Source organism: Ochotona curzoniae, unplaced genomic scaffold (genome assembly GCF_017591425.1).
Source record: "Ochotona curzoniae isolate NIBS_2020 unplaced genomic scaffold, NIBS_Ocur_1.0 contig_4148, whole genome shotgun sequence".
Lineage (NCBI taxonomy): Eukaryota > Metazoa > Chordata > Mammalia > Lagomorpha > Ochotonidae > Ochotona > Ochotona curzoniae.
In genome coordinates, this window is record NW_024466146.1 from 5,983,340 (window position 1) to 6,053,365 (window position 70,026).

At 44.6% G+C, this 70,026-nt stretch overlaps 6 protein-coding genes across 9 annotated transcripts in view; all 6 read right to left on the bottom strand.

The window, feature by feature from the left end:
* Positions 1 to 10,939: 10,939 nt before the first annotated feature.
* LOC121159391 (gamma-crystallin D-like) lies at positions 10,940 to 13,175 on the bottom strand. Its single transcript, XM_040984412.1, has 3 exons — positions 13,167 to 13,175; positions 12,799 to 13,041; positions 10,940 to 11,218 (listed from the first exon to the last, which is right to left on the bottom strand). The coding sequence occupies exons 1-3, from the start codon at positions 13,173 to 13,175 to the stop codon at positions 10,940 to 10,942; spliced, it is 531 nt and encodes a 176-aa protein (XP_040840346.1).
* Positions 13,176 to 18,700: 5,525 nt separating this feature from the next.
* LOC121159392 (gamma-crystallin D) lies at positions 18,701 to 28,703 on the bottom strand. 3 transcript variants are annotated; one of them, XM_040984413.1, is made up of 4 exons: positions 20,373 to 20,381; positions 20,005 to 20,247; positions 19,216 to 19,218; positions 18,701 to 19,041 (listed from the first exon to the last, which is right to left on the bottom strand). In XM_040984413.1, the coding sequence occupies exons 1-4, from the start codon at positions 20,379 to 20,381 to the stop codon at positions 18,769 to 18,771; spliced, it is 528 nt and encodes a 175-aa protein (XP_040840347.1). In that variant the 3' UTR covers positions 18,701 to 18,768. The 3 variants fall into 3 exon arrangements, with proteins under 3 accessions (XP_040840347.1, XP_040840349.1, XP_040840348.1); XM_040984415.1 differs by lacking the exons at positions 19,216 to 19,218; positions 20,373 to 20,381 and adding an exon at positions 28,686 to 28,703; XM_040984414.1 differs by lacking the exon at positions 19,216 to 19,218 and having other exon boundaries at positions 20,373 to 20,382.
* On the bottom strand, positions 27,121 to 28,704 carry LOC121159393 (gamma-crystallin C). Its single transcript, XM_040984416.1, has 3 exons — positions 28,686 to 28,704; positions 28,346 to 28,588; positions 27,121 to 27,460 (listed from the first exon to the last, which is right to left on the bottom strand). Exons 1-3 carry the CDS (start codon positions 28,692 to 28,694, stop codon positions 27,188 to 27,190), a joined length of 525 nt encoding a protein of 174 aa, XP_040840350.1. The 5' UTR covers positions 28,695 to 28,704; the 3' UTR covers positions 27,121 to 27,187.
* A 7,126-nt stretch (positions 28,705 to 35,830) lies between these two features.
* Positions 35,831 to 37,731, bottom strand: CRYGB (crystallin gamma B). Its single transcript, XM_040984393.1, has 3 exons — positions 37,723 to 37,731; positions 37,388 to 37,630; positions 35,831 to 36,114 (listed from the first exon to the last, which is right to left on the bottom strand). Exons 1-3 carry the CDS (start codon positions 37,729 to 37,731, stop codon positions 35,839 to 35,841), a joined length of 528 nt encoding a protein of 175 aa, XP_040840327.1. The 3' UTR covers positions 35,831 to 35,838.
* A 17,627-nt stretch (positions 37,732 to 55,358) lies between these two features.
* Positions 55,359 to 56,684, bottom strand: LOC121159394 (gamma-crystallin A). Of its 2 annotated transcripts, none has more exons than XM_040984418.1 (3): positions 56,676 to 56,684; positions 56,337 to 56,579; positions 55,359 to 55,691 (listed from the first exon to the last, which is right to left on the bottom strand). In XM_040984418.1, exons 1-3 carry the CDS (start codon positions 56,682 to 56,684, stop codon positions 55,419 to 55,421), a joined length of 525 nt encoding a protein of 174 aa, XP_040840352.1. In that variant the 3' UTR covers positions 55,359 to 55,418. The 2 variants fall into 2 exon arrangements, with proteins under 2 accessions (XP_040840352.1, XP_040840351.1); XM_040984417.1 differs by having other exon boundaries at positions 56,328 to 56,579.
* Positions 56,685 to 58,262: 1,578 nt separating this feature from the next.
* Positions 58,263 to 70,026, bottom strand: part of CUNH2orf80 (chromosome unknown C2orf80 homolog) — a 17,546-nt gene continuing 5,782 nt past the window's right edge. Inside the window, exons 6-8 of the mRNA XM_040984420.1 lie at positions 61,515 to 61,602; positions 60,560 to 60,678; positions 58,263 to 58,713 (exon numbers count right to left, since the gene is read on the bottom strand). Coding sequence (XP_040840354.1) covers positions 58,705 to 58,713; positions 60,560 to 60,678; positions 61,515 to 61,602 — 216 coding nt within the window. The 3' untranslated portion in view covers positions 58,263 to 58,704. The remainder of the gene's footprint in view (positions 58,714 to 60,559; positions 60,679 to 61,514; positions 61,603 to 70,026) is intronic.

Here is a 70,026-nt window from a genome sequence, read left to right on the forward strand (position 1 = left end):
CAGAAGCGGCTTCCCCATTCAGCCAGAGGAGGAGCAGTGGCTGTCATCTTTCTCCAACTCAGCATCTGCCCTGGACTTGCTCCCTTTACTTGTTGTATCTGATGCTTTATTTACAAGTTGTTTGGGCACAGCATTTTGTTATAGCAAGCCGAAGTAGCACACCTGTTGAAAATGTTTCAAATATTTCCATCACTGCAGCGTCACCACCCGTTGTGGATATGGGTAGAATTCCAAACCAGTAACAGCCCGTGACCATTGTTAAGCTGTTTTGTTTGTTTTGTTTTCCTGAGGAAGAATTATTATATTTCTTCCCGGATTTCTTACTTCCTTTGGATGGGGTGGGGTGTTCGGGGGAGAGGGCTAGTGAGTCAGAAAAAAGAATCAACTGAGAAGCTTCTGGAAGACATTCCCACTTGGAAATGCCTGTCCTGTAGAAGGTGCTGTGAACAAGACAAAGCAAGTCCCTGCTCTCCTAAACAAACACAAACACACAACTGATGCAGTCATTTCAGGGACCAGGATGCCACTGAAGGATCTGAGAATGGTTGTGCGGTTGTGGTGTGTTTATTTAGCATTGAGACTCTGATGTCACGTGACAGGAAAGCTACAAAAACCAGAGTGGCCTAAGTAAGTTTATTTCCTTCTTAGTAGAGGCTGCCTTTGCCTACGCAGCCTCAGCCTGAAGATCCCTGGCTTTCCAAGCTCCTGTCTGTCCCTGTCCCCATTCCTACTGCCTTCTCAGGAGGGAAGGAACCAGGAAGAACGGAGAAGGGCTGCTTTTTGTTGTTGATGTTGTTGAAGAATTATTTACTTTCATTTGAAAGTCAGATTTACGGAGAGAAGGAGAGCGGCACAGAGATCTCCCATCCCCTGGTTTACTCTTAGATGGCCGCAACATCTGGAACTGACTCAGTGTGAAGCCAGAACCCAGGAGCTTCTTTTAGGTCTCCCGTGTGGGCGCAGGGTCCCAGGTCATAAGCAGCAGGGAACTGGATCAGAAGTGGAGCAGCTGGACTTGAACCAGAGCAGGAGGAGGCTTGGTTTGTTGGGCCACAGTGCTGGCCATTGATTCCCCAGCCCCCCTCCCATTAAGAATTTTTTTAAAAAGTAACTTTGAGCCACAAAACTCTCTGAAACACACATGCAAGTGATTGAGAGAATTTTAAAGACCTTTGATGTGATAAAAATTAGTTTATGGCTGCTGAATCTAGAATACTTATGCAAAGAACATTATGAAATTGTGAGATGCTAAAAGTTGATTGGCACATGAAGCAATAAGTAATCATGATGCAAATATTCCTTTCTTTAAAAAAAGATTTATTTATCTTTATTGGAAAGATCTATCCCTCATCAAATGCTTCGTACAAGGGAAAGCGAGTGGGAGATTTCACGATTTCTGGAAAACAAAACTGAAATACAGTGAGGAAGGGAGGACTAAGAGGAGAAGGGCCCAGGAGATGGGCAATGGCAGGTCCATCCAAGCAGTGGACGTTAAAGGAGGTGTGTGGCACGTTCTCAGTGCTTATGAGTGTGCTTGGCATGCAGGGATGGCAGAGAAATGAACTCTTGGACATCCTGGAACTGTCTTGGCTTCTCCCCTGAGCATTTACTGGCATGCGGTAAATTATTGATGGTTCAACCTTTTGCTATGAATGTATAGAGTTTCATTTGTTCATTAGCTGCTCCTGCCATCCACCAACTCCCCAGTGCAATGCTCTCTGTAAGCTGTGGTGCAGCAGAGAGCGGGGATTCGAGTGTGCGGGTTACTAACAAGCGAGAAAAGTCAGAGAGCAGCTGTGCCGGCAGTCAGCTCTTGGACAATATGCAAAAGTCAAGAAACAGGGAGGTTATTTGATTCTTTTCCTCATGCCTTATCATCTTTTTTTCTTACTAAGATCACTAGGTATTTGGTAGGAATCCGCACGATATGGTCGGGCGAGACTATACAGCACCGTTTCTGTTTGCATACTTATGCTTAAAAATCTGTTTTCTGTTGAACAATTTGTCCTCCGCTAACACCTCCAAAGGAAGATGAAGCTGCAAGCTGCCAGCCTCTGGTTCGACTGATGGCGGAATTGTCAGGAATGTTTGTCCGCGATCGCCCTCTGCCGGACCAGCGAAGCCAGTGTTGAAGAGCCACGGGACAGCCCTTCCTGCTGCCCAGAGGCTGCCTGCCTTTCGGGTCTCCCTCAGGCTTCTGCGCATGCCCCAGCACTCCTTACTTCCTCTTCCTCATTGACTCGTGGCTGCTTGGCTGACAGCAGGCCCTGCTTCCTCTCCAGATGAGGCTGTCTGCTGTGTTAGGGTTGACCCTCCCTTGCCTCCTACTGCCTGGCACTACTGTTCAATAACGATGTGTGAAATGAACAATTCAGTGGAACCAAGAGCTCATGTCAGCAGCTTTTCATATTCTTCTCCCCAGATTACTGCAATAAAGAGAACAAAATGCAAATACAAATTCACTTGAACTTAGAGCAACTCATGCAACGTTCAAACAGCCTTTTCTATAAAAGTGGAACACACGTTTACAGCAAAGTACACAACCCATCACACCCATGCAGCCAGTAATGCAAACTTGCAGGAAACACACTCGTGCCCTGTCCAATCACGATCCTGCCCCAAGAATGGCCACAGTCATCAACGTAGCAGCCTAGGTTCCCTTTGTCCACTTTCACACTGCGTAAAATCAACTATGCCGGAAGTGCCCTTTTGAAGTTGCGCTCACTCACTCAAGAGTGCATTTTTAGTTTCAGCCATTGTCTTTTGTACATTACTTCTTCAAGACCGATTTCAAAGGTTCAAATGTACATTTCCGTGAAAAATGCAAATGGTTGCTAAAGCTGTTCTAACTAGTAACACAAGTCAAGTCGCTTAAGCCAAGCATGACCTTTCTCCCACTTGGCAAGTCAAAGAAACGGGCTGAGTACTAAGTTATAACTAGATGGCAGTAAAAGTTCAGGGATATTATTACACGGTAGGGTGGTGCTAGACAATGCTTTTTATATATGCATTTGCAATATAGACTTTTCTGGAAGGGAGAACTTGGGATCTTCTCACCATCACGGCATGTCAAATGCCTGAGGAAATATATGTATACGTACACATCTGTATGCATATTTTATCCTATTGGACATTATAAAAGGTATATACATATTGAAACATCACATACTACACTATAAATATGTCCAACTTTTACGCATATGTTAATATTTTCTCTTTACATAAAATTATTCAGAAACAGCTTATTTTATATTTATTTAAAAGGCAGAGGAGAGAGACCAAACTATTGGACTAAGTTGGGTCCAGTCCCAAGCTGTGCCAGGCTGAAGCCGGGAGCCAGGAACTCCATCCAGGTCCCCCATGTGGGTGGCAGAGGCCTAAGCACTGGAGCAATCAGGATTCGAACCAGTGATCACACGAAATGCTAGTGTTGCAGGCAGGAGCTTAACCGACTGTGCCACAACGCTTGACCCTCTCCCAAAATTTTAAAAAGAAGCCAGCTGGGTTGGGTCTTTTACCTAGCAGTTGGGGCATGGGCTGGGATGTCCCTACATCACAGTGATTGAGTGCTAGCTCCTGACTCCAGGTTTCTGCAAATACATACCCTGGGGGTCGACAGGCGATGGCTGTCGACAGGCGATGGTGGTTGGATCCCTGTGAGGTGGGGGACGTGGGGTGAGTTTCTAGCTGCCGGCCTAGAAGCTGTCTTTGCAGGTACTTGGGGAGCAGATCAGGGAATAGGAGCACTTCTTATATGCCAGTCTCTCTCCCTTTCTCTCTCTGTCTCTCTCCCCTGAAAATAAAAGTAAGCGAAGTCTAAAGCTAAGCTCTCTCTTTTATGGACCCAGAACTCTAGTGTTCTCGGTTCGGTTCATTTTCTTCCAGCCTGCTTGGCAATGTCTCTTCTTGCTCAAACACCCGCCATTCTTGTCTGACATCCACGTCTCTGCGCGGGAACCCTGACGGCTGACTTCTGTCGTCGTCTTCTTTTCTCTCTTTCTCTCTGTTTTTGCACATACGTGTGCATGCATGTGCATATGCGTGTAAGTGTGTGTGTGTTCCGTTTCCTGCTTTGAGGTAGAGCACGGGGGGAATGAAAAGTGGAACGTCCTGTGGTACAAGGGAAGGAAGTGGAAAGTGCAAAGAGTGAAAGGACCTGAAACTGGGAAGAAGCCTGGACTTTTTTTTTCTTTTTTAATTTAAAGAATTACTTATTTTTACTGGAAAGTCAGATTTACAGAAAGAAAGATTTTCCATTTGCTGGTTCATTCCCCTAGTGGTCACAATGACCAGAGCTGAGCTAATCCAAAGCCAGGAGCTTCTTCTGGGTCTCCCACGCGGGTGCAGGGTCCCAAGGCTTTGGGCCGTCCTAGACTGCTTTCCCAGGCCACAGGCAGGGAGCTGGGTGGGAAGCGGGGCCACCAGGACACGAAACAGTGCTCATATGGGATCCTGGCTCATGCGAGGTGAGGACTTTAGCCACTAGGCTACTGCACCAGGCGCTGGGAAATTCTTTTTTTAATGTGTTTTCCACTGCAGTTTCTTCCCAGTTTCTTTTCCTTCACACCTTGCGGATTCTCTTTGTGTCATCTCTTCTACTATCATGGCTCCAGCTGCTGTTGGCACAAAAATGAAAGAAAAGGCAAATAAGTTTGAAGAATTGCACAAGTCTAGAAGCAGTTGAAGCAAACCACCCATGCTCATTCTGATTCGTTGTTAGGGAGGGTGCTGGTGAGGCTGGCCAGCCCGTTAGAAGACGACTGGCATCAGATTGCCCACGGCGCTCACCCGACAGCGCGGGGGAAAGGTGCAGTTAGAGTGTAGCACTGTGTCAGGATTCTTGAGGGGCAAACGGAAGCAGCCATTGGCTTGAGTGGCCAGTGTGGCTGGAAACAGGAGGCCACCTGGAAGGGCCATCGCTGCCTAACTGGCGTGCCTGTCTTCTTTCCTTCCTCACCCAACCCGGCTTCCGGGAGCTCGCTCTGTGATGACGTCACTCCTTCTCTTAACTCCTGTGCTGCAGTTATGCATTGTCTTCAGGATGGATGCTGTCGTGCAGCAGCTGAGGCTCCTTGTGAGCTGGCTCTGCCTGTTTCTCCGGCTCTCCACTCAGATCCGAGGCCCCACTCATCCTGTGTTTCTTGCTGATCCTTGAGCAAATTCATCCCTCATTGGTTTATCAAAACATTATATCGGGGCCCGGTGCGGTAGCCTAGTGGCTAAAGCCTTCACTTTGCATGTGCTGGGATTCGTGTCCCAGCTGTTCCACTTCCCATTCAGCTCCCTGATGGTGGCCTGGGAAGAAAGTAGAGAATGGCCCCAAAAGTCTTGGGACCCTGCACCCATGGGAGACCTAGCAGAAACTCCTGGCTTCAGATTGGATCAGCTCAGCTCTGGCTGTTGTGGTCACTTACAGAGTGAACCAGTGGATGGAAGATCTTTCTCTCTTTAAGTTTGATTTTCCAATAAAAGTAAATAAATATAAAAACCCATTGCCATTGAGTACCTGCTGTGGGCCCAGCTCTGTGCTCAGTGCAAGGTTATGCCATCAGCTAGAGCCATACACAATCCCTGCTCAACTGGAGCCAAGCATCCAGTGATGGCAACAGATGGTAACCAAGGAATTCTGGGGAAAGATGTCAAGTTTAACTGGCTTTAAGTTCTAGGAAGACAAAGTGTACAGTGCTAAAACAGAGTGCAATTGGGATAAGGGTCTAATCTGACTGAGTGACGAGCCAAAAAAAAATAGGGGCTAACCAAGGATCGACCGAGCATGTGTAACGGCTCTGGGCAGAAGGGGGCTGGCAAGGCAGCGGAGAAAGGTGAAGAGGCTGTGACCAAGCAGGGATGCGAGGACGCAGGCAGGAGCTTTTAGGGCAGGAAGATTGGCTGCTTATGCGAGCCGTGAGTGAGCGTAGGCAAGGACTGGGGTGAAGCCTACACAATCCAGTTTGCTTTTAACAGGTTAATCTGGTTGCCCTGTGGAAGATAGATTTGAGTTGAGAAGATTGGAGGTAGGAAAACCAAGTAGGAGCTGTGGCAGTAATTCCTGGGTAAGGCTGGGCCCTGAATCCTGTCTCAATATTGCCATGTCCTGTGCATCGCATTTGTAATAGCTTCCTAATCTCTATTGCTCCTTCTCCTCGCTCCGTGGTTTATACCGTCCAATGAGTCAAAGGAAGAGGAATGCACTGGGAAAGCTCTTCTGGACGTTGTACAGCAGAACGCAGCCATGAATTCATAACAACCCTGAAATTAACACTTAACACCGTTACAGGTTCTAATATTTTTAAAGAATGGGTAAGTTCAGACATTTTAGAAACACAATGTATTAACAAACAACTCAGCGTCACTGATTCACTTTATATGTTGTATATTTATGTTTTTATATATTATGTTAATAACCACTTTATGAAGTTATTCACAAACAATAACTCGGCATTGCTCATCAACTTCATTGTAGCTCTAAGGGAATATTGGTCTTTTTCATGCTAATATTTTCATTGGCTTTGAGAACACAAAAGTGTTACAAGCAAAATAGACTGGTCAAACCACAGAAAGGAAAACAAAATGTAAATAGAACCAGCAAAGAATAATTTGCCTTATTTCCAATGGTGGCAGCTGTTCACAAACTTTGAAGCAAAACCTCCAGTAGTTTGCAGTGCGGACTGTCCAGTGTAGTCAACTGAGGGGAGAGATACTTGAAGAAGCCGTTTCCGAGGCTGACATCTGCACCAGACACCTGCCCCGAGCTCCTGCCTCCGGGTTCCTGCTAGTTCAGGCCCTGGAAGGCAGTGGTGAAGGCTCAGGTGGCTGCGTTTATTGCTGCCCACGTGGTGTTCTCTCACGCATCCCAGCTTTAGCCCTGGCCCAGCGCTTGCTCTTATCCGCAACTAGAGAGCAAAATCAGCAGGTGAGAAGAAGGCATTTCCTTTCTCTGCCAGTCCAAGAAATACACATGGATTGAAAAGATGCAGGGCCCGGCACTTGGCTCCTTTGGCTAATCCTCTTGCAAACGCACCAGAATCCTATATAGAAGCCAGTGCGTGTCCTAGCTGCTCCACTTCCCTGCTAATGGTCGAGGAAAGCAACAGAGGATGGCCTGGGGACCCTGAACCTGCGCGGGGAAACCCTGGTTCCTTGCTTCCGATTGGCTCAGCTCGGGCCGTTGTGGAGGACCAGTGGATGGAAGATCTTTCTCTTTTTCTCTCCTTCTCTCTGTAAATCTGCCTTTCAGATAGAAATAAATAAAATCTTTAAAAAAAGAAAGCAAGCAAGAATGAAAAGGCGCAAGAGGGGCCCTTAATCTTTTGCGCCTCCGGAGAAAGCTTCGCACTGCACTTGCCTTCCTGCTGGCGGTCACTGGGTGGCGCTCTCGTCCAGATGAAGTAAAAACAGCGGTCGGGTCGAGGCAAAGGAGGCTCTTTCAGAAAGCTGCAGCTTAGACACCTTTAGTCTCCATGTGTGGTACAAGTCTTCCAACATTACGCTGCAAGAAAAAAAAAAAAAAGAATTTAGAGGAACCGCAAATCAATGCTAAAGCAAGGAGTAAGAGGAAACCGGCTTCGTGGAATGTGGATGCAAAACTGGCTTGTTCATGCATCCCTTGTTAATGGCTTGTTGATGATAGCGAATTTAAGACTTGCTGGGTTCTCCAGACTTCTCTGCCGTTCCTAAATCGTGCTCCTACGCCAAGGAAGCATCCTCGAGTGGCTCACCAGCTTGTCCGGGTCTTTCTCCATGGCCCTTCTGCTGGACTATCAGCATAGTTCTATCCCCTGTGCTGTGTGGCCCTCAGCCTGCAGGGCCATCCTTTGCACTTGGGGAGGGTGCCTACCCGCCGATGGTTGCTCTGCCTCTGTTGAAGCATTCTTGCAAAAAGGCAGGAGTCCCGTTTTAGCCCTGGGTTCATGCCTTGATTTCCAAGATATGAGGCTTATCATTGTTGAATAGCAGGCATACTTGGAAAATGAAGACAAATAGGTTAAAATATATAAATCAATCGTGTTTAAACCGGAGGAGAGGAATCAATGGAAATTGTGAAATTAAATCAGAATGAGTGCCTGCGTAGTAGTATTTTAAGAGGTCCTGTTGGGGCCCATCGCAATGGCCTAGTGGCCAAATTCCCACCTTGTACTCGCCAGAATCCCATATGAGCATCGGTTGGTGTCCCAGCTGCCCAGCTTCCCATCCAGCTCCCTGCTTGTGGCCTGGGAAAGCAGTGGAGGACGGCCCAAAGCCTTGGGACCCTGCATCTGTGTTGGAGACCAGGAAGGAGCACCTGACTTCAGATCAGCTCAGCTCTGGCCATTGTGGCCACTTGGGGAGTGAACCAGAAGATTGAAGATATGAAGATATTTCTTTCTGTCTCGCCTCTCTGTGTATCTGCCTTTCCAATTAAAAAATAATAATGAAAATAAAATAAATCTTTACAAAGAAGAAGAAGCCGTTCCTGGTTGAGTTTGTGCTGTGGCTTAGTAAGTAAAGCTACCGTGTACGGTGCCAGCATTCGATGTGGGCACCCGTTCATGTCCAGCTGTTCCAGTTTGATCTAGCTTTCCACCAATGCATCTGGGAAAGTAGTGAGAGATGCCCAAGCACTTGGGCCCCTGCGCCCATGTGGACTTTGAGCTGGCCCAGCTGCAGCCAGGGTGGCCATCTGGGGACTGTCCTCTCTCCTCCTCTCTCTGTAAGTCTGCCTTGCAAATATCTCTTTTTTAAAAATTTTTTTCCTTCCTTCCTTCCTTTTTTTTTTTCCTTAAGAAGGCTCCTCAGTGAATGATATTGAAAGTTAGAGTTGAGAGCCAGCTCGACTCTGCTGGGTTTGGGGGGCGGGGTACCAGCCGTTAACAGTCAAGAGCATCTCACACTTGGAATCACCTGGGCATCTTTAGGGTTCTAATCATGTTGTGGTTTGTCTTGTCAGTGTGATAATTCTGCTTCAGTTTCTTCCTAGAACACATTAGCAACTTTACCAAAATAGGGTTTGCAGTGGTGAGTGTATTTACCATGCTCAGCACGGTGCTAGCAGTATTCCCACCCTTTCTAGTGGTCCCGAGTGAGGCTGCATCTGAAACCATCTCAGAATACCTGGGCAGGTGTCTCAAACCTCCTCCGTGACGTTCTCATAGCCCTGCGGACGAAAAGAGCACTAATATGGTACTGGAATCATTTATTGAAATTGAATGTCTTCATTATAACATTAGAATTCAGTTGGATCTTCTGCTCTCAGTAGACTCTGACTCTTAAAGGCCAGGGCCCTGTTCTAATCTGGTGCAGAGCAGAGTCTAAAATGGACGCATTCATCTTTCTGCAATAATTTTCTATTATTTAAAAATGTAGACCTGGAATGGTGCCTCTCAAGTTTCCTTTACATAAGAGTTACGTTGGTTGGGGGACGGTGCTGTGGATGTCAGCTTAACTCTCTGCCTGCTGTGCTGGCATCCCACATGGGTGCTGGTTCATGTCCCAGGTGCTCTACTTACAATCCAGCTCTCTGCATATAGCCTGGAAAATCAAAACAAGGTGGTCCAAAGCCTTGGGCTCCTGCTCACATGTGAGAGACCCAGAAGAAGCCCTTGTCTCCTGGCCTGAGACCGGCTCAGCTCCAGTTCCAGTAGCCACTGGGGATCGAGCCAGCAGATGGAAGAACTTTTTCTATCTCTCCTTCTCTCTATAACTCTGCCTTCCAAATAAAAATAAAATAAATTCTTCTTTAAAAAAAGAATTACCTAGGCAATGGATCTACAAGTCTTCTTTATAGCTAGTATCCCCAGTGATACAGATACTGGGGATTTTCAATTCATTATTGATGTTTTGAAAAACTAACTTATAATATCCAAATACTCATTATTAGCCAAGGCACTTGTATTAATCCATGGTTCATCACTGTAGTGAAATACCCGAGGCAGGCTAATGTTACAAAGAGCATTATTTTTTAGCTCATCGTTTTGGAAGCTAGAAGTTCCAGCTCAGGCAGCTCCATTGTTGAGCCTCTGGTGAGAGGTCATGGCAGATGGCACCCCAGAGGCAATGCACATGGAAGCAAACGATAGTGACACAAAATCAGACGCCAGAGAGCAAGATTAGGGTTCCATAACCCCCTCTAAGGGCACACTCCCACCTAAGCCAAGGACTTCCAGCTGGAGGGCTCTCCCCACCTCCCACAATCCAAAGCTCCCAGCACTCCAATCCTTGGGTGGCCAACTGAGACAAACCGAAAGCAACCACAGCAGCACCTACCTTCCGGATACTTACTCTGTGGTAGTGTGCGTGGTGCCTGGCTCCACTGTAAAACTGCAAAATCAAATAACGTAATCTGCATTTAGTCCCTATGAGGGGAAAAGTGTCACCTTTCATTTTTTACAAATTAGAAAACGAAGGTCCAGAATGGCAGGTAACTTGTCCTTCTACCTGAAGCCAATAAGTGGATTCGGACCCAGGTATTGGGGTTTCAGAGACTGTGTTCTTTTCTTTTTAAGGGAGGTAGTTTCAAAATTTTTGAACATGTGTTTGTTTGAAGAGAGAGAGAGAGCGAGCCTCCATATCTTTACTCTCGGAATGCCATGGTAGCCAGGACTGGGGTCCTTTCTAGTCTCCATGTGACTGGCAGCTTACTCCAGTGTTTCAGCCATCACCTGTTGCCTCTCAGGGTGTGCGTTAGCAAGAAGCTGGACTGCAAGTGCACCAGGACTCTACCCTTGGATCCCAGTATGGGTTGCAATGATTTAAGATCCCTTGTTGTGTCTGTGCTCTTACCTGCTACCTACATCACCTTTTCCACTGATGCATGTTAGCAAATGCACAACACTCCCTAGCTATATCTCTGCTGAGACCCTCCAGAGAGACGGAAAGGAATACAGGACCACATTGCTGCATGAAACACACAGGAAATATTTTATTAGCTTCCAGACAGAGAAAAGAATACAGTAAAAACATTTTAATAGAAATCCACAGCTCTCCTCAAAGAGCCCACCCTGGCGTTCAGGGACCCCCAGTCGTGGTAGCGCCTGTAGCCCCCCGGCCGCAGCAGGTACTGCCGCCCTCGGTAGTTGGGCAGCTCGTAGAGGATCCAGGAGCCCTCGAGCACGTTGAAGGAGTGGATCTCGGTGAAGTGGAAGCGGTCCTGAAGAGCCGAGCAGTCCTCGGTGAGCTCCAGCATCTGGCCTCTGAAGTCCTCACCCTCACGCTCATAGATCCTGATCCTGTGGGAGCTGGCCTGCGGAGGCAGCCGACAGCACGGGGCACGAGTCAGAAAGCTCACTCACCTTGCTTGATCCTCTTTTGGCAACTAATCATACCCATCTCTGCGGAAACAGGCATTTCTTTTCCCTTTTTAATGTCAAACGTGACCAAATTGAACAGCAGCAATAAAGACCTAACAAATTCCATTAAAAAAGCAAAAGAAAGAATAAAAGGGAGAAAAGAAAGATGGGGAAGATGGGAAGGAAGGAGGAAAGGCAGGGACTGCCACGCTAACCCTGCCATGTGAGGTCTGTAGAAGTAAAACAAATGGAACATATTGACTATTGAGATGAAAAAGACAAGGTGTTCCTGGCAAAGTACTGGTTGGTTTGAATTTCAGCGGCAGCGGGGAGAAGAAGTCAAATTGCTTTTCCTACAGTGAGGCACGTCTTGGTGGCAATCCGGGAAGACAGTTCAGCCAGGCAATCCCCTGAGCCCTTCTTTTCTGTATTAAGCCCTGCCACTCTAAAATGCTGAAGAGCAAGAGCTGCCATCAAGACTCGGTCTCAGTTCTCAACTCCAACTTCTGCTTCTACAAGTTGTAGGCAATTAACAGAAACTGGAATTTCAAGGTTATGCAGGAGGCCTTCACAAATCAAGCAAATATAGAACAAGTATAGAAACAGAGAAAGTTGGGCCATGTGCAAATCTGGTTCTTCCTTGGTCTGCTTTCCTTCCCATTGTCGGCATGGTTTTTCTTCCTACCATTAAAATTCACCCTAAGAGGGATTCCAACGGGCGGTCCTGAGTCATAAAGGACAGTTACTAAGGTATCTTCCCATTGGTCAGAGGATGTCCGTGCAATTGTTTAATCTGGTCTTCATGTCAGCCTGGCACAGAAGAACAATGATTCTAAGCATTTCCTTCTATGAGGAAGAAACGAAAGAAATGCCAACTTTGCAAGTTTTTGTTGCCAGCCTGGCTCCTGCCCGGCAACGAAATGCTGTGAGAAGGTTTCATTCTCACAAAAGTGGTTTATTTCTCCTGGTAGCAAATCCGAACTGTGGAATTCCAGACTGTTGGGGCTTCATTTGGCTAAGAGAGGGCTCCGCAAGAGCTATTGGAATCTCACTGGGGTTGCTTGTTTTACCTAATCAAAAGGCAGGGTTAGAGACACATTAGATGTTCATAATTACAGCTAAAACTTTAGGTGGGGGTGTGCTTAGCAAGCCACAGGTTAATTTGTCATCCTCACCCATAAACTACTCTTGTTAGTCCCATTTACAAGTGAAAAAGGTGGAAACAGTGCGTGGATCGATCCTGAGGCATCGATAACAAGTTCATTTGTTACTTTGATGTAGACACCCTAAACTAAACTGGGCTCTACTTATTTTCTGGGGAGGCGAATTGATTTTAACAAAATAGAATCAAAGGTCCATTTAAGAGCATTGCATCACACGGAATGGCAGGAAACCTTAAGGAGGCCAGCGGAGGAAGGGGAGTGGAGAGCCAGAACACAGCAGGCTGCCCTCCATCCCTGATCCAGAGTGTGAGTGACACCTGCAGGGACCCGATGTGACTGCGGGGCGCAGGAGGCAGCAGCGAAGGACTCACGTGTGGGATGAGGCGGCAGGAGCGGACCGAGTCGCTGAGGCCCATCCACTGCTGGTAGTCGGGGTACTCGCCCCGCCGCAGGAAGTACTGGTAGCCCTGGTAGTTGGGCTGCTCATAGAGCATCCAGCAGCCGCTGTCCACGCGCACCGAGTTGCAGCGGCTGAAGTAGGGCTGCAGGTTGGAGTGGTCGCTGCTGCACTCGTAGTGGCGGCCCTGGAAGCCGCGGTCCTCGTAGAAGGTGATCTGCAAGGCAGGGCAAGGCGAGGCCAGATGAGGCGCGGGGAGGCGCGGGCTCAAGGGCCTGCGGCGGGCCCCGACCCCCGTGTGCCGGGCCGCGTGCCGGGGCCCTGGGCGGGCGCTGGGCTCACCTTCCCCATGGCTGGTCGACCCGGAGGATGCGAGTTGAGTGCGTGCGGCGGGCGGCGCAGCGGGTCTATATAGCGGGAGCGCTGCTGCGTTGGCAGGAAACACACAAAAGGGGCCCGCGCGGAGCCTCTTTTTCTCCCCTCTCTGTTTCTATATAATGACCTCGGGGGTGGCACTTTATTGTATGTTTTCTCTGAGACTTTCCAGAGCTTTCGAACTGATGACCTGGATCAAACTGTCACCTGATGCCACTCGGGCCTTTCTATGAAACCATTTGGGGAATTGGAACTAAGCAAAGAAACAACATTTTGTTTGCCCTTTCAAAGTTTGGCATGGTTTCTTTCCAAGTAGTAATGTAAAGACAGGACCAAGTCTGAGATCACAGTGGGCTGGTGTTTAGATCAGATGCTGATGGGTAACTGGAAACGTGGGGGTTTGAACCAGGCTTCTCCACGGGTGGTGAGTTCAGGGGGATTCCCCCTTTGCCTGGTGCAGGCTGCTGCAGAGCAGGGCGGGTAGGCGGCGAGTTAACACTCCTAGACCGGGCAGAATGATGGAGGTTGGATTCAAAGAAGCACTGGTCAGGCACCTGGTCTCAGCTTTGCTTTCTGAGGACTGGGTGGATCAAGGACCTCTGCCCCACCCACAAGACAGGAATTGGTACCCTTAGATTAGGGATGCCGGGAGTGGCTCACGGGCCATTGCTGCTGGCTGGCTGTCTGGCTAAGGCTGCGCTCAGGTGATTTCAGTTGCAGACACATGCAAGGCGATTCACAGACCAACTGCTTTCAAATCCCACAGTTGCATCCTTTTACCCTTCTGGTTAAGGTCTGACTCCAGGAGCTGGAGTCTTACCTCTTTCCTCCACATCTTCTCGGAGCTCCTGATGATCCAGTCCCCTTTAAGCAGGATTTGTTACCATCAACACCATTCTGGACATTTTGGGCCCCAAATTCCTCTGATGGGGCGGGCGTAGGGTTGGCTTCTGCATGACAGGTTGCAGGCAAGGTCTGCCACCTAGGTGCAGCTGGCCAGTTAGACACCCAAATGCCCTGTGGGAGGCAAATTCTCCTTTTCTCTTGACCTTGAGAAGAGTAATTTCAGGAGAAGCTAATCCTTCTCTTGTGCACATTGTCTCCTCCCTGACTTTGGGTTCTTGCTACCTAAATCCAAAAGCAGCAAAAAGTACTTTTTGCTAAAAGTAGTTTTCCTTGAACAAACGTTGTGATTCATAAAATTGGAACAAGCAGAATCACATCTCCTTCAAAAATTATGTTTTGTGAAAAAACTGGAAACTATGAGTAGGTAGAAAGAGAGACTTTAAAACTCTAGTCCTATATAAAAAGAACTGTTGATATTTTAAAATTTCTAAATCTAGCCCTTGTGATTTAATTCTTCCATTTCTAAGAATTTGGTCAAAGGAAATCATTAAACTTACATACACAGGTTATGATTGATAGTATGTGTCTGAACATTGTTTGTAATACAGAAAATCAGGTACAATTGAAATGTTCACATTATGGCATTGCTTACATAAATTATGGAACATCTGTTTGATGACATGCAGCTACCTAAAATTCTGTTCTGAATTAATTTATTTCAAGGTGTGAAACATGTCTACCCAATATTAAGTGGACATCTTCAAAGCAAATATAGTGTACACTAAAAACTACAAAAAACCGCTGAAAGAAATTGAAGACATAAATGAATGGAAACATATCCTGTGCCCATGGATTGTTAAGATGTCAGTTTTTAACCAAAGAAATCTAAAGATATAGCGCAATTTCTTTCAAGATCCCAGTATTATTAAACTAAGCATAAAGACATAGCGAGATTTATATGAAATCTCATGGGACCACAAATATTCTAGTCTTAATAAAGAACAACATTGGAGGACTCATGCTTCCTGATTTCCAACTTGCTACAAACACACAGCGATTAAAGCAGTGTGATATTGACATAACAAAGTCACAATGAGCCAGTGCAGTAGAACATAGAGTCTTGAAGAAAATCCCGGAACGCATTGATTTTAAAGTTATTTATTGGAAACGTAGAGAAAGAGAACTATTTCCCATCCATTGTCTCACTCCCCTAATGTCTACAGTAGCAGCTTGGGCTGGGTCAGACTAAAGCCAGGAGTCAGGAACTGAACCAGGGTCTCCCACATGGGGGCAGGGTAGCAGGTGCTTGAAGCATTACTAGTTGCCACCCCGAGTGTACATTTCATGGCAGCTGGAATGGAGGACAGAGGAGGGACTTGAACCCAGGCACGGGCTACAGGACGTGGGCATCTGTACCACTGCAGCAAATGCCTATGCCTCAGTGTGTCATTAAATGCGTTTTACAAGATTGCCAACATCACTTGATGGAAAAAGACGGCGTTTTCAGTAATAAGTGCTGGGAGCGCTGGATAGCCACTCACAGAACAATGCTCTTATATCACACACAAACTGATGTAAAACTGACCTAAAATGAGTGTAAGACCTTAACGTAAGATCTAAAACTACGAAACTCCCAGAAAAAAAAAATAGAGAAAACTTGACATTTAAACAGCAATAACTTTTTGGACATGACACTGAAGACAGGCAGATTGCAGGGTTGGCACAGTGGCTCAAAAGACTAATCTTCCACCTGCAAACACTGGCGTCTCAACTAGGTACAGATTTGTGTCCCAGTTCTCCATTTACAATACAGCTGTCTGCTTGTGGCCTGGGAAAGCAGTTGAGGATGGCCCAAAGCCTTGGGACCCTGCACTGGTGCGAAAGACCTAGAAGAAACTCATGGCTCCTGGTTTTGGATAGGCTCAGCTCCAACCATTGCAGTCATTTAAGGGATCAAGCAGCAGATGGAAAATCTTTTTTTTTTTTTTTTTTTTGTCTCTCCTCTCTGTAAATCTGCTTTTCTAATATAAATAATTTTACTTTTTAAAATTTTTATGTAAACAAATACATTTTTAAAAACCAGGTAAATTACTTCATCAAAATTACGTTTGTGTATCAAAGGGCATCATAAATAAAGGGACAGACTGTTGGATTAGAAAAGATATTGGCAAACTGTATATTTGATAAGGAATGAATATCCAGGCTATATAAAGACTGCCTGTAGTGGAACAAGATAGCATTGACAAAGGCGTGCATAAGCATTTTTGCAAAGACGATGTATAAATGGTTAGTAAGCATACGGAAAGATTCTTAATGTCACTGATGATTAGATGATTACAAATGAAATTCACAATGAGATATCACTTCACACTCAGCAGAATGCCTGCTATAACCACCCCCCAAAAGAAAAACCGGGAAAGAATGGTTGTTGGCAAGGATATGAAGACATTAAAACACTTTAAGTCTTGCTGGTGAGGATATAAATGATGCATCCTGTATGGGGATACCCCAGGAAGTTAAACATAAAATGATCATATTCTCCAGCAATTTTACTTCCACATATACAGCCAAAAAATTTAAAGTAGGATCTCAAAAAGAGATAGTAGGATATCCATATAAGTGGTAGCATTATTCCCAATAGTCAGGAGGTCAGAATAATCCAAACATCCATTGACAAAAGAACTGATAAAGTTTTATCTATACTAGAATGCTCAACCTTAAGAGAAAAGAAATTCTGCGACATGCCACCGTGTACAGGAATTTTGAAAAATTTATTAAATGAAGCAGACCGGATTACTGAAATACTGAATAATTCCATTTGTTTGAGATAACTGGAGTGGTCAGATTTACAAAGACAGGAAGTAGAATGGTGCTTCCTAGGAAGTGGGATTTTGATGGGTTTTGAGTTCAATTCTATTAAGTCTGAAGATGTGTATGTGAATTTTAAAAACAGGTTATAAGCATTCTTAGCAGGGCCTGCCTGTGGAGCAGCCAGTGGAGCCTCAATTTGCGACACCAGCATCCCATCTCTGAGTGCTGTTTCCCTTTCCTGTGACTCTGCTTTCTGCCTAGCTTCCTGCCAGTGTGCCTGGGAAGGCAGTGGACAGCCCAGGCCTGCACCCCACGTCAGGGCCCAGATGGAACGTTCCTCTCCTGGCTTCAGCTTGGCCACAGCCTGATTGTTGTGGGCATTTGGGGAAAAGCCCTCTGGGTAGATTTTTCTCACACTCTCTTTCCCTCTTTCTCTAACTCTGTATTTCAAGTAAATAATTTTTTTAAAGCTCTAATCATTATGAATTAGGTAAGAAAATACAGGTGTCTAAATTATATGGACTGAACTGCCAACTATGCTTAATTACCACTGAGAATAGAATTAGGGTAATATTTATTATTTTATTTAAATAATTTTTCTTCAGGTCTGCACATTTTTATGACACACACATTTTACCTCAGAGAACAAAAAGAGCAATAGGTACTCATTATTAAACTGCTGCAAAATTCTATTGTGTTTGGTAAACAAATTTAATGCTTAAGCATTAGCTTATCTCATTTCTCTCCTACTAGACAATTAGACATGTCTACTTGTAATTATAAATATTATTTGGATAGTTTTTGTACATAGAATGTGTTCCATGTTTAGGATTTGTTTCTTGGGACATATTCCTACAAAAATATTCACTGGATGAGAAAGAGGTCCACGTCCTTCCTTGGTAACTGTCCTCTCCTCGCCAGCCTGCCGGACACCTCCTCCCTCCTTTTCTTCCTCTTAGTCCCTATTCCCTTTCTGCTCCCTTCCCGTCTTCTTCTCCTCCCCTCGGCCTGTTCCTCTCATTTTGCTTTCTCCCTTTCTTTCTTTCTTTCCATCTGGGATCTCCATGAGACTCTGAAACATGTTCCCAACAGTCACTTAGGACAATTGAAGCTTTCTCGATCCCAGAAATGTGGGTGGAACTGTAAATAAGAGCGCTTAGTGGCTTAAACCAACATGGCTTATTGTGCTCCCATCACCGTCGGGAGGTGAAAGGTTGTTGGCCAGGGTCCAGAGGCTCACCCACAAGCCAGCTTCTCTGAAACGCCCCTGGCCTTTCCCTTGTGCTTGTCACTCCTGGGGGAAGAGGATGGAAGTGAGAAGGAATTGTGGCACCAGAGCACCTGCTCCCTGCATCCCCTTGCTGCTATGACGCAATGATCAGAGCAGTGTCACACCGTCCCCTCACTGGTCAGTGCCTGACAGAAATCAGTGACCCTGATGTTTGTACATCGTGAAGGGGTTTGAAAGATTCCAGAAGCCTTTCACTGCTTCCAGGTTCAGACTCTGTAAGTGGATTACGCACCCTGAGCGTCGGCTTCCCCAGCCTCATTCCTCAGGGAAAAACTGAAGCCCCAGCAGCGTTCTCAAAACCTGGCTTGTGGCAAGTTGTTTACAGGCCCACCAATGCAACGACACACACGACGTGAAAGTGTTTTTGCGCACTGCAAAGTTCTGCTTGCAGAAAGGCGTCTTCTGTCCTTGTTTAAGGTGTATTTACTTTTGAAGGTGTGTTTCTGGTGTGAGGATTTTCTATTACCCGTGGATCACACACCTTGATTGTGTGTCTGGGTAAGCGAAACAATAAAAAACCAAGTCTAGCAAAGGGAGCAACACGAGCCAAGTTAGTGCCAGGAACACAGAGAAAAAACTTTATTAGTTTCCAGATTGAGAAATGATGAAGGAGAACCTATTTCAATAGAAATCCATGACTCTCCTCAAAGAGCCCACCCTGGCATTCAGGGACCCCCAGTCGTGGTAGCCCCTGTAATCCCCTGGCCTCAGCAGGAACTGCCTGCCCCTGTAGTTGGGCAGCTCGTAGAGGACCCAGGAGCCCTCCAGCACGTTGAGCGAGTGGATCTCGGTGAGATGGAAGCGGTCCTGCAGAGAGGGGCAGTCCTCGGTGAGCTCCACCATCTGGCCTCTGTAATCTTCTCTCTCGTAGAGTCGGATCCGGTGGGAGCCCGCCTGGTCGGCACAGAACAGGAAAGGGGGGAAAAAAACCCATCTGTGACGTAATTGTAATGCATGAATGCCATGCAGCCCTTTGCAAAATTCTGACTATTCACCAACCCATTGCCCAAGGCAGAGAGACCATGCCGTGTGAGGCGCATAATGACAGAATGAATGGACAGAGAAAACCTGCTTTGTAAATTACGCAGATGTTTCCAAGGACGAAGTCCGCACCAGCTCAGGACCCTGCATCGAATTTTGAAGCGTTTATTACTCATGTCTGCCATTTTGTAGAAATGGGTTAATATTAAAACATGTACGTTAAAAAACACATTTAAAATGCCATGGTTTTGAACATAGTAAAAAAAGTAAGGGTCTTAAATCTCAGAAAAATCTGTCAGTAATTTATGAAAAAAATGGGAATGAGAAATCAGCGAATTCAAGGGCAAACTTTTCAGAAACCTTCATGTTTTTTGAAATGTATGTGCTATGTGCGTAAAATGTACTGCTCTCATTGACAGAAAATACTATTTGTATCATTTGGAGAAAAATCAAAATATGCAAAAGGGGAGCAAAAATGATGAAACAAAATCATACTGTATGTGCATAAAACCACTCTGTCTACCCCATAGACTAATTGTGTGTGTGTGTGTGTGTGTGTGTGTGTGTGTGCGCGCACGCGCACGTCTTATATCTGTTACCCTAACTACTGTTAGCCCTGTGTACCCTAACTACCCTGTTAATTCGTCTCTTAGTGCTGGATTTTCTGTAACTCCATTCTCAATGATTGCACAACAGTACTTTGGTCTCTCATGCCACCATCCCTGATGGACATAGCACTTTGCTTTTGTGGGAGATAAAGTATCACGCCCACCCAACTGGGCACTTGCGGTTCTGCTGCCCAGTCCTGATCACTCAGGCTAGGGGTCACTGCCCCAAATACATAACCTTGCCTAGGGAGGTTTGGTGTGGACTCACGTGTGGAATGAGGCGGCAGGAGCGGACCGAGTCGCTGAGGCCCATCCACTGCTGGTAGTCGGGGTACTCGCCCCGCCGCAGGAAGTACTGGCAGCCCAAGTAGTTGGGCTGCTCATAGAGCATCCAGCAGCCGCTGTCCACGCGCACCGAGTTGCAGCGGCTGAAGTAGGGCTGCAGGTTGGAGTGGTCGCTGCTGCACTCGTAGTGGCGGCCCTGGAAGCCGCGGTCCTCGTAGAAGGTGATCTGCAAGGCAGGGCAAGGCGAGGCCAGATGAGGCGCGGGGAGGCGCGGGCTCAAGGGCCTGCGGCGGGCCCCGACCCCCGTGTGCCGGGCCGCGTGCCGGGGCCCTGGGCGGGCGCTGGGCTCACCTTCCCCATGGCTGGTCGACCCGGAGGATGCGAGTTGAGTGCGTGCGGCGGGCGGCGCAGCGGGTCTATATAGCGGGAGCGCTGCTGCGTTGGCAGGAAACACACAAAAGGGGCCCGCGCGGGGCAAGGGCTTTTCGTGTTCTCTTTTTTTCCCATTGCTGTCAGAGTCCACGGGGCTCATTGTGGGTTTTGGTCCCATTCTTTCTGGAGTATTCGAGTTGTTCTCACTGATGGATGCTATTGAGATTGTTTGAAAAACAGTAATTTGGGACATTGTCTGTTTAATAATGGAAGCAATGCTTCAGCCATTTCCTATATAGTTCACACTTTTGTTTGTGTAGGTTAGGGGGAGGGAACAAAGAACTGTAAGCGAGGAGTTAAAAAAAATAGACAAATGCATAGTCCTTTAGGGCAAATACAGATTGATGTTACCTATCTACCCCCACACTGTCAGCAGGAAGAGATGATTTAACCGAATGTCAGAATTTTTGGAGAACTTTATCACTGAAGTGTGTAAGAAGCTGGGATGTTCTGGCAAGGGAGTCTACAGGATGTTAAACTTCCAGAGTGAGAGAAAAAGCAAACGGGACATTCCAAGCACCGAGTCGGACTTAATTGCTATCCTATTTGGAAGAAGATTGAGAATTAAGAATTTTTTCTTACCTCATTGTGGTTCTATGGTTCCCTAGGGAGACTGGCTTTAGGATCCTTCCTTTTAGAAAGATGAATTCCGGGGCAAAGTGAGACCACAGGGCACATTAGTACATTTAGGCTGGTACACCAGATTCTCTTTAAACTTGGTATAACAGAAAATCAGGCTCATAGGAATTGCACTTCTGGTGGACTCTAGAATCTGATGTTGTTCTTTGGTGGACAGGGCTACACAAAGCCTTTGACTCAGAGGAAATCAATTGTACGGACACAAAGAGAAGCTATGGCTGGAATGGTGTAGGGAGAGGAAGGAATACATATCTGAATGCTGAGCCTCTAGGAAGACTTTAGAAAGCATTTATTGGCCTGGAAGAGAACAGTTTGACGGGCTGGAAAGAGCACTGGTGTGGAAAATGACCCATGTGTCTAACCTCTTTCATGCTCAAAGAGTTATTCACAGTCCTGTGTTGACCCAGGGAAGGACTCCTGACTCTTACTAAGTTTTTATGAATTAAACTCAAATTATGTACATTAAGGTGACTTCTATTCCTCTATTTTCTGGCTTCTTGTTACCTTGCTTTCACCATGGAAAGTCATGTGTTTGCAAATTCACTTATGTTTAGTGGAAAATGAGCTGCTAGAACTGAAAAATAGAAATATTTATTCTCATTAAAAAAATTAAATGATGGATGCATTTATTTTTTCAGACAGAAAAGTTTATTTGCAAAGGGACCAGGTGCGCAGGGAAGGGAGAGGGTAGCGGAAAGCAGCTCTGGAGAGAAGCCGGAAGCCAGGAGGAGGGGTGCCTCTGGAAAAGGAGGGAGGGAGACATCAAAAGGACGGTGGAGGAATGTTTAGAGTCATCGTTGTTTTGCCCAGAGCTGTTTTGGAGAGCAGGGTTCTGTGGGAGAAAGTGTTGGTAGATGCACCACAAGAAAGAAGCCACAGTCAGAGCCCCTGATAATACACACTGATGGCTTAGGGAGATGAGAACTCGGGGAAACTTTATAGGATATCACGTCATCTCTTCAGTGCCTACAGGCATTGGCTGCTAACCCCAAGGAGAGTTTCTAAATTCTTCCACTGTTGACTGGAAATGCTATAGATCAAGTTGCTAATTGTCTTTCTTGCTCTGAATCACACTTCATTAGGAAGTATTTTATTTTGAAGGATTAAAATGTCCTTTGGTAAATACATTTTCTTATCATAAAATGATGTAAGAAAACATGCTGATTGGCTTTTAATTTTGAAGATTTTTATTTATTTTTATTTATTTGAAAGAGAGATCAATCTTGCATATGCTGACTCACGTCCCAAAGGCCTTCCAGGGCCAGGACAAAGTCAGGCTGAAGCCAGGAGCATGGAATGCTATCCAGGCTCCCCTGTGGGTGGCAGGGACCCGAGCACTGGAGTCTGAAGCCAAATAGCTGGGACTTGAACCAGGCACTCATACAGGGCTTGCAAGTGTCCCAAGCAGGGACTTAACTGCTGTGCCATGCATGTACCCTCTTGCTTGGTTTTTATTTTATAAATGCTTTTGCTTGGCAAAATGAAAATTGGAAGTGTTGTGTTAGCCCTTATGTAAACAAAATTAGCAAGGGAAATCGAAGATATTTAAGGCCCAGCTGATTGAAAGAAGGAGAAAACAATGGTGAGCATGGGGGGGAGGGGTGTGTTCTGTTTGTCATAATGCTTCAGACAATTTTCCTTCTCAGGACTCCACATGTTGGGATCAACATAGCAGTTAGGGACATGTGACAAACACAAGCTTGATTCCCACTCTTGTCTCTTACTAGCTGTGAAAACCTGAGTGTGTTAAGCTAACGAACCATTAGTGTATTTTTTTTCCACAGATATTGTAAATAACAAGCTTACTTTGTCCAAAATACATAATGATGAATTGATTGAGCTATTTTTTTTTGCCTTTGAGATAATGTGTTTCATCAATATAGCTGATACTGTTCAAAATTGTCATATTCTTCTCATGTCACATATTCTAACTTTATTTAAGGAATTAAAGAGTTATTTATTTATTTGAAAGACCATTACAGAAAGAGGGAGAGGCAGAGTAAGGGAGAGAGACACACACAGAGAGAGAACTATTGCATCCTCTGCTTTCCTCCTCAAATGGCCACAGAAGTTGGGACTGGGCAGGGCAAAGCCAGGAGCTTGGAATTTCATTTGGGTGACAGGGGCTCAAGTGTTTTCCACTGCTTTTTCTTAGGCAAACTAACAGGGAATTGGCCTGGAAGTGGGATAGCAGGGACACCAAGCGTGCCCATGCAGGGGCTGGCATTGCCAACAGTAGCTTCACTTGCTGCAGCACAATGCTAGCCCCAGATATTTTCACTTTAAATCAAGTAATGTCATTCAAGCATGCACATCCTTGTCTGCCACCACCCTCAGTGGCTGTTACCAATCTTTATCGTTTTCAGAACTCTTTGCTAGAGCTGTATGATTCACTGCCAAAGGCACAGAGCTGATCCAGAAAGTGGTTGTAACCTGACTCGTCAGTTTTCTCTTGGAAAAGGCCATTTCACATTGGGTTGCAAGCTTGTGATTTTGTGTGATAGAGAGAAAATAAGTCATTTACAAGATATTTGTAGTAGTATATTTAGAAATTTTTTTTCCTTGGAAGATTTACATGTAATTATCAAGCACTCTCAGAACACACAACAGGTTTCTCTGGATCAAGGTTAAATTTCCCCCCCAGTGAGCGGAATGGGCATGGGAGAGCTCACTTCACTGGTACCCCAAACCTAGTAAGAGAAGTGAGGAGACCAAAGTACCGTCAGCAGGAGGTGGACGTTCCAGGGAAGCTGTGACCAGTTCCCTCTGGGCCTCCCGTCCCAGGCAAAGGTTCAAAAGCAGAAAGTGCCTGCTCCAGCGGTACAGTCCATCAATAGATGCTTTCCAACTAGCAAAACAGGGAACTGTTTTGATTGGAAATGTGCCTAAACAGAAATAGCAAGTTTTTCAGGAAGCTAAGATGTGTGGGGAAGTGTTAACTATGTATATTGTGCCAGGGAAACACTTTCCCTCCCAGAATGTTATGCAATAAAACTCATAACATGAAAAATATGTCAAGAAATATGCCCCTATGTTCTAATCCTAAAAATTTGTCATTAATTTTACTGTCATAACTGCTTAATAAAAGCATTCAATAAATGAAAGCCTTTTATGCATGATTTGGTACCTGGTAAGGACTTGATTTTAAGTGCTTCTATGTTCTCTAGTGCTGCTGTTTAGTGCTATTTTTATGTAATGCTTTGTGGTGGTAGGGACAGACCTTTTGCTTTTTGTTCTTGGGTTTTTAAAAAGTTTATTTATTTGAAGAGAAGAGTGACAGAAAGAGGGAGAGAGAGAAGGAAAGAGAGAGAGAGAGAGAAAGAGAGAGAAATCTCTCCTCTGTTGGCTTATTCCCTGAGAACAGCCAGAGTGGGCCGGGCTGAAGTTAAAAGTCAAAACTCCACCCAGGTCTCCTGCCTGGATGGGAGGGACCAGGTGCTCAGGACATCCTCCATTGCTGACCCAGGTGCGTTAGCAGGGAGCTGGACCAGAAGCAGAGCAGTTGGGATTCTGATATGAAATACTGCTGCTAGGAGCTGCTGGCATCACAGGCAACAGCTCCAGCGTCACCTGATGCTCTCCTGTTTGTTTTGATCATTTTTTCATCCACAGTGCTACAGATGGCAGGCCTGCAACAGACGCTTGGTACATGGTAAAGGTCATGTCTCAGAGAGTTGGATATCTAGTGGCTAACAATTAGACAAAGTCTATGAAAATACAAAATAAACTTGTATCTGAGCAGATAGTCTTACTTCTAGATCTCAAATCGTGACACAGGAAGCCGAGGGTACAGATATGACAGTATTCCTTGCAGCATTGTTTATAAAGGCAACAATGGAAAAGCTCAGCCATCAATGGGGAAATAGTGAAATGATCTAGGATACCTCCAAACAATGGGATGCAACCCAGCCTTTCTACAGAATAAAGTGTGGAACTTAGATACATGTCCATCTTACCTTACATTTTAACTTAGCATCGCTGCTTAAATGAATTAGTTAATTTTTATTTGTTGCAAGGCAGATAAAGAGTGAGAGACAGCTAGAGGTAAGGAGACAGACTAACAGAGATCTTTCATTACTGATTCTTTTCCCAAATGCCCACAGTGGTCAGGGCCAGGCCAAGCTGTAGTCAGAAACCTAGAATTCAACTCCAGTCCATGAGATGTGTGACAGGAACCAAATATTTGAGCCATCATCTGCTGCCTCGCATGGTGCACACCAGCAGGAAGTTGGCATTGGACACAAAGCAGGGGCTGTAACAGGAGTGATCTGGTACAGCATGCAGGGATCCCAAGAGGCATCTCAACTGCTATGTCAACTTCTCTCCCTCCTATTTTAGTTTTATATTTACTTTCTTTACTTATTTCAGAGACAGAGGGACACAAAGAGAAAGATAGAGACAGACTATTCGCTCTTATTGGCTCAATCCACAAACACCATCAATGGCTCTAACCTGGCCAGGCTAAAGCCGAGAGCCAGGACTCTGACCCACGTTGAGCTATCCACTACTATGCCCCAGAGTGTACACTAGCAGGAAATGGGTATGCAGGCGTCCAAGCCGAAGCACAAGTGCCAAGCCAAATGTACACTGCTATATTGCATTTTGAAAGCAAGTTTCAGCAGTATATACGCCATGATTCCATATTTGCAAAAAAAAAAAAAAAATAGTGTTTCATGATATAGGGGTGGAGCTAAAGAGTACAGTCCCAGAAGGGTATCCATCAGATCTAAACAGGGTTAGCAAAAATGAGTGCCAGAGGACCTCTCTATTGACTGTGTGAGACGTACTAGGTAGCAGGATTATGGGTAGCTTTTTTTTTTTTTTAAATGTATTGGAAAGTCAGATTCACAGAGAAAAGGAGAGACAGAGAAAACGATTTTCCATCTGCTGATTCACTTCCCAGGTGGTCATTATGGCCGGAGTTAGGCTGATCTGAAGCCAGGAGCCAAGAGCTTCTTCTGGGTCCCTCATATGGATGAGGGTCGCAAGGCTTTGGGCTGTCCCCTACTGCTTACCCAGGCCACAAGCAGGGAGCTGGATGGAGAGTGAAGCTGCTGAAACATGAACTGGCGTCTATAGGGGATCCTGGCAGCTGCAAGGCAAGTGCTTTAGCCACTAGGCTACTGCACTGGGCCCATGGGTAGCTTTTACTTTGGATAGAGGTTTCGAATGAAAACATAGATTTCCAGATACTTGCTTGGATTTTTCTTTCTTTTTTTTTTTTTCTTCAAATTTGCAGAGCTACATTTGTGAGTAAGTCAACCAAGGAGCTCTATCTAGAAACTTCTGCTTTCTTCAAGGTGCCTTTAAATTTGAGCCTTACAGGACTTTTGTTGTAGGTTATATCATATGTAAATTTATTTACAGTATTGAGGCATCTCTCTTAGGGATATATCTTCACTCTCTGGATGCTGTGTATAGCTGTGCAGTTCCTGTATTTTACACAGCACTGTACTGCCTAAAAAGCTAACTTTGTGCAAAAACACGGTGATGGGCCAATAATAGCCTGGCATTGGTTCCTCAACACTGTTCTTAAAGGTCAACAAAACTTCATTTTCTTTTTTTTTAAGTTTTTTTTTTTTCTTTTTACAAAGTCAGATATACAGAGAGGAGGAGAGATAGAGAGGAAGTGGAGCTGCCAGGATTAGAACCGGCGACCATAGGGGATCCCAGCACATTCAAGGCAAAGACCTTAGCCACTAGGCCACGCCACCGGGGGGGGGGGGCCCAAAACTTAATTTTCTAATGGAGTTTAATCAGGATGTTTGCCTTGCCTTCATTACTCGTGTGACTTTACTTTCTCTGGCCTCCACCTACTTTCCACGTCACCATCAACACTCTTTAGTTGGCCTGTCTTCCAGGCTCTGTCCCCCCTCCTGTCTGACCTCGGAGCCTTGCTCACACTCACGATGCCCTGATGTCCTGGCATCCACAGCATCTGTGCCCCCAAACCCTTCACAATCTGTAGCATGGAGCATTTACACACGAAATAACTCGCACAAAAGCCAATAAAACTGGAAGTCAGTAATTGCCAACAATACAGACTAAGTATTTTATTAGGTTCCAAAGCGAGAAATTGGCAACGTTCATCCATTTTAGTATAAATCCACCACCCTCCGCAGAGAGCCTGCTTTAGCATCCACAGCCCCCCAGTCGAGGTAGCGTCTGTACTCCCGGGGCCTCAGCAGGTACTGCCTGCCGCGGTAGTTGGGCAACTCATAGAGGATCCAGCAGCCCTCCAGCACGTGGAGGGAACGCACTTCACTGATGTGGAAGCGGTCTTGAATGCAGGAGCAGTCCTCGCTCAGCTCCATCATGAGGCCTTTGTGGTCATCTCTCTCATAGAGCCGCATCCGGTGGGAGCTTGTCTACTCGGTACACACACACACACAAAAGAATTCAGAAAAGCAAGTAAGCCTCTTGGCAAATTCAACCAATCAAGCAGTGATGAACCTGGTAGATGGGGGCGTGGATTTCCCATGTAAAAATCATGACTCTGAAATGGCTGAGAATGCTGCACCTTTGATAAATGCTAGCATTTGACAAAGTCTTGCACACTTGTTTGCTGTTTCTTAGCGAAGAGATGGGATTTTTAAGAGGTCCAAACTTTGAGTTAGAATTTATCGGCAACTCAAGTACCTTGATTCCTAACTCCCTATGTTAACTTAAATTTTTATTGTTTTGGAAAATATATAAGTAATTTATCTTGATTTGTGTTTTAAGAAGACTGTCTCCAAAATTTACTTATATTCATGTAAATTTATCGTTACAGTAGGAGTTTTGAACTTCCACACCACAGGGAAAATTGTTTAAATAATTGCTTGGAATCAGGATTCAATTGATTTCCCAAGTAAAGGCAAATTTGAGTAGGCTGTATGAACAGGAGTTTTCAGTCCTTAATATTCCACAGTAGAATCTAATTAAGTCATTAGAAATTTCTTTAAAACAGTTGAAGATGAATTGAACTTGTCATAAATGTCTAAATAGCTAGCTGTGCCTAATCAGCTTCCCAATTGCAAGTTTTGTTTTAAATCTTATTATGCGATTACATTGATTACAAGCAACGTTTGATTATCTTAAAAACAAAACGTAAAACTGTTCCTGCAAAGGGGTTCTTCCTTGGATTCTGCGTCATTAGCAGATGTCAAAAGCCTACGTACATCCTTGGTTGTTTATAAAGCAAACAGCCTTGACTCACATCAATAACTCAGAACCCTACAAGCAGCTTTTGAGTCAAACCTAGCAGAACTCACGTGCGGGATGAGGCGGCAGGAGCGGACCGAGTCGCTGAGGCCCATCCACTGCTGGTAGTCGGGGTACTCGCCCCGCCGCAGGAAGTACTGGTGGCCCTGGTAGTTGGGCTGCTCATAGAGCATCCAGCAGCCGCTGTCCACGCGCACCGAGTTGCAGCGGCTGAAGTAGGGCTGCAGGTTGGGGCAGTCGCTGCTGCACTGGTAGCAGCGGCCCTGGAAGCCGCGGTCCTCGTAGAAGGTGATCTGCAAGGGAAGAATAATTCCAAATGAAATCGTTAGCTTCCCTGCAGGCCTTGCCTAAGGCTCTAGGTCCTTTTTATGAAACGTGTGCTCTGCTCACCTTCCCCATGGCTGGGTGACTCAGTTGATACAGGCTGAGTGTGTGTGACGGGTGGCGCAGCGTATCTATATAGCAGGACGGCTGCTGCGTTTGCAGGAACAATACAAAAGGGGCCCGCGGGGGTGAGTAAGGGCATTTTATGTATCCCTTTTACATGCTGCATTCACCGGAAGCGACTGCAGAGTTTGCCCTCATTCTCTGGCATATTCTCACGCTGGCCTCTATCTGCTGCTCTTTTATTTTGATTCTTCGTGTTTTTAAAATTTCTCAGCACACCGGTCTGAACTTGTGACCTGAAATTTGTGTCTCCATACGTAGTATGATTTAATGAAATGCCATGGATTGTCTGGGGAAAGTTGCGGCTTTGCCAAGTGCCCCTGAGTTCCGTTAGGCTGTTGGAGAGCAGAATGTTGTACACCCTATTTTTCCTGGGAAGACACGGAGCTGGCCATCTTTAGTGTTTTTCTTCACACAATTTACCAGTTCAATGCAGAACATCAATCTAGTCTCTGATCTAGGCAAGGTTTGAGTTCACTGATCCAATCCAGGAAAACACAATCATTCATCTCCCTGCCTCTCTTCTCGCTTTGACAGGTGCACTTCAGGTACCCGGATGTCAGCCCCTGGGAGTCAAGTAGTGATAAGAACCAAGGCAAGGCTTCCTATAGCTTGGGCTCGTGACAGGGAAGTGTGTAGCTCTATTGGTTGTTGCTTTGCCAGGGATGGAGAGGTTATCAAGCTTGGCTTTGATACAGACTGCCTGGGCTGGGGAGGTCTACAGATGGCTGCCTGGAGGTAGGAGGCACTGTCACCTCCAGAGCATGAGCTGTCTCGCAAGAAACATGTGACGAGTGAGAAAGACAGTGGAAGCAGCCTGGCACTCAAGCTGGGACATATTTGTATTCGAGTAGATGTAAGCCATATTCCAACTTGTGTCAGGGTTACTCTGAGACCAGGATGAAATGAAATAAATAAGGCCACTTTATTAATCTGCCTAAGCACAAGGGTGGGGAGGGGCAGGTCAACAAAATACCCACAAAACACCAGCAACTATCTCTCTCATACAGAATTATTTCTGATTATTTCTTTACCAATTACAGCTTAATTCTCCCTATGGGTAAGATTTAGTGAGATAATCAATCATAAAATTAATCTTGCTTTGGAGAAGAAGTAGACATTGCTTTTGTCTACTTTTTACATTTTTCCCCAAAGCAAAATTCTATCACAGCATCTCCCGCTCTTATGAAAAATAAATGTATTTGTTTTCTTTATTTCAGAAATTAAAAGAGAAACTGCCCACTATTTCCTATTCTACTTTAAATACATGAAAAAATTGGTGTTGGACTATGACAAAACTGGGAACTGGAGTTCAATGCCAGTTCCGTTTGGACAGCAGGGACCTCACTGCCTGAACTATCAAGGGGCGTTTGTGGAGCCAAGAATCCACGCACTCGCATGTGGGTGTGAGCGTCCCAAGTGACACCTTAACCAATACCTCATGCACTCTTTTTCACACTTGGACTGAGCCATTCCAAGTTCCCTCTGGTGCTTATTTTCCCTTGTTATGTGAGTAAAAACCCCAACTTATCAAGTGTGTTTCCAGCAGTTTAGCACTAAAGGACATTGATATGAATAAATGAGGTTACATACATGATATATTTGGCACGTACTTGGGACAAATAAAGACTGGATAAAAGTTAGATAGTAATAATAGAGTGACTTTATGGGTGAAGATTTCATCATGTCTGTCACTCTCAGACATTCAATGTTTTCAAAAATTCCTGGAGAAGAATTCTGTGGATTAAAAACAATGTCAGCCTTGGAGAGTGCTGTAGAACTCATCTGGTGTTTTTTGAGGTCTGCCGTGCTTTGCAAAGCCGACACGGTGGTGTGACATGTTAATCCTCCTGCAGCACTGGCAGCCCAAATGGGATTCCTTGGTGTCTGGCTGCTGCACTTGCAGTCCAACTCCTTTCTTAGGGCCAGGAAAAGCAGCAGAGGAAGACTCAAGTGCTTGGGCCAAGCAACCTTGTGGGAGACCTTGAAGAAGTTCCTGGCTGCTGGCTTCAGATCAACTCAGCTCCAGGACTGTAGCCATCTGGGGAGTGAACTAGCTGAAGGAAGATCTCTCTCTCTCTCCTTTCTTCTCTCTATGTTACTCTGCCTTTCAAACAAAATAAAATAAGTCTCTTCAAAGAAGAATCACTTTGCTTGGTAAAATACAAATTACCGTCCGCGATTCTGTATTAGATCAGAAGATCCTTCAAAGTTAGATTTCTAATGAGTACCAAATAATTCTTGGACCAAACTTGGAAAAAAAATACCACTATGGTTTATTCCTTTTAAAAAATGTATTCATTTGAGAGAGGGAGGTAGAAAGACAGATAGAAAGAGAGTAAATACTCCCATCCATTGTTTCATGTCGCAAATGTGTCCAATAGCCAGGGTTGGGCCAGGCTTGCCGGGAGCTGCGAACTCAATCGTGCCCTCCCAGTGTGGGAAATGGGAACCCAACAGCTTGCTTCTCAGGGTCCATGTTAGCAGGAAGCTGGAATCAAGAGTCAGAATTGAGAATTGAACCCCAGTACTGATTTGTGATGCTTGGAAACTTAATCGTTCGACCAAAATCCTCACTCCTTTTTTTTCATTTTAGTTAAGAAATAGGTATTTCAGTCTGTCCGAGTCAAGCTTTATTAGCCACTGCCCGAATATCCTCCACAAACATGTAGGCAGAAATTCTGTCTTCTAGAATTAATGCTCCTTTTACAGTTTCAGAAGCATCCAATGAGAGACGCAATGCAACAATACAAGCACTTACCCAACAGAGCTGAGTACAACAGAAAAAACCTTAAAGGGCCAGAAAACACGTTACAGAACTTTAGGCTTCTCAGAATGGCACGTTCTTGGCTTTCTCCCATATCCTCTCACGTCTTTCTCCTCCTCCTTTTTCCTTTTTTTTCTAAAGAAATTTATACTACTTGTCTCTCTCTGCTGGAAAATGACTTTCTTTGTCTTTAAAAAATATTGTTATTCTTCTTCTTCATGAAATAGTTCTGTAGGTGTAGGGATTCTCCCTTCCAGTCCTCTTCCTGCTTCCCCATTTTCCTGTGTTCTATCACGTTAGTACCAGTTCTTTAGTAAGTTACGGGTTTAACATTCTGCAATTTAAGTGTATCATCGCATTGTAGGTTTAGGCAAAGGTAGCAAATTGCGATATCATATTGTCAAACTATATTTAACTGACACATTGAGAGTCGTACTTTTATTTGGGAGTAGAAATGCCTGCTGCAACATATCTTTACTTCCTGGTATGCTAGTCTCGGTTCCACAGTTCATCTATGAGAATATGTGTAGACACTTGTTTACCTACATATCTATTCTTTTTGTATTTTTCATGAAGTCTGTCTTCTATCAGAGAGAGCATATGATATTTGTCCTCTTGGCACTGGCTTGTTTCATTGAACATCATGATTTCCAGTTAGGGCCATTTACTTACAAATTCTCCTATTTCTTGGCCTCACTACCACATTGTCCAAGAAGCTGTCTTTTAAGTAAACTCGTATCTCTACTGAACTCCAAACAGCTTCCCAAGTCTTCCGAGTCTTTCCTCTCCCTTCCTGCACTCAGCCAGCATGCTAGAGTCATGAAAATTGAAACATCAGAAGTGTCATCTTGCTGCTCACTTGCTTGAAACCCTCCCTAGACTCTCCTTCCTTGCCTCTGGGATTAAGCACTGATTCTGTATGCTGGCAACCCAGACCTGATCCCCCATCTCCCCCCAGACTGAAAGTCCTGTCACACGGAGCCTCTTGCCGTTTCCCAGGTACACCATGTTATTTTCACCCTGCCTTCATTTCCAACACTGAGATATCAGTTCTCTATTTTTTGCTTTTTTCAGAGCTCAGCTCAAGCATCAGTTTCTTTGCAGAGATTTTTTGGAACCCTTTCTAATCTTCCGAGCTGAATCGAATTCTGACTCATTAGCATCATGTTAATTGTCATTTATCTAATTATTTCATCTCCTATCAGTCCCAGAATGGATGAGCAGAGCTCCACAAGGGCAGAAACTTGCATATCTGTATTTTTATATTCTTACTAATTGGCAAAATGAGCTATCACAAAAAATGTATTTGCAAATACCTGGGGAATGAATGACTGCTGCCCTCCAGTCTGAAAGTCATTGTTGCAACAGCTCTATGCAAATGCTCAGCACACACAGCATGCATGCACACTTCAAACTCCAGCATCGCAGTAAGTAGGGTACACAAGCACTCGGCGCTCAACCTGTTTAACAGGCCTATGTAATAGTGGAGATGAATCAGCAAAAGGAACAAAACAGAATTTTGTGTTGTCCTCTAAACTCTCGCTACTTCAGAATTCTAATTTTTATGTGTTCTAAGATGACAAGTTCATGTTTGCAATATAATCATGCTTCACTTAGCAAACAGAGGTCATTTGGGTGCTAACCACATAGACTAAAGTGTCACAAAGACACCGTGTAAGCGACCAGGGGTCAATGTCACAGTGCCAGCCTCTGCTCCTCTTGCTTAACAACCAGTGACCAGCAGGCAGGCAGTGCTCACTGACACACTCTTGACCTGTACTGCTGCTCTGGGGAGAAACCATGACAATGTGTTTCTTCCTGTTTAAGAACAGGTGCTTGCGATCGTCACTTTTACTTTAACAAACACACAAAGAAAACTTGAATTCCTAAGGGGTGGCGATTGGCCGGGGGTGGGGACGGGAAAAGGGCAGGGTCGAAGAGATAGAACACAAACCAACATCAGGACCTAGCCCATGGAAGGGCAGGAACAATGAAGAAAGGCTGTGAGATCTCATGATGAAGTGAAACTTTGGGAGCAGAACTCAACAGAGTTCTCAGTGCTCTTCAGTAGCCACCATACTTCTTTGCTTGGTGGGCCTTTTATAAGATTAGACAAGAAGAAAGCATCAATTCAAGGGGCGAAATGAGGAGATTAAACAAAAAAGATTCAAATCTAGGCTTAGTATTACAAATTGGGATAGGCAGGAAATAGGGTGAATGTAGGCTGTCTAAAGTGTATATATTGCTGGGTATCTCAAATTGTTGATACATGTCAACAGAGAATATCATGGGATATTCCTCCTCCCATGCAATTCCCTGAGGTCCCAGTACTTATCTAACAACTTTTATAATTATCTATGGACACTTTAATAACTCTGTTTACTGCAAATATGAACAGGTTTGAACAACAAATTATATGCTTACTCTGTTTATAAGACATTTGGCTGTTGCATTGCCTCTCTTAAGGAAATGGGCTAGAAGGAAGTTGTAAAAACATGAACAGGGGACACATAGAGTGCAGTGAGTTAAGCCTTGGCTTGTGATGTTAGCATCCCATGTTGGGTGCTGTTTCAAATTCTTGGTTCCTGTGCTTTTTTGATCCAGCTTCCTGCTACCATAACCTGGGAAAGCAACAGACGATGACTGTGTGTTTGGGCCAGTGTCATGCATGTGAGAGACCTGCATGGAGTTGTTAGCGTCAGCTTGGGCCAGTCTTGGCTGTTGCAGCCATTTGAAGGAGTGAACCAGGGGATGGAAGATCTCTCTTTCTCTCTGCCTTTCACATTAATAAATATATTTTTAAAAGACTAGCCCATAGTGCTGAAGATAGCCCATAGGTATGGGTAAGCATTGAGAGGAGCGGAGCAAGAAAAGAATAGAAAACAGGTTACTCAGCAGCAGGGTGGAGCCAGTAGACCGTATAATATTAAATTTGATATCATGGGACTATTGCTATATAAAGTTGCATCTATCGGCTGGTGCACTGTAGTCAACGCAGCCGTACATGAGGGATGGTTTGTGGGGAAAGAAGCTCTGCTGCCTGCCTGAGTCAGTGTGGCGTACAGCAGGGGAAGTCCACGTGGCTGGAGGAGCAAGCCAGTGAGGAGTTGCAAGTTCAGAGAAAACTGAGAGAAGCATGGCCCACTCACTTCTTCTCCAGAGTTTGGAGAGATGTACTGACGGAAGTGGGTCCACAGATTCCCATTCTGTGTAAGGATGGATGAGCCAGTTCACTAGAGTCTCAGTGGGGTTCTTTGGATGAATTTTGATTAACTTTGCAAGAAACAGCCCCACAAACAGTGTTTATTTATACTTTGAAGGAGGTTGTTTACTCAATACTCTCTTTAAACAGGAAAATGTTCCTTTAGGTTTTAGTGCTGGAGATAGATGAATTTGCCCTGATAAATAATTGCCTTATCATCTAGGCTCTGAGTCATGGAACTGGCCTGGCAGCTTTGCCTGGGATTTTGGATCTGAACCTGTATCTAGAGCCAACACAGCACCATGCAGCACACAACTTTGGATTTGAACTTTGCTCCTGGCTTACTCCTCCTACTCTCGATTTTCCTCTGACCCGATTTCTTTATCCACTTATCTCTGATTTATTGTAGTGCATATTTTATTGGTAAACTTAATCCATTTTAATAAATAGCCAAACAGACCGCTTCAGAAAATTTCAACTCCTTCTTTTCCAAATGCTCTTAGTTTCTGCAATCATATTTTACTTCCATATTAAAGTGATATGAAGTTGAGAATCTCCGTCTGCATGAGGTTTTGCAAATGTTCTTAAATTCTTGTTCAAAGTGCATCAAGTAAAGAGACAGTGAGTTACATTTGACTTGGAAGTCTCATAATGGAATGAGCTGTAGGAAATGGAACTAGGGAAAAAGGGATGGTGGCTGTTAGGGTAAGGAGTGCAGGAAGTGAGAGTGGACCGGCTCATTTGTTTCTGGACCTTATATGTCTAAACCCTGAGAAATGCTTTCCTCAACATCTAACACTTGAATTCTATAAGAAAACAATGGAAGTAACCTGCAGAGTTACCATGAGGTAAATAAATAATAACTACCAATCAATCTCGTGCCAACAAATGTATCCTGTGAGAATAGCCACACACGGCTGTAGCCCAATTGAACTATTTTTAGTATTGGAGATGTTATCTTCTACATAATGTATGAGGATTGAATACAGGTTATTATGTTTGGCCAAGTGCCATGATGGCTTATGGGAGCGTAACAGACAGAAAGGCAGGAGGACTCCATTACTGCCAGAAACACAAGCTACATACTTTATTATCTCCTACGGGGGGGTGGGGGAGGAGAAAACACTTCAGTAAAAATCCATGACTCGTCTGAAAGAGCCAGCTTTGGCATTCGTGGCCCCCCAGTCAAGGAAGCGCCGGTACTCGCCCGGCCGCAGCAGGTACTGCCTGCCCCGGTAGCTGGGCAGCTCGTAGAGGATCCAGCAGCCCTCCAGCACGTTGAGGGAGTGGATCTCATGGAGGTGGAAGCGGTCCTGAAGTGAGAGGCAGTCGTCCGTGATCTCTGACATTTGCCCTCTGAAGTCGTCTCGCTCATAGATCCTCATTCTGAAAGTGCCAGAGTGCTGGGTGGAAGACAGACAAGGAAAGATAAAGAATTAAAAGTAGCAGATAGGGGCCACAGCTTGACTTGCCTTGCACTCTCCAGGATCCCATAAGGGCACTGGTTCTAATCCTGGCTGCCCAGCTTCCCATCCAGCTCCCTGCCTGTGGCGTAGGAAAGCAGTTGAAGATGGCCCAAGACCTTGGGACCCTGCAACCACGTGGGAGACCAGGAAGGAGCTCATGGCTTCGGATCGGCCCAGCTCCAAATCTTCAGATCTTTCTCTCTGTCTCTCCTCTTCTGTATATCAGCCTTTGTCTCTCCTGTATACCTGACTTCAATAAAAACAAACAAATCTTTTTAAAAATAGCAGCTAAAATGATCATTTCTGTAGCTCTCTGATTACATCTGCCCAAAAGTTCTCTGAGTCCAGGATGGCCAGGTTGCAGAATGCAGGGGCTGTTTTCTAGCCAGTTGTTCACTACGAGGGAGTGAAATGATTTGTGGCCAAAGCCAGGGGCAGAGCTCCCAGCTCCTCAGCGTCTATTCCCGTCTTTGATTCTTGGGGATTCAGATATGCTTAAAATAAAATTGGTCATATCAATTTAGTGCTTGTTATTTGAAAACTATGGTGAGAATGATAGGAAAGCTAAGCCTGATTTGCTCTAACACCTACTGGTTGACTCTGCAGCCCCCTGTCTGGTTATCTGCTGCTCACTCTGCTCTTCTGAGTCTGCTCTCCGTCACTCCCCAGAAAATAGTGACTCTCCAACATCAGCTTTGGATTTGGCCTTTTCCTCCAACTTACACGCTAAACTACCAAACAGGTATGGACTGCAAAATTTGAACTAGAAGCTAGGAGTCTAGTTTTTCTAGGAGAAAGAATCCAGTAGATAAGTAAGGCAAGGGAAGATGAAATCTTTTTTTAAGCAATTAGCCAGTCCCACAGTGTATTTATCGATTTTGGTATATTGGATTTCTGACTGGAAACAGACCTCCATAAACACTTAAAGTAATCATATCTTTAAGAGATGGCAAATACAGTGCCTCTATGTCTTGCTTTCTTTTTAGTCTTTGATTTTTAAATATTTTATTATGTAAAACTTAATTGAAAAATAAAATCCAATCCCGTGGAATTCATGTCCAATGTGGTAAATCTGAGCTAGCTTTAGAATGAACCACTTGCTCTAGGAGCCGCTTCCCCTTTCTGCTCTCTAGGTGGGACCATTTGGTTTAAGATGATGATTTCAAACAGCTTTCATTCCCGGAGTGACAGGCTTCAGAGCCACACTCACTTGCGGGATGAGGCGGCAGGAGCGGACCGAGTCGCTGAGGCCCATCCACTGCTGGTAGTCGGGGTACTCGCCCCGCCGCAGGAAGTACTGGTGGCCCTGGTAGTTGGGCTGCTCATAGAGCATCCAGCAGCCGCTGTCCACGCGGATGGAGTTGCAGCGGCTGAAGTAGGGCTGCAGGTTGGGGCAGTCGCTGCTGCACTGGTAGCAGCGGCCCTGGAAGCCGCGGTCCTCGTAGAAGGTGATCTGCAAGGCAGGGCGTGGGAGAATGAGTGATTTGTCTCCATTAAGGATGCTGCCTGGGGGCAAAGGTTGAGCCCCAAGTTTCCAGGACTTACCTTTGCCATGGTGGAGAGAGGAATCAGGGGACGGTCTCTGTATGCTGTGTGGGACAGGGTGGGGGAAGCGCGGTATATATAGAAGCTCTGACTGCTGCCTCCACAGGAAATTGCACAAAAGGCCCCATTTCGGTGAGTAAGGGGATTTGCAAACTCCCCGCGCTCCCTCCCTCCCTCTGGTCACTGGGGTTGGCTGAATGGTTTACTCTCATTCTTTCTGGTAGGTTCGGATCGCTCTAGTTCACTAAAGCTGTTGTGGCCATCAAAATAAAAGACTCTTTACTCTTTGGGTTGAGCAAAAGGATGAGCGAAATTCTATCCCCGTGCTTTTATTCTATAGCTTACTCTGCTTAATTAGCTTCTCTTAGGTGTTAAACTCCGCAAGGTACTCTGTTCTGCCGCTGGATTTGTTTGTTCATTTGAACTTTTCTTTTAAAATAAAAGCCAGAATTGAAATAATCCGGAATATTAAGGAAGGGGGAAATCAAGTGAAGTAACCTGTGACAAAGGAAAGAATAAAACTTGGTTCGGATTCAGATCCTGTGACCACAATTGCAGTTGTCTGGGGACTTAACCTTGAGTAAATTTGATACTCAGTTGCGAGTTCTTTCTCCATTTTCCTGATCCCTGGGGCAGAGGGTGTTGGCATGTACTTGGCTGCAGAGAGCTGTGATGTGCCCCTCTTCTCACATCTGCCCCAGGACTAGACCCCTCTTGCTTATGGTGGCTGTCTGGAATCCTGCTTTCTCAGATCCCTCCCCTCCTTCAAAGGCCCTCGGACAGTTCTTCCTTCTTCAGAATGTAAAGGCCTGCTCCCTTGATGATGGGGATTTGAGTAGTGAAAGCAGTCATGCAGAAACCCCAAACCCCACCTTGGCCCCTCCCTCAGATGGCTTCCAGCCCAGGCATCAGGGCTTTGTCAAGGCTATAGAACCTAGACAAGCCTGAGACCATTTCAAAGAATCGTTAGGTCAAACAGCTTCTGTAGTAATGGCAAGATGCTAGTTGCCTTTTCCCTTCTATTCTTTTCATAATACGCAGTGCTCTTTTTAGAGGCTGCTTTTGTAAAACAATGCATCTCTATCATTTTTGTTTTGGAAAGCAATGTCTGCTAGTTATAAAAAATATATGCTGTTTTTGTTAACAGTAGTAAGATTACTGACCAAGATCTTTCTTTATTTTTATTGCAAAGTCAGACATACAGAGAGCAGGAGAGACAGAGAGGAAGACCTTCCGTCCGATGATTCACTTCCCAAGTGAGCACAATGGCCAGAGCTGTGCCGATCCGAAGTCAGGAGCCAGGAATTTCTTCTGTTTCCAATGCAGGTGCAGGGTCCCAAGGCTTTGGGCTGTTCTCAACTGCTTTCCCAAGGCACAGGGAGCTGGATGGGAAGCAGGGCTGCTGGAATTAGAACCGCCATGCATAGGGGATCCCGGGCGTTTTCAAGGTGAGGACTTTAGCTTGCTAGGCCACTGCAATGGGGCCCCAAGATCATTCCAAGAAGGAAAGGCACCTGTATGCATGGAATGTGTTGACTCCCATGAAAAGGAATCATTGTCATGGAAGGAAACCAGATACCCGACGTATTGCCAAATGTGGGATGGTCTCCTAAAGCGGTGGCAGCGTCCTGGGCTCCCCGTTGCTCTCTCTTGCTGGTGGACTGGCCTTGTTACACCTGTGGTTAGCCTTGGTGACCTCTGCTCTGTGGCTGGTGGCAGAATCTGGGTAATATCAGATGACTGCATCAGTCAATCCACTTGGCTGTTGGTGTTTCTTCCATGCTGGATGTCCTATGACAAGCAATAATAAGGGAATATAAGCATTTTACACTTGTTCCCTGTTAGGAGTCACAGACTTACAGGCCTTAGACTTGGCATGCCTGACAACCTGCTGCATTGCAAAACCTACCTTGGGCAAGCAAGGCCACAGCAAGCAGAATATTGCAGCCAGACCATCCCTGCAAAGCCAGCGGAACAGAACCTCCACCCTTGTTCCTGTTCAAATAATTAATTCCTCCCCTGAGTTTCAATGAAGATGATTAGTTCCTCCTGTTTCAACATAGATGATTAGTTCCTTCCCTGCTTCAATGAAGATAATTAGTTCCAGGAAACCCCACCCCTCTCCCACCTCCCCCAAAGAAGAAGGTATATATATATGAGGAGTAAAATAAAGGACATGGGCACTGTCTTTCACCAAGTACGAGTGTGCATGTGTTTCTTGTGCCAGCAGCCCGGCATTCCCAGTCCACCCTCAGGGTTTGAGCGTTGTGTCCTGCAGGTGGGGACAGTTCCCACTTCCAACTCTTTATACACATGCTTCTACCTCAGATTTTCTTGATCCTCATTTTCCAGTTTTTTCTAAGTCCTGGACTAACTAGCTAAGCCAGCTCCTCATGACCTAATGATTCCAGCTGTCCTGTCCTAACCCTGGGCTATTTTTCTTTGTATACAAAGTGGCAAGTAGGTGCGCTGGTTAAGGCATGCTCCTGGGAAGGATTTCTCTCTCTGCTGTATTGAGAGCCACCCCAGGGAGTTACTGCGCAGCAGCAGCATGCCTTCTCTGGCTTCACATGCCAAGCCAACCCACCCTACTAGAAACCACTCAGCCTTTTGTTCCTCCTCTGTCGGTTGGCCATAAGGAGCCCCTGAATGAAGTTGTAAGTGTGAGCTGAGAGTGAGCTAGCACAAGAGTGATGGCCTCGGTCAACCACACTATTGAACTAGAGTTGGCAACTGAGGTGAAGTCTAGGGGGTAGTCTTTTGCGCCCTTGTGTTACTAAGTGATTTGCTGTTGGCTTCCACTGCAGATGGCTAACCTTGGGCAAGGCAGAGCCCTGTAACTGCAGAAAATTCCTAGAGAGAAACTCAGCTTTAAGTTGCCAGCATCTGGCCTGAGTGGGAACACGGAGAGCGTGTCAATATGCCTGATTTAGGAGGAAAATCAGAAAGCGTGTGAACCCAGCTGAAACTATCACAGTTAACATGGTGAGTTGTAAACTTTCGGGTTTCCATCATATTTGTGAAACTCATGAATGGTTGTGTTATTAACACTGTGTAGCATGCTCTAGTTTTCTTCAAAGGCATCTTTTAAATAAAGTGAATAGTAAAACTAAGGTGATTATATTCAGTCTTTTAATAAAAATGCTATTTTGGGGGCAGAGAAAAAGACTGAATGAGAAGTCATGCTGAGTGCCCCCTTTGTCCTCAGAAGAGCGCTCACCAGACAGACTCATTGAAGATTATAAAAAGATATGTCAACAATTCAAACTTTTAAAAAAGGATTTATTTATTTTTATTGCAAAGTCAGATATATACAGAAAGAAGCAGAGACAGAGAGGAAGATCCTCCATCCAATGATTCATTCCCTAAGTGGCTGCAATGGCTGGAGCTGAGCCAATCCAAAGCCAAGAGCCAGGAGCTTCTTCTAGGTCTCCCACACGGGTGCAGGGTCCCAAGGCTTTGGGCTGTCCTTGACTGCTCTCCCAGGCCACAGGCAGGGAGCTGGATAGGAAGCAGGGCTACCGGGATTAGAACCAGTGCTCATATGGGATCCCAGTGCATTCAATGTGAGGACTTTTGCCACTAAGCTATCACACCAGGCCCAACATTCAAACTCTTAAAGAAATCAAGCTCACAACCCTGTTTCATGAGACCCAATAGAGTCAATATCATTATCAGGTGAGTATTTGAGATGATGATGAAATATCACCTGTTGATCATTATTGTAGTTATCCAGATGCTTGACTGTTGTATGAAAGCTAAGTGATTTAAGACCCCAGAAAAATATCCTTTAAGTTACATGAATTCATGCAGACTATGATTCTGATGCATGCAAAATTAGCCTATGAAAAAAAAAAGGTTAATTTTTTTCCCCCGCAGGAGATGCCTACACCACAGGTAGAGGCTTAGCCTGCTATGCCATGGCGCTGGCCCCAGGATGTGAGCTTCCTTTTCTTTTCTTTTTTAAAAGATTTATTTATTTTTATTGCAAAATCAGATATACAGAGAGGAGGACAGGCAGAGAAGAAGATCTTCCATCTGATGGTTCACACCCTAAGCGACCACAATAGCTGGAGTTTAGCCAATCCAAAGCCACGAGCCTCTTCCTGGTCTCCCACATGGGTGCAGGGTCCCAAGGCCTTTGGGCCATCCTCGACTGCTTTCCCAGATCACAAGCAGAGAGCTGAATGGGAAGTTGGGCCTCCGAGATTAGAACTGGCGTCCATAAAGGAACCTGTTGAGTGCAAGGTGAGGACTTTAGCCACTAGGCTACTGCACTGAGCCTGAAGTTAATTCTTAATGACACAAGGTCGGATGTCATTGATTCTGAAAGAAGAAATTTAAGGGTAAACATATTTTGGCATCAATTATTATTCTTTTCGAAGGAGCCCCCTTACCCCATCTCAGTTATGCCCATGACCTTTGCAGCGTGAGGAGGTTTTGCCTCCCCTACAGATCCATATCATAAAGGATCCAGGGACTTTGATAGAACTGTGGATGGATGGAAAGCATTCTTGTGAGCACACAATGCTGAAGGAGGAACTGTCCCAGGAAGCTCCCACACGAGCTCTCCACTACCTGCAGCAGGCTTTTGCCATGGACTGGTCATCTGCAATGAATAACAGAAGAAAAAAGAAATGAGGACATTTGTTTGCTTTTCATCATAGTGCTATCTATGAAATTGTTGAATACACAGTGTTTGTGGGGAGCACATTCAGGGAGCTCTGGCTACATACATCCAGATTCATTTTTGTAGTTTGTATTACTACTTGTGTTATCTTTCAAAAGTTATTCACTTTCTCCAAGCCCTGCTTCCCAATTTGCAAAACAGGAATGACAATGAAAATCAAATGATAAAATGGATTTGGAAGCACATGGTACAATGTATAGCAATGCTGATGATTAAAGAAAATCATATTATTGAAGAAAAATATCATGCATGACAAATTGTTAAAGATGTTAAGGTAGACTTAGGCCAAAGAGGTTCATGGAGGTAGGGAAGGAGACCATTGCCTTGGGATCTTAGAGTGGGGAAAATAGACTGAACTCAATTTCTCCTGCAAGAACAAGTGGGAATTTATAGGCAAAGGATAGGCTCTTGCTCAAAGGTGAGGGATTTGCAGTAAAACAATTTGAGAGGATTGTTGCCAAAGATATACAATGGTGGTCAGAGGCTAGGTTTGGGAGATATTAACTAAACTAACCTAATAGGATTCTTGATGAAACTGGGTTCTGCAAAAACATGAAGAGAAAATGGTGGACCTAGTCAAAGAAAGAACTCAGAAGAGATTGAGTCAAGTTTTGGTTAAGGACACAGTCTTTGTCAGTATTTTAATAAATACTATATATGATAATAATAATAATAGCCCTTATGTGGTAATTAACAGTAGGCGTATGTCATGAGGGCTTTGATATCATGGTGTCTACAGCTTTGCTGATGGTATGACTGGTAGATAATTTCATAGATTGGAACACTATCATTTAATTTGGCAAAGATCTTTCATTGGGTAATTTTGGCATCTGAGTCAAGTCACTGTTGTTTGTGTGTGATGTTAAGCGTGGTACCAAGAAGAAAAGTAAGTTCTGTGCAAATTATGCAACCAGAGCAAATAAAATCATTGAAGATTACTCACTGTTGGAAACTGATCTATCTGCCTCAATATAAAACATCCAACTCCACTTGCACAACCACGTGGCTGTGGCTGAGCAGGACTGCGGATCAGACTGATGGTTGCACTCACAGAAGCTATTCTGCCACAAAACATACTTTGCAAGTAACCAGAGCAATCCTCTTGAGAATATATGACTCAAGTTCATGACAAGTTTCTTCCTTTCCACACAGCTTATCATTTAAGCACTGTCATGTGTTTTTTTTTTTTCTTTTCTAGATTTATTCTCTTTTTGACAATTATGAGCTCAAGGAGGAGGACCCTGTCACATTTCTCTACTGCTTATAAATATTTACCAATTAAATGGGTTGATAGAGTTTTCAAAATATAGAAAGCAATTAAACCAACAATGAATCCTCTTTCAACAATGACTCTCGGTGGGTCTCAGGACGGGGTGTCTCATGGATCTCAGACAGCCGCCATGTGCACGTGGTGAGCTGTTCCCGGACCTGCCTGGGTTCTGGGGGCTGCTCCCTTCGGTTTGAGTACACCGAGGGGGGAGGTCTCCGTGACTGGGCAGGTCTGGGACCCACCCGCCGCCTTCATTGGGCCGTGAATGGGATTTGGGAGGGGCGCGACCTTGGGCCTGGGAATTTAAACTTCCAGCAGCCTCCCAGCTGCTGGTGGGTCTCAGTACGGGGTGTCTCATGCCTGGATCCCAGACAGCCGCCCTGTGCACATGGTGAGCTGTTCCCAGGCGGCCAGTGCACCATTTGGTGCCAGACTCCGCCTTCTGGTCACCCGGCCGGGGAGCTCTGGGGATTTGGTTCTTTGAGTCGCTGCTTAATTAGCTCTAGGTTGAACCCATTGTGCTTCTAGGACCTGAAACATTCGTAAAGATTCCCACTGGCAGTAACTCTTTCTTTGTAAAACTTGTAATCACTGAACAATGCTGAGCACCAAATACCAGTCATGCAGAAGCTATGGCTTGGGGCATGTCCTGCAAAAGTAGCTCCAACAGCTGGCTAATGTGTCAACTGGTAAGGGAACAGAGTAGATCAGGCAGGACTGAGCAAACCTTAGCCCACAAGCAAAACTAGAAACCAGGAAGGAGCACAGGTCATGCTGAGCTAGGCCCTTGTACCTACTGGTCCACATGAGCCCAGGACGCTAAGTCACAGTGTCTAAGGCAGAAGTCGGGACAGGTGAGGGGCTGTGCCAAGCTGAGTCAGAGCATCCACTGGCATGTGAGTGAACTATGGCTGGGAACAGGCCCAGTTGGGGAGGTAAGGGGACAACCCTAGCTGGGTTGAGGTTCCTGCCAAGGGGCGTGTGACCTGGAATGGGGGCTGCATTCTGATCTGGAAACGGTTGTAGTCTCCCTTGGCACAATGTGGACTGGGATTGGATGCACCGAACCGGGCCAGACCCCAACACCCCCTGGTGTCCTGAAGGACCAGGGCAGATATGCAATGGACTAGACAAGGTCTCAAACCCCTACTGAGCCATGTGTGAGCCATATGTGGGTATGGACAAACCATGGCTGGGCTGGAACATCCAACAGCAAGAACCAGATTGGGTTGAAGGCCAGTCAGGAAAAGCCACCATTCCTGCTATGACAGGAGGTGGACTGAGTAGGGCTGGCTTATGGACCCACTGGTAAGCATGAAACCTGGCATTGGGAGAGGTTCTGATGGAGGAGCCTGGGCAACTCCTCTCTAGGACACAGACCTGGCAGGTAAGTACAAGAAACATGATAGGAAGCAGCCCAGAGCAGGCCACAAGAAGTTTCCCACTGGCATACAATTGGCAGGGGTTGGAAGAAGACCAGGCTGAATCTGTCCACTGGCAAATCCAAGCACCAGTGTGGGTCGAGCCAGGTTCGGTTGCAACAATGACTAGTGCACAATACGGAATGCCAAGGTGAGATTGCCTGTACCAGAAGGGACCGCAGCACCCAACCAGCGTGAGAACACGGAAGGAAGTGGACAGAGCCGGCAGGGGAATAAGGGAGGGTTCCTTTGCTGGACAGCTACTCCTGAGGGGAGCATAGGCTGGGATGGGGGCAGACCAGACTAGGCAGAGCTACCACACCTGTGGGCCTCATGTGGCCTGGATCAGGGAAAAGCCGGGCTGGGCTGATTATTCCTACTGGTGCAAACAAAATTAGAGTGGGTGAGGATTGTTTGGGCTTAGCCAAAGCATCAGCTGGAATCTGGGAGTGGGAGAGGCCTGGGAGGGATATAGTAGGCTCATCCCTCTTGAGTTTCCACTTTCACGGGAGGACATAAAACTAAGACAGCGGCTGGGGTGAAATGGGGTGTGGGACAGACTGGATTACTGCTACGCTTACTGGCAAACCAGGGTAGGGGGCAGGCCTGTTGGGGGTTATTGCGGGTCACTCCAGCAAGGCTGCAGCTCCCACTGGTTTATGTGAGGACCAAGTATGTGCTGGGCAGAACCAGCCTGGACTGCAACACCCATTGGTTCCAGTGGAAGTCGGGAGTGAAAACAGAACCAGCCCAGCAATTGCAACCACCAGCTGATCAGGGTGATGGACTGTGCCAGGCCCTGTACTTGCTAGCACATACAAGAAGTTTCTTTGGAGATCTTCCTAATCTAAATGCTGGACTCAGAACTCCAACCAAGAAAAGAGAGAAGACAGAACAGGTCAACCAATCATCTCAGCTATGATGGACTGTGTCAATCAGTGGATTTTTCAAAGACCTCATAGTGCTTGGAGTGGCAATATTGGCAGTGATTCATAACTGTTGAAATATCAAAACCACTTGAGCAAGAACCTCAGAGCATGCCCTACATCCAGGACCTGGGGAGGGTGGGAAACTGGATGGGTCTTCTCCCTTAATACCCCCTTTAAACATGAAGGAAACAATGTGGAAAAAGTACTAGTCATATCCACTTTCCTGTAGCCCTTGAATCTTTTTACCCTAATTAACTATGTAAAGATTGTCAAAAAAAGAAAAAACAAACAATGACTCTCCTACATAAGGTACTCCATATGGATGTTCAAATACACATGTGTCTATGCAGACAACTGATTTTTCCCATTCATTCCTCACCACATTAAATAGTTTCTTTTTCAATGTTTATTTATTTACTTAAAAAGGGGGTGGGAGGAAAGATATCTTCCAACCACTAATTCACTTACCAAATGCCCACAATGATCAGGGTTGGGTCAGGCTGAAACCAGGAGCCTGAAACTCCACTCAGGTTTCCCCTGTGGGTGGCAGGGACTCAGTCAAGTATTTCAGCTATCATTTGCTCCCTCTCATGATGCCCAGGATGCAGCAGGTAGCTGAATTGAAAGCAGAGTAGCCTAGACTCCAACCAAGCACTCCAATATGAGATGCAAGTATTTGCAGTAGCAGCTTAACCCACTGTGCCTTGATACTACATGGCACCCACTGGTCCTGGTATTGTTAGCTTTTTCCTGTTCCTGATGACCTGGAGAAGACTGAACAAAGGTAAAAATAACACAGAAGACTGACTGGCTGATACAGACAATGTGTAATCGTGGGAGTAAGGGGAAGGGAGGAAAGAGGGAGGATAAAATGTTTGGTAGGTAGAGCAAGAACACAGCAAGCAGGCCTCTCAGATTAAGGACTCAGGACACACCTAGTGGCTAATGGTGAGAGATTGGAGAGAGAAGTTGAGAAATGGAGGAAAATGGTGGTTATCATGAAGCAAGTGGGAGGTGGCATGTAGCCTTTTAGTGAAAGGAAATAGTGAAAGGGATTTCCAGCCACATCCTTACGTTTTGGAAGATGAATGGGTCAATGGAATGAGACATTGGGTTTTATTTATGGCAGTGCATGATTTGTTGCATCTCTTTTGTATTGTCAGCCAACATATCTCAACCTAGAATTGTAGGGACTTCAATGGAGCAAGGACAATGCCTGAGACTTTTATAGCAAACACATGAATATCCTGTTTAACTCTGAAATGATGTGGTAGCATTTTTTTTCCTTCTAAATATGAAATTCTTTCTTAAAAAGATAAACCTTTTCTTAGAAATATAAATGTTCTTTCTAAAAAAAAATTTACAGCCACTAGTCAGCTCTCTAAAAATGCCTACAACACTGAAGCTAGGCTGAGCCCAGTGCTGGGATCCAGGAGTACAACCCAGGTCTCCCACATGCGTGGTTACCTCTCAGGGTCTTTCTTAGTGAGCTGGAGTCAGGAGCTGGAGCTGGGCACTGAACCCACACACTCTGTTGTGGTATGCAGTTGTCTTAAGTGGTGGCTTAAACCACTAGGCTAAATTCCCACCCTGATAGGCCTTATTTAAGTTAGAGAAAAAAAATGTAAAATCATCAAAGGTCCTTTAGGAATTTATATTTAAAATAATCTGTCATAGAAAAAAAAATCAGTAAATCTAATGACACCCTGGCTTCTTCTAAAACGAAATCATTCATTTAAGAGTCATCAAAGTTCCCTCCCTATTCTCACAACCAATGTTTTAGTTTAAAATTTGGATTTTCCTGTAGCATTTGCTGACTTCTTGGCCCCCTGATAACCAGCTGTCTGTCTTCAGCATATGAACCTTTGTAACTATTCATCATTGATATGGTCATGGTAGCTTTCATTTCCATAAATAGGCTTGAACTATGGCAAACATTGCAGCTCCTAAGAGCTTGCTGTATAATGAGTGCCTAGCTTAGCCCAAACAGCACTACATGTAGTCAACCCAGCACCATGATTGGCAGACCTGCTACTGATACAACATTTGAGGGATCTGGGCCAAGAGCGTAGATGCACCTCTCTCTGTGGATTACCTTTCTCTCATCCTACTTCCTCGTATGTCTGAGGTCCATCGACCCACCAGTCCCCTGGGAAACAGCTACCCTTTGTCTATCTGTGCTCTCAGGAGGATAGTTCTTGTAAAGACTCCCCTGAAGTGAGCTTGGGTTTAAATAAAGGGAATGACAGAGTGTGGAATACTAGGAGAGAGGTGGGCATGTCCTACTGTCCTGAAGACGCCTCCCCCTGGGGAAGAGTTCCACCAGAGGAGAAGTTCTCTGATGCACTCAGGCCAGGAAACCCTATCGGCCAAGTTTAATTGAAGCAAGAAATCCGAAAGGATTCCCATAGCTGGAGAGTGAAAGAATGAAGTACTGAACTCAAGTCTGCTTCCTTCCAGTTGCCTCTCCATATGCCAATGGCCTGTGTAAGTATCAGCTTTCCAGATGTGTATATTGTATTTTTTCATGTTTCTTCTCTTAAATTTTTTCAGCCAAGAGCTTATTCTGGTCTTTCACATGGGTGCAGGGTCCCAAGGCTTTGGGCTATGCTCTACTACTTTCCCAGGCCACAAGCAGGGAGCTGGATGGGAAATGGAGCAATAGGTATACACACCGCTTCCATATGGGATCCTGGCACATGCAAGCAAAGACTTCAGCCACTAGGCTATCATGCAAGGTCCTCACAAGCTTCTTATAGTAGGTAAAATTCCCTACTTAAAAAATATTCACAAGTATTACCATCTGAATAGCCTACCAACCCTGAGAATCTATGATTATCACAGGAGTTCTAGTAAATGGTAGTGAATTGACCAGTTGATTGATTTATTCAGCTTCATTGTATGAGTTCAATGTTCAATGGAATATAAAAGGCTTTGTAATTTTGTTTCACCTCATTGCACATCACCTTCTAAGGCAGATGGATGATTGTTGAGAGGATGCCAAAGATGTTCACATTCCCTTGCACTACAGAAAGTCTCTAGGAAACAGCTTATTTATTTTGATCTGCTTTCTTATATCATCTGAGTAATTTAATGAGGCTGTTCAAGACCCCACAACCAATATCTGACCAAGGCAGAAGCCAAGTCCACGGACCTCACAGCATACATGTGTAACCATTGATGTACCTCACCTCAAAACCCAGTATTCTCAAAGAGTCAGCTTTGGAAGGGAACTTGGAACTCATCCTGTCCACATTGCTTGTCTTAGATGCTTGTAGTGGGCTCTGTCAATAAAATGTAGTTTTCAAAACCTTTCCAATCGCTCAGATTAAGATGGAACTTCAGACCCAGCTATCCCACTCTAGGAATATACCCAAAAGAAATAAAAACTACATATGAGAAGGCAATCTGTGATCCTATATTTACAGCAGCACAATCTACAATAGCAAAGACATGGAAATAACCCAGATGCCCACCCAAAGAGCAGTGGCTAAAGAAACTGTGGTACATCTACTGCACGGAATATTATTCAGCCATTAAAAGGAATGAAATTATACAATTTGCAACTAGATGGTCTCACCTAGAGACCATTATGCTTAATGAAATAAGTCAATCACAAAAAAAACCCAACACCATATGTTCTCTCTAATATAAGGAATCCATCATGCAAATTGGAACGTATAGTGGTGGAATAATGGAGACTGCCATATCCAGAAGTGAAGATACAATGCAACATGCATCTCTGCTTCCAAACAAAAGATGGACTCCCAACGAAAGTGTTGGGTATATCTAAACAATGGGATGATGGACTGTCTGACATTGTCTGTACCAGCAATGTCGGGGCACACTTAAATAGCAGACTGATGGAATTGTAACTCCTTATGAGGAGTTGTGACACTGTGGGAAAAATCTATTGGGGGTGGAAATTGGGGAGAGGGGAATCCCAGACTATACAGAATTGTACGATAAATTTCAAAAATGAAAATTAAAAAAAGATGGAGCTTCAAGTTAACAAAATTGTTTTCAGTGAGAAGCATCACCTGCTTTTATCTCATTTACTAAAATACAATGCATATTTTACTAGTCAGCTAACTAGAGCAGAACATGCTGTGAACTAGGTAAGTAGTTCCAAAACCAGTCTAAGTGTTAGGTGTTGGTGAGAGTTTCAACAGTTTCAGTTAATAATTTCCTAATTATAATTTATCATGTGTATTATTTCAACAGGAAAAAACTTTCTTTAAGGAGATCTTCATTATTTAAAATTGTGATCTGGATGTTAATTTAAAAAAAAAGTTTTCTTGAGAAATAATGCACCAGTTCATCCATTTGCAATGTATAATTGTGGTTTTATTGTATTCTTAGATATGTCTGAACTATCAACACTGTCAACTTCAGACTATGTTTCTCGCCAGGAGGAAGAAGCCCACACATTTTAGCAGCCATGTCCTTATTCATCCATGCCCCAAACCCTGAGCAATCACACATCTACTTACTGTCTATTGATTTGCTCATTCTGGGTATTTCACATGCACAGAATCATATAATTCATGGTGTTCTGTGAGTGAATTCTTTCATGTTCATCTGTCAGCAATGCCCATGTCGCTGCGTACCCCGAGCCAAGCTGAGGGACTAGGGTTACAAAACAGACAACACACAGTGGGTCATCCTTGTAAAGAGAATACCATTTATTCAAAGTCAATCCGCATCTTGTATGGTCTGCTTGGCTCCTCCCAGTATTTTCCCAATGCTCAAGTAACACCTAAGCCCCCCCCCCCCCCCCCCCCCCCCCGCCGCCAGAACATCTTAAAAAGGGGAAGCAGGGAAGAGGGAACTTGCAGTCAGGCCAAGATTGCCCATCCTGTTACACCTTGAGAAACAAGCTAAGCTGTGGTTCTAACCCTTGGGAGACTGGGGCCTACATTCATCCATGTTGTAGCATGTATTAGTACCCTCTCTTTGTTATGACCAAAAACCATTCCATTGCATATCACTTTTTTTTTTTAATAACCCATGGACTTTTGGACATTTGGGCTATTTCTTTTGGTTACAGTGATTAAAACTGTTATGGACATTCATGTATAAATTCTTGCTTGAACAGCTGTTTCAGTTCCTTTGAGTATATTCCTAGAAGTGGAATTGCTAGATCGTTAGGTAATTATGTTTAACTTCTAAAAGAACTGCCAAACTTTTCCACAGCAGCTGTATTATTTTACATTCCCACTGGCAATTTCTCTGCATCCTCACAGGCTCTGTTTTCTGGGTTTGTTTGGCTGTTTTACAAATTAGCATAATAATTATTAAGTAGTAGCCCACCATGATTTTGATTTTAGTTTCCTTTGCAGCTAAAGACATGGAGACTTTTTCATTTGATCGTTGGCCATTTGGATATTTCCTTTGGATGTATATTCAAGTCACTTGCCACTTAAAAACTTGGATTGCTTGGGCCCAGTACAATGGCTCAATGGCTAAATTCTCACTTTACAGGAGCCAACATCCCATATGGATGCTGGTTCATGTTATGGCTGCCCCACTTCCCTTCCAGCTCCCTGCTTATAGCCTGGGAAAGCAGTAGAGGTTGACTCAAATCTTTGGGCCCTGCACTCATGTGGAGGACCCAGAGAAAGGTCCTGGCTCCTGATTTCAGATCAGCTCAGCCCTGACTTTTGCAGTCATTTGACGAGTGAACCAGCAAATGGAAATCTTTCTGTCTCTCCTTCTGTCTGTAAATCTGCCAATCAAGTAAAAGATAAATTATTTAATTAATTAAAAATTTTTATTTATTTATATGAATAGCATAGGAGTAGATATCGACAGAGAGAGATTGCCCCTATGCTGATTCACTTTCCAAATGCCCATAGCAGCTGGGACTGGGCCAATCAAAGTTAGTAGCAACTCAATTCCAGTCTCCCACATTGGTGGCAGGGACACACTGCTTGGCATCATCTGCTGTTTCCCAAGGTATGCACCAGGAAGAAGCTGGAACTGGTCCGGGATGGATCTGGGACAAACCCAAGCACTTCAATATGGGATTTAGGCATCAAAAGCAATAGTTAGGGCCCAGAGCGATAGTACAGTGGCTAAAGCCTTCACCTTGAATGTGTCAGGATCCCATATGGTACCAGTTCTAATCCCGGCAGTCCTGCTTCCCATCCAGCTCCCTGCTTGTGGCCTGGGAAAGCAATCAAGGATGGCCCAGGGCCTTGGGACCTTGTTCCTGTGTAGGAGAGCTGGAAGAGCTCCTGGGTCCTGGCTTTGGATCAACTCAGCTTCAGCTTTTGTGGCCACTTGGGGGAGTGAACCATTGGACAGAAGATCTTCCTCTGTGTCTCTCCTCTCTCTATATATCTGCCTTTCCAAGAAGAAGAAGAAGAACAAGAACAAGAAGCAGCAACAGTTAAACTGCATGGCAAATGTTTACCACCATGTCTTTCTTGAAAATATCCCTTGATGCATAAAATTTTTGAATGTTATTCTTTTCTGTTGCATGTGCTTTTGGCATCATGGCTAAGAAAGCTTTGTATACGGCCTGGTGGCATGGCCTAGCGGCTAAAGTCCTTGCCTTGAATGTGCCGGGATCTCATATGGGCGCCGGTTCTAATCCCGGCAGCTTCACTTCCCATCTAGCTCCCTGCTTGTGGCCTGGAAAAGCAGTAGAGGATGGTCCAAAGCTTTGGGATCCTGCACCCATGTGGGAGACTCAGAAGAGGTTCCTGTTTCCCAGCTTTGGATCGGCGCAACACCGGCCATTGCGCTAACTTGGGGAGTGAATTATTGGACGGATGGAGGATCTTCCTCTCTGTCTCTCCTCCTTTCTGTATATCTGACTTTGTAATAAAAATAAATAAATCTTAAAAAAAAGAAAAGAAGAAGAAAGCTTTGTCTAATACAAAGTCACAAAGCTGAATGCCTATGTTCTTTTTCTGAGGGTATTATACATTCAGTTCTTATATTTTAGGCCTTTGATCTATTTTGAGTTAATTTTTGCATAGGTATGAGATTAGAATCCAGCTTGATTCTTTTGCACATAGATACCCAATATTTCCAGCACTATTCCTCGAAGAAATTCTTTTCCTATTGAGTTGCTTTTAGCATCCTCGTCCAAAATCATACAAGTTGGTTTACTTTTGGACTCTCAGTCTTGTTTCACTCATTCGTATATTTGTCTTCATACCAGTGCCTTGCTGTCTTGACTACCATTGTATTGTGGCAAGTTGTGAAACTAGGAAGTGTGAATACTACTGTTGGCTTTTTCTCAAGATTATTTTGGCTATTCTGGGTCCATGTAGACTTTATTTTTTAAAAGATCTGTTCATTTATTTAAAAGTCAGAGTTACAGAAAGAGAAAAAGAGAGACAGAGACAGAGAGCATTCCTTTTGCTGGTTCCTGCCCCCAAACGGCCGCAACAGCTGGAGCTGGACTGGTTAAAATCCAGGAGTTCCTTTTAAGTCTCCCACATGGACGCAGGAACCCAAACACTGGGCTGTCTTCTGTTGCTTTCCCAGATGCATTAATAGGGAACTGGTTTGGAAACGGAGCACCCAGGGTTTAAATTGGTGCTTCTATGGGATGCTGATGCTGCAGGTGTTGGCTTTACTCGCTGTGCAATAGTGTCGCTGTCCCGCAGCGATGGACTTGGTGCACGGAGCTGATAATAACACGCGTGGACCCTGACTGATGGTTAAAGCCGAAGTTTATTAGTGGCATCAGACTTTATGTACTGAGGGTCATATGGAATAAGGGAGGAAATATTGAGCTCATCAACAAAACCCATCAACTGTTTCTATGCTTTTGTTTGGAACTCCTTTTGTTTTGTATATTCCACCAAGTGTTCTCGTATGAGAACATGCTGTCCACTCAATTGTTCTCATACAAATGATATCCAATCAGGTATACAAAAGGTAGCCATTTGGTTGTTCTCATGCAAATATTGTCCAATCAACTGTAATCCTGTGCTTGCTGACCATCCAGGGTCACAATGTCCTCCCACACCACAGTGCTGTCCTCCCATAATAAATTTTATAATCAGCATAATAATTTCTAGAAAAAAATTCAATCAGGACAGAATATTATTTTGTTTATATAAATTTGGAAAAGAATCTAACATTGTAAAAGAGTAGATCTGTCAGCAGAAAGAAATTCTAGAGTCAGGTTGCATAGCAAATAGTTAATACTTCACTAATGGGATCTTTGATCATTGATCTTGATAAAAGGACATATAGGACATATTTGAATCCGAGATAAAGACTAATTTGCATTGTTGAATTTGAGCAGATATTGTAGATATATTAAAATCTTACAGTTGTGTGATAACTTAAAAGTGACAAAGTATGTTCACAATTTTTCCTCTCTTTTCATCATGATCATCCTGGGAAGTAATTATCACTTAGCATTTTCAATGATTCTTTGGACACAGAGAGGATACAAAGTGACTGCTTTAATGCACTAAGCTTGTAAGTGAGTAACTGGCTCTCCTACTTTTTGTGAAACTGGTGGGTTTTCTGGAATGAAAGATTCTCAGCTGACACTGGGAGAGTCCTTGGAACATAGAACTGAGTTAGTCACTTCCTTCCTAAATAGTAAGGTAGTGTAAGCAGTCTGGGATGTTTAAGTTGGGCATTTGGCCAGGTGGTAAAGTTGAGACCCCTGTGTCTCATAGAGGAGTGCCTGGGTTTGGTTTCTGGCTCCAACTTCCAGCTGATGCAGACTCAGGGAGCTAGCAACAGTACTTCAAGTAACTGGGTCCTTGTTGCTCTTACGGGAGACCCCGAGGCAGTTCCCAGCACCAATGCAGCCCAAGCTGGTGCAGGTATGGGCATCCGGCAAGTGGCTCCATAGATGGGAGTGCTCTCTGTGTCTGTCTCTGCCTTTCATGTAAGCAAAGTTAAGCTTAGAGGAAATGACACTTTTTCTTAAACTCTCAGTGTAACACTTTTAACACCAAGTAGGCTTGACCTTCTCTACTTGGGAAATTCTCTTTCTGTATCTTTTCTTGTCTGATCTGAGTCTACAGCACTGCCAGTTCCCTCGAGCAATGCCTTGTCTGACGCCCCCACTACATTGCAGTCTACATTGCTTCCCGTCTGTGGCCTCTATTACTTGTTCATTGTGTTCATTTTTCTCTCTCCTTCAGACTGTAGTTCTTGGAAGGCAGAGCAGCCAGTCACCTTCCCATGACAGTACTAGATAGATACTGATAGATATTGTTGCCTCACTAACAGGAAATCCATGAACACGCAGAACATCTTTCATGGTCACAGGAACTGCCAGGGGTCACTATCCACTAAAATTCAGTTACTACGCAAGGATAAACAGGAGCTGCTGCGTACCAGGAACACGGTGGATGTGTTTATTGCATTTGCATTGTGGAACACAGGGAAAGCACAGCCTAGTACAAGTCAATGACACGTCTCAGAGAGCCGACTTTGGCATCCATGGCCCCCCAATCGTGGTAGCGTCTATAGTCTCCAGGTCTGAGCAGGTACTGCCTCCCGCGGTAGTTGGGCATCTCATAGAGGACCCAGCAGCCCTCCAGCACATGGAGGGAGTAGACCTCATTGAGACGGAAGCGATCATGGATGCAGGAGCAGTCTTCGGTGAGCTCGGACACGATCCCCCGGTAGTCGTCTCTCTCATACAGCCTTATCCTGTGAGAACTGGTCTGTGGTGACGATAAACACAAGGAGAATTAACAGTGTGCGTCCCTGGGGCCAACCAAAGGGACCTTGTCAGCCTGCGTCTACATGGAGCAGTTTTCACAACCTTCTCTAATCCTACTCCTTATGTTGATCTACTCAAGAGACCTGCAGAAATAAAGCTGACTTGAGTAGTGAACCTGAGAGCTTATAGAAGAAACAAACACCGAGAGCCAGTGCTCTAGGATTCGAATCATTATGTCATAGAATGTACTAGGAAAAAAAAGCTACCAACCAATTATTTTGTAATCATTGAAAGAATTGTGTATGAGTCAGGCCTTGGTGCAATGGGGAAGATATTGTTTAAGGAGATATCTGTCCTATATCAGAGCCAGGGTTCCAGTCTTGGCTCCACTTCTGATCCCAGCTTCCTGTTAAGACCTACTTTGGGAAGCAGTTCATGGTGGCTTAAGAAGCTGGGTCCCTGCCAGTCCTGTGAGAGATCTGGATTAGGAGCACAGCTCCCAGGCATTTGGGGAGTCAGCCAGTAGATGGGAGGTTTTTCCTTAGAAGCCTTGGTGTACTGGTTCTGGCCGGGAGCAACGGGCATTTGTCAGCATCAGCCACCAACCACTGATGCTTTCATACTAGGCACTAGAAACAGAACTCACTTGCGGGATGAGGCGGCAGGAGCGGACCGAGTCGCTGAAGCCCATCCACTGCTGGTAGTCGGGGTACTCGCCCCGCCGCAGGAAGTACTGGTGGCCCTGGTAGTTGGGGCGCTCATAGAGCATCCAGCAGCCGCTGTCCACGCGCACCGAGTTGCAGCGGCTGAAGTAGGGCTGCAGGTTGGGGCAGTCGCTGCTGCACTGGTAGCAGCGGCCCTGGAAACCCCGTTCCTCGTAGAAGGTGATCTACAGTGGAAAACGAGTGACAGCAAAGAGTGAGCTGGATGGCACTACCCAGAGCAGACACACCCTAGCCACAGCGCGGTACCCCGGTGGGCTCACCTTCCCCATGGCTGTGGATATCGGATGTTCAGCGTCCAATGTGATGGCAAGGAGAATGGCAGACGGTATATATAGCAGGACGGATGCTGCGTTGGCAAGAACAACACAAAAGAGACCTGGGGGTAGTGCGTAAGGGGATTTCTGTGTTCTGTCTGTTTTTCATTTGGGATCATGGGGCAGGGGGCTGTCATTCTCTCTGGCATTTTCGAGTTGTCCTCAGCAGCTCCAGTGAAAGGTATTGAGGTCAGCAGAGGCATTCTGACCTTGGAGACAAAGGGCGGCCCTCTTGTCCCAGGCAGCACTCTGGAAATACGGTGCATGTCCCGTATTGTGCAGTGTTTGCCTATGGAAACTGCTGAGATGGAGTGGGGTGCTTTCATCTGAGGAGCACACGAAGCTTGCATGAGTTCCACAAGGACTTGAGGTGGGAAGAGGCAGCCCCAAATCCTAAACTAAAAGCCCTCTAGTTGAAAGACAGCGCCATTTCTTCAGTATGATGTGCCTTATTTTGAAAGAAAATTCAGATTCGATTCATAAAAGAAAAGATCAGAACTCTGCTCCAACATGTCACTCATAGCTACCAATGAATGGTAAGATTATAGGACCCAGTTCATGCCTTTATTCTTTTTGTTGTTTTCTATTTCTTTAATTTTCTAATTTATTTCACCTTTATGAGATGAAAGAACAGTGAAATTATTTTTGAAATGTGTGACTTTGAGTTAATGGTAAAAAGCAGTAAATTTGGAAATTTGTATATTTTATTTTTACATTAAATATCTCTCTTTGCACTTAAATCTCCGGAGCGTCTGTGGAATGCCTGAGAAAGCAGGAAGGCACCCGGACACTCCTGCTCCTCTCCCGCCAGCACCCTTCCAGCACTGTGCTATGCCTCTCCTTTCCTCCCATAAGCATCCCCCTGGTGACTGCCTGGAGCTCTTTTCTGATATTGCCAACCTATTGATTTAGAAGTGCTTATGCAGGTACAGAGAATAACTCCACACTGCAGCTCATCTTTGGATGTGGGAAAGTGAAATCAAATGGCTTTATGCCTCAGATACACTGAGGCACTTGTGAGGAGGGTCAAAGGGGAGACACAACTGCCACAAGGAAAACTTCTTCCTAACCAGCAGGGCTATCAGAAGGAAACTGGGCAAAGCCCCAGGAAGGTAGTAGGGTGGCAATATATGGGGGATCATAGTTCCCAGACGCACTCCTGGGCCTCTGGGTCCAAGTGGCAGGTTCACTGGAATACCTCCATTATAGCCATGAGCAAACAGTGTGGAAAGTCCTGCATGAGTCTCCCCAGCTACTCCTCCCAAGGGAACATACCAGCCTTTTCAGCAGAAGCCAACAAACTCACACATTTTCATTCACGTATGCTATGTTCATTAAACTGTTCCTTAGTACACGTGAATGAAACACAAGACATCGATGCCTTGAGAATGGGATAATTTGCATGAACTTAACCAATCAGAACAGGCTAAGCCACTGGCCTACATTTTAGAAAGGTGTTAGAAAACTACAATATGTTCCTTGTCAAGTGGTCATGATATTCTACTGACAGAAAGCCTGCATCCATTCTTTCCTTTTAATGTTTTATTGAAGTGATTTTGAATTTTATTCACAGGAGAGTATAGTAAAGGTCACCAGTCCCAGATTTATTTTATTCTGAATTAAAACTATGGGAAACCCCCACTTATTCTACTACTGTGCAAAATCCAATACCATACTTTAGTAAAATACCCACAAAGCACCTGTGTTGTGATACAGAAATGCAATGTACTCTCTTGAATTCATCAATAAACTCCTAGCCATGATGCAGGAGCCTACGATGCATTTCTTTTCTTTGATCAAGAAGTTGCCAAGCAGTATGTATCTAAAAGAAGAAAGGTCAACATCAAAAATAACACTTCAACGGATCAAAAGCTAACTGTAAGGAAATCTGCTGGCAAGAGCTGCAGTCCTCAGACGATCTTTCTTGTCTTCCCGGAGACTCCACTGTGAAGATCCATGGCAGAGTTCCAAGTATTTAGGTGACCTGTTGAGGATAAAAGATCATTTTGGTATCAACAATGTAGTTAGGACACAGACATGGACTTTTGTTATACAGGAAGTTAAGGCCAAATGCATTGAAAATCAGAAATAAAATTCATGAAGCCATTCTTACAGATGTGGAAATTGGATTATGTTTATTGGTACAATATCTATGTGGCTATTATAGAACAACTTTACACTCGCTTTAAAAGCACATGACCTGGCAATTGGAAAAACACGCCTGAAGTATGCCAGTTACATAGCATGAAAGAAGCATGAGCTGGACTTGGTGCTGTTGGCATATCTAGAAGGGCCTGTAGGAAGGCACCCATCTCAGCACCCGGCCCTGCTGCAAGATGGGGGGCCTTGGTTCTGCTTCTCCTGGGCTCCACAGCACTGACTATAGCTGCCGGGTCCTTTCCATGAAAGGAAACAGAGTTGAGGTGGAATTTTATGTTCAAAACAGCGCAGTAATGTTTGAGCTTGCAAGCTTGGCTTTCTTTATATAGGAACTAACAGGTGAGCCTTGGTTTTGGGGTGGGGGAGTGTCTATGAACCCCTGTTTCAGGAACATGCTTTTTTTGTGAATAACTGTAAAGTTTAAATTACTGGAGCTTTGTGTGTGCACTTTGTGGTTGCTCTTTTCCAATTGCTACTGTGTTTTAATTGCTGTTTTGTGTTTCTCCTTAAAATTTGCTATGTTCAAACACATAACAAACTGTCTTACTTTAATAAGTTACTTAGAAGTAAATTTATGATGTTACAGAATATGTACTCGGAAATCTCTTCATAGAAAAAATACCATTGAAAATTCAACCAGTGATGATTTCTCAATAATGCAATTATTTTCACATTATAATAATATCATGATTTTCATGAATAATACATACAGAAATCTGATGTGCTGGAAGAGTTCAGGCAGTTCTTACAACTCCTGAGGGAAGGGCACCTTTCTGACCAATCACTCATTTGCCTTTGGACCCCAAAACAATCCCGAGCCCCATTTGGGAATCACTATTCTGAGATTCTCATTCACAAATTGTGCAGCGCAGCAGCTAAATGATAGAAAAAGGCCTTTCCATTGTCACCCTGAGTCTCTTGACAGATGCCCAATTGACAACTCAGTGTTTACAATATCCGCCCCTTCCGCCTTTCCCTCCCTCGCTACCTTCAGACTCCTCAATCACAAGCCCCTATCCTAGCCTATCCTGGGTGCCCACCTAGGACTGCTTCTCTGACTGCCCCCTCATCTGTTATACTGTTGACCAGCTCGTTCTCTCTGACTTCTTAAACCCTCTTTGCACCTGCACATTACAGAGCTGAAAGCACAAAGAACGCTCCTCCCTTTCTCCTTCCTCTCCAGCCTGCCAGAACCAGGTACCCCAACTCTGGAATCAGGTGGACAGAAGAGATGCTCAGCAGGAAATGGTAAGAGATAGGGACCAAGAACGGGAACTTTCGGTGTACAGATATTCATCTGAGCCCTCCCTCACCAGACTTCGCTCATTTACTTGTAAATGTCTGGCCAATCCTGAAAACAGAACAATGTTACTGTTTCAGATGGCACTCAGTGCCAAGCCTTAGTCTACTCTCTGAACATACATGAATCCAATTAATCATCTTCATCAACAAAGAGGCAGGGATCATTGTGCTTCATGCCATTTCATAGAGGAGGAAATTAAAACACAGAGAGATTAAGTTGCCTGCCTGAAGTCGCACAGCTGGGAAATAGAGGGTTCTGTGTGCAAACCTAGAGTGTTTAACTACAAGGCTAGACTTCTAACCCCCAACTAAGTGAAGCACTCCCAAAACCTAAGGTCTCAGATTGGTGTGATCTGTTTTAGACCTACATGGTTCTTTGGTTGTACATCTGAGAAGCTCTTTGATGATGTCCATTTCGTGGCATTTGGTTCCTTTGTGGAGCTGTTTGTGGCATTCTTGCTTATTGCTCCCCTTCTGAACTTGACACCTGCAGACACAGACGTATGTCCGCTTACAGTTCCATTTATTTATTTACTTATTTTACATTGCATTTATTTTTGAGATGATATTTTTAAATTTGTGTTGTGATTAAAGGCTCAATGAGCCACTAAATAAAGAGTTTGACAAATAAAACATAGATCATAGCTTTGTCAAAAGGGACATAGGCATGGGCTATACACAATAATCAAAGGAAAAGAAGTGCAACTTCACTCATATAAAGTAAACTTTACAGTGATCACAAAATCCCCAGAACTATAGTAGTATATAATTCCCATCAGTTTGCTTAACAAAGATTTAAAACAAAGGTTGCAAAACACTGCATTTGCAGCAAAAGTGATATATACAAGTATTCCTTTTTTCTTTGTTTTGGTTTATCATTACTTTAAAAATTTTAGCTTCTATGAGAATATACATTATTTGTCTTTCTGTGTCTGGTTTATTTTATTCAACCTGATGTCCTCCAGTTGCAACCATTTTGCTCCAAATGATAGGATTTCATCCTGTTTTATAGCTTAATAGTATTCCATCGTCTGTATATGCCACATTTTCCTTATCCATTCATCTGATGTACCAGTTGGCTGATTCACACACACAGTTTTAGATTCTTCCCTTCTGCAATGCTTAGCTCCTGTGCCCAAGGGTCTGAGGATGATTTTCCCATGTTTGTTAATGAAAGAAAATCAAGTCATAAAAGCTCATAGTTGATTGTGGTTCAACCAGGCAGAGAAATGTAATTACCACTTCACTTTCGACCTCACCTTAGAGCCCACCTCCCAGTTACACTCAATTGACTCTAAGCAGATGGAAAAGTGACAGACTTACTCTGTTTGCGGGCGTATTCCGCTGCTTTGGGTGCTGTTAGCATGGCAAAGGGGTGCGAGGAGAGGCGCAGAGGTGGAGCTCGCGGAACCTGCAAGGACATAATTTCGTTTGAAAAGCTGCACGCACCTGTGCTGCTGACACCTGCTTGCTGCTGTACTTGGTCTGATCAGCTGGCCGAGTCCTGGGTCCCGGCACAGCTCCCGCTCCGCGGCCGGGATTGCTCACGCACTGCCTTAGGCTCTGCACGGCTGCCTTTCCTAGAGCGCAGTTCACACACTGATGCCTCTCACCTGGCTCCCTTCGTGGAACGCAGACGTTTCCTCCTCATCTGCCTACAGCACCTGCTTCTCCTGTGAGATGCCTGGCAGTCTAGTAGTTACTTTATTGTTTGTTTTCTTTTATGAAAAAACTTGCCAGTACCCTTGATGGAACTGCCTGGCGCCTGTCCTCCTCCACTCCAAATGCAGAATTAATGCCTCTCCCTCTGTGAACTCAGGACTTGCAGGCATGTCAATCAACGCAGAATGTTATTCTTATGATCTGACTGTCCCTTCCTACACTGGTATTTGTCCTTGATTCTGTCCTTCAGCAAGTGTTGGTGAGGAGCTTGCATGTGGTCTGATGGTTAAGCTGCTGATACAGGTGCCTGTTTGAGTCCTGGCTGCTCTTCTTTTTTTTTTTTTTTTTTTTTTTTTGTTGTTGCTTACATTGTATTATGTAGTACAGTTTCATAGGCACTGGGGATTCCCCCCACCCCTCCCACACCCCTCCCCCCATGGTGGATTCCTCCACCTTGTTGCATAACCATAGTTCAAGTTCAGTTGAGATTCATTGCTTGCAAACACTTGCCCAGCATAAAGTTCAGCGTCTTATTGTCCAGATAAGTTCAGTGGCCTCTTGGGGAGACCTTCTGTGGTCTGAAGATAGGTCTAACAGAGTAAAGATCCGGTCAGTTAAAAGCCCCAACAAGGCCTCAGTATCTTGCATTATTTTTAACATGTTGTTTACCCAATACTATGTCAATTAATTCCATAATGTTGTATATTGATACTGGCTGCTCTTCTTCTGATCCAGCTGTCTGCTAATGCGCCTGGGAAAGCACTACAAGATGAGCTAAGTGCTTGGGGCCCTGTGCTCACATAGGTGATCTGGATGAAGCTCCTGTCTGATGACTGTGGCCTGATCCAAGTCCTGGAGGCTGTGGCCGAACTGGGAGTGAACCGGCAGATGGAAGGTCTCTTTCTCTGCTTCTCCTTTTCTCTGTAACTCTGCCTTTCCAGTAAATAAAAATAAATCTTGAAACCATGACAATCAAATCAAGAATTAGTGAGCACCTGTCATAGGCCAAGGCTTGTTTTCAAAGGGGGGTGAGGGGAAGAGTCCCCCATCTGCTAAGCTGATTCACTTCCCAAATGTCCATAGCAGCTGGGGTTAGGACAAGCTGAGGCCAGGAGCTGGAATTCAATCCAAGTCTCTCACGTGGATTGCATGTTCCCTCCACAGTCTGTAACAGCAGGAAGCTGGAGTCAGGCACCCTGATATGGGACATGGGCATCTCAAAAGTTAGTTAATCTAAGCTCTTATCTCTAGTCACTCGGAAAGGTCCTAGCTCACAACAGGTCATCAAATGCTATTGGTTAGTTGAATAGCTATAAAATAACCAGGCTAGTCAGGGCAATAGTGGTTAACAACATGAAGTTGAGTGTTAATCTGATTATATTTGCATGCAGTATGCACAATTTGGTTACAGGATGTATTATCTTGGGCACGGCACTTGCTTGCTCTGTGCCTAATTCTGTATGCAATAACAATATTGGTAACTATCTAATAAAATTGTGCCAAGGATTAAAGTAACAATGAGGCTCAGAGCAGTAGCCTAGTGGCAAAGGTCCTTGCCTTGCATGCACTGGGCGTCAATTCTAATCCTGGCAGTCCTGCTTCCCATCCAACTCGCTGCTTGTGGCCTGGGAAAGCAGCCAAGGATAGCCCAAAGCCTTGGGACCCTGCACCTACATAAGAGACCTGGAAGAGGCTCTGCCTCCTGGCTGCTGGCTTCCAGCTTCAGATTGACACAGCTCCAGCCACTGCGGCCCCTTGGGGAATGATTCAATGGACAGAAGTCCTTCCTTTCTGTCTCTCCTCCTTTCTGTATGTCTGACTTTCCAATAAAAATAAAATAATTTTTTTTAAAAATAATTAACAATGTAAAGTAAAAGGTGTTTGACACATAGCAGTGGCAATACTTGTTAAGCTAGCTTTAATTATTATGCTGATTGTTATTCATATTTATTCTCCTCCTCATCATCACTGCCATAGTTTCTCTACCCATGCAACTCCTCAGCCGCTGTACCAGACAAAGTTTGAGTGAATTGCTGACAAAGACCTCATCTGAGCCTGGAGGTCTAAATAATAATCTGTAGAATCCAGTGTTCTGCCTTCTCTCTCACAGACATTTGATTTCTATTACAGGACTTTGTTTTCAAGCAACAAAAGATGATTTTATGAGTGTGTATGTGTATTTCAGTAAATATGTCATTTTACGAATAAAATATCCTTACCAGATGCACAACTGAGGTAAACACCAGAAGACATTGGCAAGTAAACCAACACTCATTTTTTAATTTCCAGGCAAGCATTTTTTCCTCCTCTATCACCGAAACTTGCAGCGACCACACTGTTAATGAAGTGCCCAGAGAGCTGGTATTCCTTCATACGAGATGGAAGCTGTACTTTCAGAAGAATCAGAACTCTGTCATAATCATATAGTTTACACAGAAGGGGTTTTTAGATTTTCTTAATGAAAGGGATTGCATTGATGTACTATTTTTTAATTTTCAGCAGAATATCAGGGTTCAATTTTCCTGATAATATAGCCTGATTGTCCTGCTTCTAAGGCATGCGTTATATTTTATATTCCAAAAGCACACAACACACTGAAGTGTTAGTTCATGAACTTTGAGGCTTCAGCTAATCTTTTGTTATTACAAGCAGATGGCATGAACACCTTTCCCTCATACCCAAGAATGGATGTTATTCTTGGCAGAATGCTGGCTCTTAGGGCGATGCACTTTGCTTTAACTTTTGACTGAAGCAGAGCACGTGTCACCAACACACAGTTCGCTGAGATTTTGAGGGAGAGCTGTGCCTCCGGTACCGGGATCACCTCCGAGGCTCCACTTCTATTCTCTGATATCCACCACTTGCTCCCTTCCTCCCTGCCACCACCAAAGGAAAGTATCCTTTCTTACTTCCAACATGAAGTTATGAAACACGCATCCCATTGTGCTTGGCATCATCTATTCAACAAATGCACAGTTCTTGTGTTTATGTTAATTGCTGCATAGTATTCCAACACACAACTCATTTAGCCATTCTTCTCTTCCTGGGCATTGGAATGGTGTTTAGTTTTTGCTTGTTCTGGTTTAGTGCTGCTATGACCATCCTGGTACATGTCTCCTGGTGAGCGGTTTGTGTGACGTATATGCTTACGGAAGGAATTGGCATGTCACATCTATGCACATATTTAGTAAATATTGCCCAGTGTGTATACCACTGTGTAGTGTGTACCCACTAGAAATGTGAAATCTGACAGTTCTCAGCACCACCCGGTGTTGCTCCTCTTTTTAGTTATTTTTGTGAGTGTATAGTGGTATAGTTGCTAGCTTCTTGAATTTGATTTTTTTCTATTGACTACTGAAGGTGAAAACTTTTTCATACTTACTGGCCCAATATGTTTCATCTTTGGTAACATTTAAAAATTATTTGCTTGTTTTTCTAAAATTTTCTGGTTTCTCTTATTTGCTTTTAATGAATTATGATTTTGTGTATTTTGGGTAGAAATCTGTTGGCAGATAATTTGTTGAGTATCTTCCATTTGGTGAAATTTTCACTTATTAATGGCCTTCTTATCACAGATCTTGATTTCACTATAGGTCAACTTACAATTTTTGTTCTTATGGTTGTTGGTTTTTATGTCCTGCTTAAGAAATATTTGTGAGGCCCGGCATGATAGCCTAACAGCTAAATCTTCGCCAATTCATATCCCAGGTGCTCCAATTCCCATCCAGCTCCCTGCTTGTGGCCTGGGAAAGCAGTCGAGCATGACCCAAGGCCTTGGGACCCTGCACCTGCGTGGAAGACCTAGAAGAAGCTCCTGGCTCCTGGCTTTGGATCAGCTCAGCTCCAGCCATTGCAGCCACTTAGAGAGTGAACTAGTGGATGGAAGATCTTTCTCTCTGTCTCTTCTTCTCTCTGTATATCTGACTTTGCAATAAAAATAAAATAAATCTAAAAAAAGAGTAATATATACACCTGTTTATCTGTTTTGTATTTTGCATGAATGTTGTTTTGTATCAGGGAGAACATACAATATTTGTCCTTTTGGGATTGGCTTATTTCACTGAGCATAATGGTCTCCAATTGGGACTATGTTGCAAATGGTAAAATTTCATCATTTTGAGTGGCTGAGTAGTATTCTATAGAGTAGATGTGTCTCAGGAGTAGGTCAGTCTGTCCATCCTGAGTATGTTTGGGGGAGAAGGACCCTGGAAACCACGGTTCTAAAGACATGGTCCTAAAGAGGTCGTCATTGTGTATTTGCTATATGTGATCTTGTTGTGTCGGAACCACACAGTGTGGTAGGGTTATTGTAATCACACATACTTTCCCTATATACCTAGAAGGGAAATTGGGAACAGAAAAATTCAGCAACTTAATCAAGACTCCATAGCTGGCAAATGACAGGGCCGAGACTGGAGGCCTCCCGCCTCTGGGAAGCACACGCTGTACTATGGATGTCAGGCTAGGTGTTTCTGAGACAAAGCAAGGAAGCAGACGTGGGTGATTGGCCCCGTGGTTAAGATTTCCATCCTACATGGCAGTACCTGGGTTTGAGTCCTGGTTTTTGCTGCTGGTTCTTCCCTGCTGCCAATGCAGACTGTGGAAGGCAGCAGGCCATAAGGACTGGAGACCCTGCCGCTCCTGGGGGTGAGCTGGGTTTGCATTGTTGATTTGGTATAGCCCAGTCATTGTGGGCATTTAGAGGATGAACCACAGAAGGCAAGTCTCTGTCTCTCAAATTAAAGTAAATAAATAAAAGTTAAAAAACAAATAAAGGAAAGCAGGAATTCTGGTGTTTTATATTCACCAGTCCTTGCTCTTTCATTGTTTCCTGTTCATTCATTTTTGTTGTCTTGGCGTTTTTTTCTTCCTCTTTCTCTATCAATGGAATTAAGGAATCTATTTTTTCATGACTTGAATGAGAATTTGTATTCTGTTGTCAGTTTAAAATGGAGTAGGGTATTTTATATTTATCTGAAGCTCATTGTAAATGCCCCTCCCTTGCAAAAGGTCTTTAGTTGAATTTTTCCTCTGGGTCCAGAGTTCTCAGTAGGGAAAAAAAAAAAAACTCCCTGTCAGCAAAAAATAGCTCCTTATCAGGAGGTAAAACCAAAGGTTAATAGAGGCGGTGGAAGACTCTGTGTCATGATGCCTTCCTGTCACCAGGTGGCAGCAAATAGTCCTGAAGAAAGCTATCAACCCTGAGCACAGGGACCGTCTTGTAACACGTGGGCAATTCCAGTTGGCAAACACTCTAGCTAATCTGTTTAGAATTCAACAGGACTTCAAGATTCCCTTGGAAAGAGTATCCTAAGCTGTTGTTTGGTTACATTTTATGCAAAGGAATCAAAAGCCCTTCAGATCCATGCAGCAATTAATGAAGAATTGCTAGCAATGCCTATTTTCTTTTTAAAATGATTTTAATGACTCCATTCCCTTAGTTAAAATCACTTTTTGAAATTAAGTGAAATAGCAAAGGACTGTTTTAAAATAGCTGTAACGTGAAATCTTCCAATCTTGCTTCTGTTCAAAGATCCTGCCAGTCCCTTATTCAAGATGTGGAGAACTTGGGCTGAGTTAATGTGTAGCCACAAGATTAAACCTTGAGCTGGCATGCTTAGACCAGGAGGAGATTGTGAGGTTCACGGGGGTAGATTCTAAGATTTTTATATTGGTGGCTCAAATCATGACCTTTGTGATCATTGATTGTGGAAAATAGGCAAGGTTCACAATTGTGTTAATACACATGGATGCTTGATTAGCTATTTAATTTTCAAATATTTAGAGAAGACGTTCTCAAGCAGAAGTGATTTTTTTATTCCTTCGGAATATTAGGCAAAATCCGGAGACTTTTTAAATTGTTGCATCTAGTTAGAAGTTATTGACCTCTAATGGGTAGAGGCCATGGTTATTGCTAAACACCCTACAACACACAGGGCAGCTGCCACCCCCATACACTAAACACAGCCAAGCATTATCTGGCTCAAAGATTGAAACATCCTGGTTTAGAGATATAGAGAAAAACCAGACACCGAATCAATGAACAGCGGAAAGTCAGTAATATAATAGCTGTTACTTTGAGGTCGCCATTAGCCAAACACTAAGAGATTTCTTGATTCTAACTCCATGCCTTCAACAATTCCATGGTCTTGTCCTTGCTTTTGCCAATGAAACGGGAGCCTACATAAGTTAAAGAATTTTCCAGGAGAATCCTGCTTGTAACCAGCAGAGTTACCTGTCAAACCAGGGTAGCCAGACATTGAATTGTTGGGTTTAACATACTGCAAAGCGTCATTCACATCTAAATCACTAAGAGCCAATCTTCCTGTCCCTTAGTCATAAATACAAGCAAGCCTTTGAAAGAAAACTTCTATCAATCACAATGTTACCTGTTTCTGTTCAGAGCTGGTCTTTGTGTAGTTGATATCCACACTTGAGCTGTTCACTACTGGTCCCTGAGAATGAACCCGCTGAACAGAGAGGTTGATGAGCAAAGCTCTTTCATGAATCAGTGAGTGGTCAGATAGATCGGGAGATACTGATTGGCCTTCTTGGGAGCAACATGTTGTGCTGACCTAGCCCCTCTGGATAAACCTCACTCATTCAACCTACTCAAACACCCATGTTGGCAAGGCTTCTTGGTTGCAGACTGTACTATGACTAGAGTCGTCTTGGTTCTTCCACTCCAGGATGTAATTTTTGGTATCTATTCTCTGCCATGTGATTGTTCTCTGCCACACCATAGCCCTCCAATGGGCACCAGAAGACAGCAGTGAGGCAGTAGTAGTGACTGAAACACAGGGGCTTGGGGCTCGGGATTGTGTGTGTGTGTGTGTGTGTGTGTGGCATTGAGGGAAAGGGAGAAGAGGACATTCAGGAAGGGAGAAAGCAAGCAAGCAGGAGTGAATCTGTGTGGTTTGCTTGGCTATTGAACGAACCCACAGAGCTGGGCTTCTTTTAAAATTTAAGAACAACAGCTCTGTCTTTGAGGACTGTCACACCTGGGGTGTTTCAATGTCAACCAAGGCAAACCCAATAAATCGGAAGTATGATCTATATAAAAAAAAGAAAGCCCCTATTCTATCTCTGCACCTGCAACCATATTGAATGAGTGAATTAATGGAGTGAATTAAAACTAGAGGGCTTAGAGATGTCCTTAGTGACGCAGGCAGTTGGGTCAGGTTACAGAAGGTCGGTTTCAATGTTACCACACTTCGTAAATATTGGACTCCTAAAATGGGCCTGGTGAGCTCTTGAGCTTTACACAATTGCACTGCCTGCAGTATAGTCTGCAGCTAAGAGAACACAGGAGGCAGAGGTTCTCGTGGCCATAGCCCCGCCACTGTTCTGGCTCCCTTCCAGATCTAGATGAGAGGCAACTGGCTGCATGCCCCCTTCCCACTCCAAGTTCTCTCCATCTTCCCCCTTCTGGGGATATCTAAAACTAAAGGTCTCAGAAATTCACCTTTAAGTAAAACTCTTCATTAAAATGTTTACTGAATGAGGCCAGTGTTGCAACAAGGCAAGTTGCCCCCTGTAATGCTGGCATCCCATATAGGATCATCAGTTCTGGTCCTGGCTGCTTTCCTTCTGCTCCAGGCTCGCGTTAATGTGCCTAAGCAAGTTGTGGAAAATGGTCCCAAGCACTGGATGCCACGTGGGAGACCTCAATGAAATTCCAGGCTCCTAGTGTGTACCTGGCCTTGACCCAGTCATTGCGACCATTTGGAGAAAAACCAACTGACTGAAACACCAACTGAACCTCTTTTTCTTGTTGCCTTTTTACTCAGCCTTTCAGAGAAATAAAATAAAATCTTGTTTAAAGTGCTAAGTTCTCATAATTCGTAAATGACATAAACTGACCTGATCTTAAAGATCATACAGGAGTCAGCACTTTGATATAACAAGTCAAGTCAGTGCTCATGGCACTGGCATCCCACAGAGGAGCTAGTCTGAGTCCTAGCTATTTTGTTTCCAGTTCAGTTCCCTGCTAATATGCCTGGGAAAGCAGGATGGCTAATGTGCTTTGGCCCCTGCACCCACATGGAAGACCTGGAGAAAAAGCTCCTGACCAGCCTGGTGTGGTAGCCTAGTGGATAAAATTCTTGCCTGCCTCGCACAGGGCATGATCCCATGATCCCACACCATGATCCCACACCATGATCCCATATGG

Bases quoted from the DNA above. Each gene is read 5' to 3' on its own strand.
- LOC121159393 (XM_040984416.1), bottom strand. The intron at 27,461-28,345 runs GTGAGTTCTGCT...TGTACCGAGTAG, and splicing joins CCTGCCGCCTCATCCCGCAC to ACAAGCTCCCACCGGATGCG.
- CRYGB (XM_040984393.1), bottom strand. The intron at 36,115-37,387 runs GTGAGTGTGGCT...TCTTCCACCCAG, and splicing joins CCTGCCGCCTCATCCCGCAA to CACTCTGGCACTTTCAGAAT.
- LOC121159394 (XM_040984417.1), bottom strand. The intron at 55,692-56,327 runs GTTTCTAGTGCC...TCGTCACCACAG, and splicing joins TCATCCCGCAAGTGAGTTCT to ACCAGTTCTCACAGGATAAG.
- LOC121159391 (XM_040984412.1), bottom strand. The intron at 11,219-12,798 runs GTGAGTCCTTCG...CTGCCTCCGCAG, and splicing joins CCTGCCGCCTCATCCCACAC to GCCAGCTCCCACAGGATCAG.